General features: G+C 46.8%; 1 protein-coding gene across 3 annotated transcripts; it reads right to left on the reverse strand.

The window, feature by feature from the left end:
* Positions 1-23,284: 23,284 nt before the first annotated feature.
* Atp23 (ATP23 metallopeptidase and ATP synthase assembly factor homolog) lies at positions 23,285-39,048 on the reverse strand. 3 transcript variants are annotated; one of them, XM_075954135.1, is made up of 6 exons: positions 38,723-39,044; positions 37,160-37,205; positions 36,731-36,812; positions 30,409-30,546; positions 28,426-28,509; positions 23,285-23,711 (listed from the first exon to the last, which is right to left on the reverse strand). In XM_075954135.1, the coding sequence occupies exons 1-6, from the start codon at positions 38,907-38,909 to the stop codon at positions 23,508-23,510; spliced, it is 741 nt and encodes a 246-aa protein (XP_075810250.1). In that variant the 5' UTR covers positions 38,910-39,044; the 3' UTR covers positions 23,285-23,507. The 3 variants fall into 3 exon arrangements, with proteins under 3 accessions (XP_075810250.1, XP_075810252.1, XP_075810251.1); XM_075954137.1 differs by lacking the exon at positions 30,409-30,546 and having other exon boundaries at positions 38,723-39,048; XM_075954136.1 differs by lacking the exon at positions 28,426-28,509 and having other exon boundaries at positions 38,723-39,047.
* Between the last annotated feature and the right edge of the window lie 32,800 nt (positions 39,049-71,848).

The following is a 71,848-nucleotide window of genomic DNA, read 5'->3' on the forward strand; positions in this document are numbered from 1 at the left end:
CATGTGAAAATTACGTGAACTTCAAGTTTCAGAGTTCATAAATCAAGTGATATTGAGACCCAGCTGCACGCTGATGGCTGCAGAGCTGACTGGTCCCCACGGCAACCTTCCAAGCCACAAAAACTAAAATACCCATTGGTTCCTAAGAGAAAAAAAATGGAGACAATCATGAGAAATTAGCACACTCTGCAGTAGTGCTTCTGTAAGTGATATTTATGCTCATACACATAGCCGTGATATATTCGTGTGTGATTCATGAACTAAGCTTTTTGTCCCCCAGGAGGTTTTTTATGATCTTAAAATGTAACACAGAAACTCACCTCACCAGAGCAGCCAGGCCACTCTAGGTAGGTTACTGACCAGAACAGATAGAATGCATATACATATACTAAAGAAGGATTTATTAGCCAGGCAGTGGTGGTGCACACCTTTAATCCCAGCACATGAGAGGCAGAGGCAGGTGGATCTCTGAGTTTGAAGGCAGTCTGGTCTACAGAGTGAGTTCCAGGACAACCAGAGCTACACAGAGAAACCCTGAGTCTCAAACCACCCCTCCAAAAGAAGAGGATTTCTTTTTTTTTAATATTTATTTATTTATTATGTATACAATATTCTGTCTGTGTGTATGTCTGCAGGCCAGAGGAGGTCACCAGACCTCATTACAGATGGTTGTGAGCCACCATGTGGTTGCCGGGAATTGAACTCAGGACCTTTGGAAGAGCAGGCAGTGCTCTTAACCACTGAGCCATCTCTCCAGCCCCCGTAGAAGAGGATTTCTTAAACTGTCGTGTGGTCCAGGTAATCCAACGATGACTATCTCACTATAGAAATTCAGTAACTGTCCAGTCCATGTGGCTAGGTGTCTCTGCAGTCCTGACCTGGTGCTGGCGTCCTGGAAGATTCTGAAGAGCTGCTGGTCTTCAATCTACCTTGGGGTCTTGAAAAAGTTGTATTTAATAGCAGCCACACAACAGGGTAGACAAACCTGCCAATCAGAGAGGGCAAGCGGGCACAAAGCAGGGCCCCTCCATCTCATCTTTTCTCATGCCACCAGAAGGTGTGGCCCAGATTTAAGCTGAGTCTTGTTACTCGAGACAATCTGATTACCTCACTAGAGTTTCCAAAATCTTGGGTTTTAGTTGATTCTAGATGTAGTCAAGTTGACAACCAAGATTAGCCATCACAGCTACCTGATCACAAGAATAAATAAAGCTCTACCCAATATGATAAAAGCTTAAAGATCAATGGAGTAAAAATGATTGTTTGGACAAAAACGATCCCAGAAATATTCTGCATGAGGTTATTTTTATTTTTCTTCATTCTTGAGAATTTCAGATATATAAAATGAAGCATATCAACCCCCATTTCTCCCTCCCACATCCCTCCATGTCCCTCCAGCATCTGCCTCCAAACTTCAAGCCTTGTTTGTTTGCTTGTTGCTTTTATAATCCACTAAGTCCAGCTAGTGCTGCCCACATGTCCATGGGTGTAGGGCCATCCACCGGAACATGGGAATCCTCCCAGCGACCACATCCTCTAAACAGAACAACGGTCTCTCCCCGCCTCTCCCCAATGCTATCAACTGTCAGCAGTTCTAGGGTGAGGAGTGGGACTTCATAAAAGGAATTTGGTAATGACTCTTCTGTTTCTATATTGTGAAATACATTAAGGAGTATAGGTATTAGCTCTTCTTGGAAGTTCTGGTAGAATTCTGCATTGAAACCATCTGGTCCTGGGCTTTTTTTCGAAGGGAGATTTTTGATAACAGTTTCCAGTTCTTTGTGACTAACAGGTCTATTTAGATCGTTCACCTGGTCTTGGTTTAGCTTTAGTATATGGTACTTATTTTTTAAAAAAATGTCCATTTCTTTTGCATTTTCCAGTTTTGTGGCATAAAACTGTTGAGATACATTTTGTTACTGAGAGTACATTTTATGTATTGCTCTTTTTTCTTTTTTTTTGAAGACTTATTTATTTAGGTATTTTATGTATATGAGTGCTCTGTCTTCATACACACCAGAAGAGGGCTTCAGATCTCATTACACATGGTTGTGAGCCACCATATAGTCGCTGGGAAATGAATTCAGGACCTCTAGAAGAGGAGTCAATGTTCTTAACCCCTGAGCCATCTCTCTGGCCCGCTCTTTTCTCTTAAGTACAAAAGAATACATAAGTTGTTGTTATCAAATCGTTATCCAAAAATCTGAAGCCAGAGCTGGGCATGGTGATACACATTTCACAATCCCAGTATTCAAAAATCTGGGGCAGAAGGATCACAAGTTCAAAGCCAGCATCGGCCAAATAGTAAAATTCTATCTTAAAAATAATAATAATAGCAGTATAATAAAATTTAAATGCCCACTATTACCACAAGTTAAAAAAAAACAAAAAAAAAGCCTTGTAATCATTTAAAACAGTGGTTCCCAACCTGTGGGTCACAACCCCTTTTACAAGGGTCAAATAAGACTATCAGAAAACACAGGTATTAACATTACAATTCATAACAGTAGCAAAATTACAGTTATGAAATAGCAACAAAACTAATTTTATGGCTAGGGGTCACCCCAGCATATGGAACTGTATTAAAGGGCCGGAGTGTTAGGGAGGGTGAGAACCACTAACTTAAAAGGATGGGCAATCTCCTGGGAAGGTGTTCAAGAGATGCCAGTGCCCATGTAAAATACTAACCTCAGAGGAAAGGGGGGAATCCACCAGCAGAGCCTTCCCAGATTTTCAGAGCCAAGTTCCATACTTTACTATGATCTACCAAATGGAGAATCCTCGAACGGTCAGTGTGAAATCCATCATCCTAAATGCCATTACACTGTGAACACATGAAGCCTGAGGGTATTGATGGTTTGAAAATTTGACCAAAAGGAGTATTAAAATATTATAAGAATTCGATTTAGTCACTAAATCATTCACTTCTATGAATAGATAATCACATTTCCCAGAAGATAAAAGTTCAGATCCAAAACAAATCTTTACATATAAAATAACTGCAGTAATGTTCCAAACAATAATTTTCTATTACATAAAAATAAGGAGAGATATAACTGGTTTTTAGGATATTAAGAAAATTCTGATAATAATACATTATTGGAAAAAGAAACATTTGTGCTACCGTGGGCTTTGTTTTAGATCAATAATTTGATAAAAAATTCATGTGTCCCTCTCTGTTTACTTTAAAACAAGATAAAAATCTACTAGAGTAAAACGCCCCTGGGGCTATACATCCTGCCTCGGAAATAAAACCTCATAATCAAAAGATGACTTATTGTCTCCAGTTCACCCAAAAAAACTCTTCCTGTTGTTTTTCCGAAAATCTCAATGCGTTCTGGAGGACTTCCTTTGGGGAACCAGAACAGGAGAAATTCCAAGAGTGGGAACCAAAGATAAAGGCTTCTCAGTCAGGAGGTTGGTGTTCGGTTCCCAAAACTGGACGGACCGTCGTATAGCTATGCGCACACCGGCAGCTCTCAAAGCCTGCTCCTCTGGGCCTGACCCCTCTCCCCGACACACACACAGACACACACGCACCCAGTCAAACAGGAAGTGTGTCCACCTGCCACTCTACAGGGGCTCCTTGCAAAACCTCAACTTAAAGAAATGTATGCATTTGGGAGAGAAGAATAAATTTTTTTAAATGAATGCAGCTCAGAAAATATCAGAATTTTTGATCCAGGCGCTTACTCCTCCTGTCACCCCCAAACACCAAGGACAACGTCTACCCCACACACATCCTGGGGAGCAAGTGAAAGATACAGTTCAATCATAAAAACAAGGTTTTAGTTGTAAGTTTCCAATTAATTTTAACTGCTTAATCTCTGACCATTTTTCTGTTAGTTCAATCTGAGGTCACATCTTGAACCACAAAATGTAAAGAAGACAGGCGTGAGAGATGGCTCAGGAGTTAAGGGCACTTGCTGCACTTGCAGGGGACCCAGGTTTGGTTCCCAGGACCCACAATCGGCAGCTCACAACCACTTATAGGCCTGTGGGTGTGCACATGCAAGCATGAACACATACCAAAAAAATGTGGTTTTTTTTAATCTTAAAAAGAAATCAATAAATTCACACACCACATCTAACATGGGGAGGGGCGGTGCTAGAGAAAGTTTGGTTAGGGCTTTGTTGGGAGCTGTGAACCCCCAGATCCTGAATTTCTAGTAAACGTGTTATGCTTGCAGCTGCTTTGAGTTCCTGATGACAGGAGAGTGGTTTCTGGTGGGTTTGGCTGAGGCGTGGCTATCAGTTAAGGATCCCTATATAAGCTGTCCCTGGACACAATAAAGGGGGCATTCCTGTTTCAAGGATGACCCGTGTCTCTGTCTGTGTGTCTTTGTGTGTTTAAAAATCTCCAGGCGGGTTGGAGAGATGGCTCAGAGGTTAAGAGCATTGCCTGCTCTTCCAAAGGTCCTAAGTTGAATTCCCGGCAACCATATGGTGACTCACAACCATCTGTAATGAGATCTGGTGCCCTCTTCTGGCCTGAAGGCATACACACAGACAGAATATTGTATACATAATAAATAAATAAATATTTAAAAAAATAAAAAATAAAAATCTCCAGGCCCTTGCCCGGCTCGGGAATGGTCCCGTAGTGCAGGCACCGCAATACAGGCATAGTACCATAGTACAGACGGTACATTTCTCTCCTGATTTATGTAATCCTAAATTGCTGGACTTCTGCGAGAAGCATGCTTTTATCTGTAACTTCTGGAATTACACTTCAAGGTCATTTGAAATAACATTACCTGAGGTACATTTACCCATATGCAAAACTTGGTTTAGAGGAAACCCAGAAAACGGTGGTACCTCACGAATCGGGTATTTGCACCTGGCCTTGTGTTTTCAGAAGTTTCATTTAGTTTGTTTAGAGATATGGAAATCTATTATTCAAAGTGTAAATATAGGAAAAATAAAGATGCCAAGAGGCGAAGGGAAAGCGTTTCAGTTCAAGGGGATTGAGCCCCCTGCAGCCTCAGAGGCTAAGTTGATTCTCAAGGTGTTTTTGAGTCTTCATTTCATGAATCCACGTGAACCCATACATGCCAAGATACACACAACTTCCCCAGAGCCGGGCGTGGTGGCACATGACTTTAATCCCAGCACTCAGAAGGCAGGGAAGACTGATCTCTGTGAGTTTGTGGCCAGCCTGGTCTACAAGAGCTAGTTCCAGAAGGGGTTCGAAAAAAACTACAGAGAAACCCTGTCTCAAAAAAACAAATGGAAGGAAGGAAGGAAGGAAGGAAGGAAGGAAGGAAGGAAGGAAGGAAGGAAGTTTTCTAGCATAGACTAGAAAGATAGCTCCAGCAAAGTACTTGTAGGATAGGACATGAGTTCGATCGCCAGAACACACACATACATATACATATACACATGCACACACACACATACACACTAGTACACACACATTTGCACACATACACACTAGTACATATACACGCACATACACACTAGTATACACACATGTACATACATACACATGCACACACATTCGCACACACGCACATATACACACTAGTACACACACACACACATTGTTTTAAGAAGAGGCTATAGCACACACTTAAAATTCCAGAGTTCAGCAGGTAAAGAGGATTTCTGAGTCTTATCTGCCAGCTAGCCCAAGCCTCCTCAGTGAGTTCCAGGCTGGTAAAGGAGCTGGTCTCAAAAAAAAAAAGTGGATGGTGTCCCAACACCCAAGGGTTGCTAGGCAGTATAGTGGTGCACATCTTTAATCTCAGCACTTAGGAAGGAAAGGCAAGCCCATTCCTGTGAGCTCAAAACCAACCTTGTCTACATAATCAATTCTAGGACAGTCAACTTTGATCTCCACATGAATGCATACACACACACACACACACACACACACACACCTTGGTACCATAAATCCCCGGATGCTCCCAAAGCAGCTTGGCACTTTAAATAGGAAGGCCAGAAACTGGAAGCTACCAAACTCAGCGTATAAACAGAGAGGAAATTCAAACTTAATAGTCTTACCGAGAGTTGAGTCCCAGCCAAGTGGGAGCAGCTGAGCACCAGTTAGGCACAGGCTGCAATCCCTCAGACCTTATGCATGGAAAGCAAACCTGAGTTCCACATCCGGTGCCCAGTCCGGCATCCGATGCCCAGTTTAACTTCCCCGCACCCCACTCCCCCTGCTGTCCGCACCCTGCAGTCCACTTAGAGGCTCTCCAATCCTCTCCTGCTTTGAGTACCGCCCATTGGTGAAGGTCTCTGCTTGACTTTGACAGTGAAAGGCTTTTCCTTTTCACTGACCAACGGCAACCAGCCATGGCACATCCCTCGGGATGATCCTCTGTGTCTGGAAATGTTTGTGCAAATGTGAGCATGTGTCAGCTTGTGCTGGAAGGTCCAGGGTGAGAATTTAGACGACCTGACCTCTGGGTACCCTTGAAGCTAAAGATAATATTATTCCATGGAATAATTCTTGGTTTCCATGGTAACACGGGCGCTCCCCAAAGGTAAGTGTAGCCACAAAAGGAAGCTCTGCTTAGCACTGGCCTTGTTGCTGTGACAACATTGTACTTCTCTGACGACAAAAGCATTCTCTCAACACCTGAGTTACCCCAGGCAGGGTCCTCGGTCTTCTCAAGGACATGCAAGCATCCTCAACAGCAGGCCTCTCTGTTGTCATCTTGCTTAACCTCTTGGCCATGGCCAACACTTCCTCCTCGCAGGTCTTTCCTTCGTTTCCATGGCATCTCACTTCCTCTCCTCTTGCCCTGGCCATTCCTTCTTCATCTCTCTTGCTGGTTCCTCCACCTCTTGCCAGTCTCTACATTGGGGCATGGTTTGGGACTACCTTCCCTGACATCTGTCTGTTGCCCCTGGATGACCTGGTTCAGCTCATGTCCAAATATCCCCTATGTGCAAATAATTCCCATCTTTGTCTTCAGCTCTGACTTACAAGGGATGGGTGTTGTCATATCCGATGGACATCTGAAAGCAACCATACTCAAGCTGAACTCAGAACTTCTATTCTCTATAACGCCTCCTTCCCCCGTTTTAGTAAATTGCTCTGGATGGCTCTAGGGCGTGGCAGTTTACACCTGTAATCCCAACAAACTGAGGCAGGAGGATTGTACAAATTCAAGCCCTGCCAGGGACTGTAGTGAGTTTTAGGCTAACCTGGCCTCCAGAATCATATCCTGTCTCAAAGAAACAAAAATCATGTTTATTCTATCCCCATTTGTGACTCACCAGTAAACCCCTTTGTTTCCTCAAAAGGCAATCAACAGCTTCCCGTCTCCACTGTTTCTGCGTTAGTGCAGAGGCCCTGGACTTACAAGGCTCGCCTGAAGCAGCCCAGGATGTCTCCCTGCTTCCTGTCTTGTCCCTAGAGTTCTCCCAGCTTCTGACTATTAGAATAACGTCTGACCCCTCCTCAGGACCTCACAGTCCTTGCCCGCCTCTGCTCTGCTTCCTCCTCGCTCACCACAACAGCCCTCCTCTCGCTCCACTCCTGCCTAGCGGGCTCCTGCCTCAGGGCCTGGGAGTGTTTCCAGGATGCTGTTCTCCCTCCGTGAAGGCTTTCCCACCCTGTGCCCTGCGTTCCCCATGGCATTATCCTGTCCTGGTCTCCTCATGGGCTGTTTGCTTGTCCATTGACCTTATTTCCACTAGAAGGTCGGCTCCAAGACGACCGTTCCTCAGAACCCCACCGCTTTGGAGGGTGCTACTCCTCAGTGAGTGTTTGTGGAAGCTGCTCCCTGTGTTTTCTGTCGGCAGACTCTGGCGATGACTTTCCACCATAAGTGGAGATGGAGGTATTGCAGACATCGGTCTCAAATTGCCCAAGTCACCCCACCAAGCCCCCACAGACCCTGTGCTTGCGAGTGGCCCTGGTGTCGTGGACCTACTTATGAGCTATTCTAAGGCTAAAAGAACCAAGCAATCACATCCTGAGCTGGGCCATGCAACTACGCTTGTTGCTTGTTGATCATTTGGGCAGCCTCCGACTGTCTGACCATCAGGCAAGGCGGAAATGAGCCTACAACGGTCCTCCACACCCTGGACTAGTGTTGCCAGTAATTTACGGTATCCATTCCTTTTGCCTCGCTTACCCAATGTTTTAATCTCACATTCCCAGTGTTTCTATGTGGAAAAACAAAGCCAAAGTGATGAGTTAACTGGTTTTGTCCAAGGCTGTGTGTCTTTATTTAGAATATAAGCCTGACATGGTGGCGCACGCTTTTAATCCCAGCACTTGGAAGGCAGAGGCAGGCCGATCTCTGTACTTTGGAAGCCAGCTGGTCTACACAGTGATTTCCAAGTCAGCCAAAGCTACATAGTGAGACCCCACGTAAAAAAGAAACCAAAACTAACTCAATAAATAACAGTGTGCTTATTTAAAAACACAAAGACACCAAGGCAGAACGGTGCTAACAATTAGGCCAGGCACAATTTATTCCACTTATACAGTCAGATGCCTGTGGTATTCTCCTTGAATACAATCCAGAGTAATGTCATGACCCAGTTCCAATAGAAAAATCCCCATGTGGACACCCTCTGCAATTTCCAGCGAGCTTCTGCTTTCATAGCAAGTACGTTTTTAGAAATGTCCCCTATTTTTAGATATTAAAGCAAATCTCATAAGGAGGATTAAGGATTAGGTGTTATCAACGTTGGCAAAGATAAAATAATAATTCTTAATCACAACTGCATTATGTGGGAAAATGACTTTCTCTCGTTGGATTTGGGGTTAAACCGTTATACTGAAATTGGCTGGTGGAAGGTCCTAGGTAACTCAGCATTGTCATGAACAGAAAAGCACATTTTGCCATCGGTATCCTATTAGCTCTTGACTGTTTCATTATTTATGACCTGAATAAATAAGGCTTCACGGGACAAGAATGCCTGCCATGACAGACAGATGCAAAGGCAAGATGACCATGTGGTGGTGATGTGTGGCATCCTTTCAAAGGCGGGGTGTTGACTGAGTTTTCTGTCCTGCTGGTTTCTGTCCTCCCACCAGGTCCCTCAGCCATTTAGTCCCAAAGAAATCACAGAGGTCTATATTAATGATAAACTGGTTGACCATTAGCTCAGGCTTCTTATTACTCTTATAACTTATATTAACCCATTATTCTTATCTATGTTAGCCACATGGCTCAGTACCTTTTTAAGCAGGGCAATCACATCTTCCTTCTTCTGTGGTTGGGACAGGACTGGGGAGGAACAGGCTTCCTCCTTCCCAGAATTCTCCTGTTCTCTTTGACCCACCTCTACTTCCTGTCTGGTTGTCCCACCTATACTTCCTGCCTGGCTACTGGCCAATCAGCATTTATTTAAAACATTGACAGAATATAGACAATTGTCCCACATCAGCAGGGCTCTCTCCAGAGCCTCCTCACGTCAACCCTACTTTGAAGGGAGTATGAGGCCAGCTTATGTAAGTTTGATCATGAGGGAAATCCTTTATGTCGTTGTTTACATCACACGAATACCTGGAGAAAAACATCTTAAGGCTGAGTCATCTAGAAGATTGTTCATTGCTTTCAACAAGTCCTTTTGCATATCCAATCACTGCTGAATGTTTCGTTTCTAACTTCTGTCAATGGTGTAACTACGAATTAATTTCACTCCCCCAGAGGACAGTAATATGCTACACTGCTTGATAAGGCTTTTCAAAGATCCTTCACATCTGCAATCCTAGTTCTGTACAAGAGGCCGGAAGACCGCAAGTTTGAGAGCAGCCTGCAAGCTCTTGTCTCAGGAAAAAAAAAAAATTCTTGAAGAAAAAGGTAAGATGAATATCATCACAGCTCTGGAGGAGAAAGGTGTCTTAACTTCAAACCACAGCCGTGCTCCCATTCAAACCACAGCTGTTCTCCCACTCAAACCACAGCCGTGCTCCCATTCAAACCACAGCCGTGCTCCCACTCAAATCACAGCCGTGCTCCCACTCAAACCACAGCGTGCTCCCACTCAAACCACAGCCGTGCTCCCACTCAAACCACAGCGTGCTCCCATTCAAACCACAGCCGTGCTCCCATTCAAACCACAGCCGTGCTCCCACTCAAACCACAGCGTGCTCCCACTCAAACCACAGCCGTGCTCCCATTCAAACCACAGCCGTGCTCCCATTCAAACCACAGCCGTGCTCCCATTCAAACCACAGCGTGCTCCCATTCAAACCACAGCCATGCTCCCATTCAAACCACAGCCGTGCTCCCATTCAAACCACAGCCGTGCTCCCATTCAAACCACAGCCGTGCTCCCACTCAAACCACAGCCGTGCTCCCACTCAAACCACAGCCGTGCTCCCACTCAAACCACAGCCGTGCTCCCACTCAAATCACAGCCGTGCTCCCATTCAAACCACAGCCGTGCTCCCATTCAAACCACAGCCGTGCTCCCATTCAAACCATGGCCGTGCTCCCATTCAAATCACAGCCGTGCTCCCATTCAAACCACAGCCGTGCTCCCACTCAAACCACAGCCGTGCTCCCACTCAAACCACAGCCGTGCTCCCACTCAAACCACAGCCGTGCTCCCACTCAAATCACAGCCGTGCTCCCATTCAAACCACAGCCGTGCTCCCACTCAAACCACAGCCGTGCTCCCACTCAAATCACAGCCGTGCTCCCATTCAAACCACAGCCGTGCTCCCATTCAAACCACAGCCATGCTCCCATTCAAATCACAGCCGTGCTCCCATTCAAACCACAGCTGTGCTCCCATTGAAATCACAATCATGCTCCCATTCAAGCCAAAGGCAGTTTTGCCTCCTCCTCATTTGAACTGTAGACTCCTATCTCAGACATAGAACCTGTCTCACATCTCCAGGTCCCATCCTAACACCTTCAAAGGTTTGAATGCATGTTCTCTAGCCATGATGATCTGTGATCTCCCCAAACTCCTACAGAGAATGCTAACCACATCTTTACTCATTAGGCCCATGTTTCTCAACATGCATTCCACAGAAGGTATATGCTTTGCAATATTTATGGCTGTTCTGTTAAAAATGAAGGGAAGAAACCCAACCAAAAGCTGAGCTGCTGTGGGACCCAGCTAGACGGCTGCTAGTGTCGAAGATGAAAGATCCTGGAAGCTCCTGATGAGGAATTCCCCTCTGTATGCTGTGAATACCATTTGTTAATAAAGAAACTGTCTTGGCCTGTAATAGAGCAAAAGAGTAGAGCTAGGCGGGGAAAACTAAACTGAATGCTGGGAGAAGGAAGGCAGAGACCAGAGACGCCATGTAGCCACCATTGGAACGGACATGCCAGAACCTTGCCGGTAAGCCACACCCACGTGGTGATATGCAGATTAATATAAATGGGTTAAATTAAGATGCAAGAGTTAGCCAGAAATACAATTAAGCCATTGGCCAAACAGTATTGCAAATAATATAGTTTCTGTGTGATTATTTTGGGACTCTGGGTGGCCAGGAAACAAACAAGCGGCCTCCCCCAACAGGCTCCTCTTTCTCAGAGTCCAGAGGAATCTCAGTCAGTATATACTAGGCGAACTTCTGCAGCCATTTGTATTGAGGTTCTGTTCACAAAAGTCAAGTTATGGAATCAACCTAGACATCCATCAACAGATGAATGAAGAAAATGCAATTAGATCCTCAAGTCTCCAAAAAGAAAACAAAAGCAAAGAAAATAAAAACAGGAAGAAGACCCCATTGGATTATAAAGAACTGAGAAAGTTCTTATTCTTAGATGCACAGATAAGTGCAGCTCTCAGGCCTCGAAGAAACTTCTCTTCCCAACAGATGGAAACCATTACCGAAAACTACAACCAATAAAGATGCAGAGACCAAGAGACTGTGTGGTGTCCTGTTCCAGCTGATCTACAAAACAATTCCTGTACCTGAGCCTCAGGGATCCTTGCAGAAGATGAGAGGGAAGAACAGTAAAAAGCCACAGGAACAGGCGTTTCCTGCAGGACTGTGTCTCCTAGAATGTCAGGAAGTCTGCACCCACAAAGTCTCAACAACATGGCTGCCTAAACAAGACCTGAACAAAGACGGCAGCAATGGACACACTAGCGAAAACTCAAAGGCCTCAACCCCAGACAAAGAACCACTGGCAACTAGAGAATTCCAAGAGCTGAAGAAATAAATGGTCTTTCCCGAGGAAAATCCTCATTACTGGCTTTCCAGTGCCAAGTGATCACCCCTGAGATCATATACATGGAGCATACAGATTACATTGTATGAACCGAGCAAATTGAATTATATATTTAAGAATTCACACAAACACACACATGGATGTATGTAACAATCAGAGAAAAGGTCCTGCGATACAATCAGAGAAAAGGTCCTGCGTTTGAGAGAGAGCAAGGGGGTAGGTACATCCGAGGGGGTGTAGGGAGGGAAGGGAAGAAATTATATAATTATGCTGTAAATTTATAAATCACTATAAATGTTTAAACCCCACATCTGGTGTGCCTTTTCTGTGTTTAGAAATGTTTTCATACACCAACACTATTGTGCTTCAACGGAGTACGGAATAAGCACATAATACACTGTACAAGTTTGTGGCTTGGGAGCCACAGCCCTGGGTGAGCCGCAGGCGGCTCGGCGGAGGCTGTGTGAGAACACTCTGTGCTGTTTGCACAAAGACAAAAACACTCACAGATGCATGTCTAGGAATTTGTCCTCGTTGTTTCCCGGCTCTCGGATGCCTGTAAAATGCCAAGGCTTGCTCTAAGAAAGGCAACCCGAAAGCCTTTCTGTCCATGAAAGCAGCATCCGGCACCTGGGGGAAAAGTTAAACCATCCCGACCCTCTCTGCTCTCAGACACTCTGAATGGCTTGCACCTGGATACAGAACCGTCACGTTTGACTCCTGCCGTGGGTCGGAAGCCAAGTCGGCCATCACACCCTGTTTCAGACTTTCGCTTCCTTACCTTGATAAATCCCCACCCTTCCCTGCCTCTCGCATACAACCCAATATCTGAGAAGAAAAAAACCGCTGGGATTTAAGCATAAACCGGAAACACAGGATTGCCAGTTGCCAAAAAAAAAAAAAAAACGAGCCGAACTTGGTAAGGCAGGGAGCTTAAGCAAGAGCAATATATCATTTAGGGAAATGCAATCGCTGGAGAGTACACTAGACCTGCATTTAGTTTCTAATCTGTTTTTGCACCGCTGCATGCCAAAGTTGATTCAAATAAATATTTAAATAAAATCTGAACTGCACACAGAGTATTGCGAAAATGACCCGGTCGGGTGTGACTGGAAGCTCATCGGTGGTGCACTTGCGCCCTCTGCTGCTCGACCGCGTTTCCGGCAGCTCATTCTCCCTGCGTTCGGTTTCTGGTTTTTCCTTCTTCGGTGCTGCTGAGAGGATGGCAATGTTACTGTTTGCTTTGTTTTGCACAAAACAAACGGCAATCAAAATACCTAGACGTGTTTTGTGTTTCACCCTCACCTCAAAGAAATTTGTTGGTAAAAAGGGTTGTAGGAGTCACTTGCTTGTTTCCCGGCCGCACAGACTCCCAAAATAATCCCACAGAAACCATATTATTTGCAATACTGTTTGGCCAATAGCTTAAACGTATTTCTGGTTAACTCATATCTTAAATTAACCCATCTCAATTAATCTGTGTATCGTCACGAGGCTGTGGCTTACTGGGTAAAGTTGCTATCTTCAGTTGCTCTGGTGGTTCCTGCCACTCTGTCTTCTACTAGCCAAAGAGAGTCAATGCCTGCTCCCTGCCTGCTTCCTCGGAAACAGTGCCAGAACTGGCATGAGATATTTCTCTATCCCACATCTCAAAGATACAGCCATCTAAACCACATAAGCTTAAGCCGTATTAGAAGTCGGCTCACAGATCATTTCCGCCCAGCTTTTCTTAGCCATTTTGATCGGTCAGAGCTCTGAGTGGCAACCCGTGCAGACTGTGCAACCATGCGGGGCCGATCAAGCCAACCCTGGAAAGTGTAATTGGCTAATCTCCTCGTGTGGTTTTGAGAAATTAATCAAGACAGGTCTGGCGAGCCTTTGCTAGGAGAGTCCCTTTGGGACAAATGACTCTGTTCCCAGGACACTGTCATAAAGGGAAACCCCAGCTGCAAATCCCAGGGTAGCCAGTTTAGCCACTCGGTTGGAGAATAATGGCTTCTTAAGCACTGCAAATAATCCCACTGGTTTAAAACCAATTTGGTTAAAATACCATTAAATGAACTATTTGATCTTTCAGGTTCAAGACCCATCAATTTGACCTATGCGTTAACATTTTAATAAGGATGTAAGTAACCATCGTGAATCTTCCAACGTTTCAGAGGAACGAGTTTCCAAAAGTGGTACATGCCTTCCCTCCAATCAGTCACAAGATCATTCATTGGTCAGTGATGGCAAGGGAGTTACTACCCCCCTGCTATGGAACAATCTTTGTACGTTATAAATATGTATTACTCTCACTGGTTAATAAAGAGCTGCCTGGCCTATAGTTAGACAGGATTTTCAGGGCAGAGAGAACACTAGGAAGAAGAAGGGCAGAGTTTCAAAGTCACAAGCCAGATGCAGAAGAAGCAGGACATGTAGAAAATGAGGTAACAAGCCATGAATCATGTGGTAGAGCTTAGATTAAAAATATGGGTTAATTTAAGTTGTAAGAGCTAGTTAGTAATAAGCCTAAGCTATCAGTTGAGCATTAATAATTAATATTAAGTCTGTGTCATGACTTAAAGACTGGCTAGTGGGACAGAAAAGTCTGCCTACAACCTCTAGAGTCACAAGGCATCATTGGAGCTCACAGGCATGATGTCAAAGGCCCATTTTCAGCGTCATCTGAAGCAGCCAGTGATAATTAATGCTATTAATAAATTATCATCAAACATTCCCTCTCTTCTTGAAACTCTCTTATAGATTATCACTCATTTGGTGCCTCAATAACCATATTCTTTCTAATTCTTCCTTCCTAGACACAACCTGTCTTAATTAGGGTTTTATTGTTATGAAGAGACACCATGGCCATGGCAACTCCTATAAAGGAAAACATTTAATTGGGTCTGGCTTACGGTTTCAGTGGTTCAGTCCATTATCATCATGATGAGAAGCACAGCAGCATGCAGGCAGGCACAGTGCTGAAGAAGGAGCCGAATGTCCTACATCTTCATCTGCAGACAACAGGAGACTGTGTGCCATACGAGGCATAGCTTGAGCATATAAGACCTCAGAGCCCACCCTCAAAGTGGCTTCCTACAATAAGACCACACCTACTCCAACAAGGCCACACCTCCCAATAGTGCCATTCCTTATGGACAAAGTACTCAAACACACAAGTCTCTGAGAGCCATTCCTATTCAAAACACCACAAAGTTTAGGATACTGTTATGCCAGTATCTAATCCCTGACACTCTTCCTTTCCCATTCTCGTCATTTTCCCTTTGCTCTTACATTTCACCTACTAGCCACAAAGTGATAGCTCCATCTGTAATTCCAAGACTGGCCTCAGATGCCCAGGATGACAACTGGCCCCATGTGGCTAATAGACATATATCAACTGAAGTGGGAAGACTTGCCCACATTGGGTGGATCCTGAACTGGATAACAAGAAAAACTGAGCAGAACAGTGGCATGCATTTACTCTCTTGATGGTGGATGCAATGTGACCCAGCTGATGATGACTTAACTTTCCCGCCATTGATGGACTATGCCTGAACTGTGAGCTAAAATCAGCCTGTTCTCTCTCTGATGCATGGAGGTGTGTTTATACCACCAAATTACTAGGCAAAACCCAACATCTATAAACAGAAGTATGGATGAACAAGGGGTCATCTTTTTATATCACAGAATTCTCTGTGCGGGAAAAAGAAGTTCCTGGTACAAGCAATAAGATGAAGGTTCACAAACATTTTGAGCACAAGAAACCTGATATAAAACCAGTGTACAGTGCTGGAATGGAGGCTCATACCTTTAATCCTAGCACTCAGGAGGCAGTCAGGAGAGAGAGAGAGAGAGAGAGAGAGAGAGAGAGAGAGAGAGAGAGAGAGAGAGAGAGAGAGAGAGAATGATAATTCCAAGTATATGAAATTCTAGGATGGGTAAAATTAATCTGTGGTGAAACAAACCACAACAAAGGGTTCCTACAGGGTGGAATAGAGGAAATAAGCTGAGAAACGAAGGATTCTGAGATGGAAACTTCTTGTATCTTTATTATGTTGGGGGTCAACCACTGTCAACTCAGGCTGTATTTGCCCCATTAGAGTATGTGAGCGTTACCTTAGAAGTAATTCAGCACATGCCGGTGAGCTATGTAAGTCTCCACACCTGAGCAACAAGTGGAAGGACGCTCTCTACACTGCTGTTTTCTGGATGCCTGAAATGTTCTACAGCCAAGCTTTTTAACTGGTACAGCCCAGTCTGCTGAAACTTCAACAAAAAATGAGGGAAATGTTTTCTTCATTTCTGCCCTCGGGAGGACGAACAGAGTAAAGCATCACACCGTGCTTCTGGTGTGCGGCTCTCAGGCCACGCCATTTCTACTCCAGCTTCCCCTTCTCCTGAGGATAGCAGTACTCAGACAAGATATTACCAAACCTAGCAATTTGTTCATTAAACTCACACTTCAGAACAATACCGAGTGTATAATTAATAAATGTTCATTTGTGTTGATATATTGCCCTTGAACGTTTTAACCTTTCTAACTTATAGTATTTGAACAAGAGCAATGCATTCTATGATAATCTGCATCTTAATAGGTTTTTAAATTTTGTTATTTTATGTATATGAATGTTCTATGGCATGTATGTTTGTGTAACATATGAGTGCAGTGACCTCAGAAGCTAGATACATGCAGACAAAACATCCTTACACATAAAAATAAAAGATATCTTCATGCCTCTAACTACCTTCCTCATTATTCTACACTGCCAGTTTCCTGTCCTATGTTTTAAAAAAGAGATAATTCTAAAGTTCATCTGGAAATCCCATGAAGAGAAATAGCCTTTTCCCCAAAAAAGAAACCCAAGGTATTGTGAGAGATGTTTTCTCTAAGACATCAAAATGTTTTATTACGTATACAAATGTGTCATATTTTAAGATGCATGAAACTATAAAGACACAATAATAAAAGCAATAGGAAAATAGGAAAAAAGAAGAGAATATATTTTAACTGCTAAATGAAACAGTGAGCAGGGTGTGGTGGCGCACACCTTTAGCCCAGGCTCTCGGGGCAGAGACAGAAGGGTCTCTGTGAGTTCAAGGTCAGTTTGATTTGCACTGAGCTCCAGGTCAGTAAAAGCCACTTAGTGAGAACCTGTCTCAAAAAAAAACAGAGACAAAGGGAGGTAGAGGGAGATAAAATGTTCATAGATGTTTATTAGAAAATCTGTGGACACAAACACAACAAACTAAAAACAGAAGTCACTCCAGGGAGCGTGATCCATGAGGAAGGGGAGGGCTCTGCAGTAGTTTGACTCAGAATGGCCTCCTGGGCTCACAGATAGATTTAAAGGCTTGGTCATTGGGAGTGGCACTATTTAAAAAGGATTAGGAGGTGTGACTTTGCTGTAGGAAGTGTCTGGGGGGGGGACGGGGGGGGGGCGTCTGAGATTTCAAAAGCCCAAGCCAGGCCCGGTGGCTCTCTCTTCCTGCTGCCCGAAGATCCAGAGGTAGAATTCTCAGTTACTTCCCCAGCACCATGTCTGTCTGCATGCTGCCGCGCTCCCCACCATGATGGCAATGGACTAAACCTCTGAAAAACAGAAGCAAGCCCCAATTAAGTGTCTTGCTTTATAAGAGTTGTGGTGGCCATGGTGTCTCTTCACAGCAACAGATCACTGATAGAACGGAAGTTGTAACAGTTTTGTTGTGACAGGCACGACCCTGAGACTTGTCGGCAGAATGGGAACTTTGGGATTTTGGATTAGGAAAGCAATCAAACACTTTACGTGGGATTTAAATGGGTCATGCTAGCAGAAGCATGGAAGATAGCACAGGAGGCAATTTGAACTGTGGGGGCCCAGTGCAAAAAGTTTCAAAGAGGAAGACTATTAGTAAGCCATCTAGAGACCACTCTTGTGACATTTTGGCAAAGAATGTGGCTGCTTTAGGTCCTTGTCCAAAAAAAGTCAGTCTGAGGCTAAAGTGAAGAATTCTGGCACGCCTTTAATCCCAGCACTCGGGAGGCAGAGGCAGGCGGATCTCTGTGAGTTCGAGACCAGCCTGGTCTACAAGAGCTAGTTCCAGGACAGGCTCCAAAAACCACAGAGAAACCCTGTCTCGAAAAACCAAAAAAAAAAAAAAAAAAAAAAAAAGAATTTTGGATTTCAGGACAGCCTAGTACTGTGTCGTGGTTACTGGCTGCCATTCTTATGCATATTTGCAATGAAAAGAAGCAAGGAGGCAAAGAGAAACACAAAATGTGCAGTCTAAGGAGGAAAGGAGCACAAGGACCGTGATGGAAAGAAATCCAGGCTCAAGGCGATAAAACGTTTAGAGAAAAGTCTGGTGCTCAATGGGCTAACGGTTGTGGTGACCTCAGGGCGAGACCCTACCCAGTTAAGCTTCCAGGTTAAATTAAAGAAAAGCTTAAGCAGTGAAGGAAACCATTGAAAAAATAAAAATGTAATTGAACAAGGTGGCCATGTTCCAGCCACAGCAAGCAGCAGAATTTGGCAGCTTCAGCCAGCACGGTTCTGACTTTAGAATCAAGGTTACAAGAAAGGGGTGTGGAATCTTCCTCTGCACTTAGGGAAAGCCATTCAGGCCAGGCATGTGTTGGGACATCCCTGCATGGAGGCCCAGAGAAGCCATTGCATGGAGCTGTAAAGGTGAGGTCTAGATTTCATTGGAGACCCCAAGATGTTAGAGATACTAAAGTCATGGGATACCTGCCAAGGAGAGCAGCTAACAGGGAGTGGAATCAGCCCAAGAGAAAGAAGTGTGCTGCGAAAGACCTCCAGAGCGGGGAGACCCTCACTCAAGTCTCGGGATAACACAACCCCCCAGGAACTCACAAGAGACCATCCTTGCTGCAATCGCACAAGGTTTATTGACAGGATAGGAACCAGTGCACTGGGGCCGAAACTCATTTTCCACACAAGGGTAGAGAGTTCAACCCTGAGTAGCTGGGAGAAGGGGTATTTAAGGGATGAAACCACAACCCAGTAATCCAAAGGGGGTAGGGTTGGCGTCATTGGAAAATTCCAAAAATACCAGTGGTCATCACAAGGGGATAACTCCCTATTTCTCAAGATTATAATCTAACTTTATCTTCAGCTAGTTCCTGAAACAAGAGTCATTGAACCGGCTAAATTGGATTTTTGGCTCTATTTTTCCTGCTAGAGGGGTCTGGATTTATCCAGGTCCTTCAGCAGCAGTCAACAAAGCTGAATGGAGTTGGAGATTTGAAGAGGCTCTAACATCAAACATGGAGACGCGGAGTTTGGAACTTGTCCAGCTGATTTTCAGTCTTGTTTTGGTCCAGTCTTTGCCCACTGTGCTCCTTTTCCTTCCTTCTGGAATGGTGATGTATATTCTGAGCCATTATGTTGAAAGTACGGGATCTGTTTGTGATTTCGATTTTACAGAGGTTACAGTTAAGAGATTAACATGAGTCTCCAATGAGACTTTCAGACTTTTAAAGTGTTGAGACTGTTACAGACCATGGGGACTTTGGAAGTTGGACTGAATGCGTTTTTGCATCATATATGGTTACAACCCTGTGGGGGCCAGGGAGTGGAATGTGGTGGTTTGAGTAAGAAATGACCAGCATAGGCTCACAGAATTGAATGCTTGTTCACCAGGGAGTGGCGCTATTTGAAAGGATTAAAGCAAGCCCCAATCAAATGCTTTCCATATAAGAGTTGCTGTGGTCACGGTGTCTCTTCACAGCAATAGAGCACTAAGACAAGCTCTCCCCTGCACCCACTTTTCCAGATTTGTGCATACACACATTTTATTGCCTCAGATGTCAAATGTATTCATTTACTATTCCTTTTTTCAAAGCTGTATGTCAACATAATCAACGGATTTTTTGTGTCAAGCATGGCCATAGAGTCACAGTGTTAACCTAGATTTGAATATATAATAATATATGTTGACTTTCACCATTTCAGCTTCTTTTTTTTAAGATTTATTTATGTATTATGTATACAGTATCCACAATGCTTTGCCTGCAGGCCAGAAGAGGGCACCAGATCTCATTGCAGATGGTTGTGAGCCACCATGTAGTACCTAGGAATTGAACTCAGGACCTTTGGAAGAGCAGGTGGTGCTCTTAACCGCTGAGCCATCTCTCCAGCCCCTGCATTTCAGTTTCTTTTTTTCAAGTTTTTACTCACCACCCATGCATTTCTCTTCCTTTTGAACTCTATCATTCACACCCCAAGGAAAAGACTGGGAATGCTAGATTTCCACATAGAGAACTTGATGTCTCTCACCCTGTACAAAAATCAACTAAAGGCCGTAGAGATGGCTCACTGGGCAGAAGGAGCCTGCCACCAAGCCTGAGGACCTGAGTTGTATCCCCACTGGGGAAGAAGAAAACCAACTCCCACAAGTTGTTCTCTGACCGCCACCCATGCACCATGGCACCCATATACACACACATATGTATACACACACATATGTATACACACACAATAAACAAATAAGGAATAAATAAAATGCAAAAAGAGACACCATGAAGCCAGGTGGTGGTGGTGCACACCTTTAATTTCAACATTTGAGAGGCAGAGGCAGGCAGATCTCTGTGAGTTCAGGACCAGCCTGGTCTACAGAACTAGTTCCAGGACAAGCTTCAAGCTAAACAGAGAAACCCTGTCTCAAAGAGAGAGAGAGAGAAACACCATGAGAGAGAGAGAGAGAGAGAGAGAGAGAGAGAGAGAGAGAGAGAGAGAGAGAGAAACACCATGAGAGAGAGAAACACCATGACCACGGCAACTCTTACGAAGGACAAACACTTTCAGAAGTTTAGTCTATTATCATGGTGGTGCAATGGGGGCGTGCAGGCAGGCATGGTGCTGCAGGAGCTGAGAGTCCTATATCTTGACCTGCAAGCAACAGGAAGTGGTCTAGGACACTGGGCATGGTTTGAGTGTATATGAGACCTCAAAGCCCACCTCCACAGTGACACACTTCCTCCCAACAAAACCATACCTAACGCAGCAAAGCCACGCCTCCTAATAATGCCACTCCCTATGAGCTTATGAGAGCCAATTACATTCAAACTATCACAATAAATCAAAATGGATCAAAGACCTTAATGCAAACCCTGAAACTGCTGCCAGGGAAACACTTCAAAATACAGGTGCACACCAAGATTTCCTGGGAAAGAGGCCAACAACTTAAGAACAGTAAGAGCGATTGCATAAATTCAAAAACTATAACATGGAGAGACAACTCAGCAGTGGGCAGACCGCTCTTCCTGAGGACCTGGGTTCAGTTCCCAGCACCCACACAGCGGCTCACAACCATTTGTAACTCCAGCTCCAGAGTATCCGATGCTCCTTGTAGGCTTCTGCAGACACCAATCATGAGCATGAGACATATAGATACTTGTAGGCCAAATGCTAATACATATAAAACAAAATTAAATCTTAAATAAAAGATGGCTGGCCATGGTGGCACATGCCTTTAAACCCAGCACTGGGAGGCAGAGGCAAGCAGCTGGCTCTCTGTGAGTTCAAGGCCAGCCTAATCTACAGAGTTCCAGGACAGTCAGGACTGTCACACAGAGAAACCCTGTCTTTAAAAAACTAAAAAAGTAGAACTACCATAAAAAAAATAACGCCGCCCCTGGACATGCGCACACCCAGCAGAGCTGAGCTGCCCCTGGACATGCGCACACCCAGCAGAGCTGAGCCGCCCCTGGACATGCGCACACCCAGCAGAGCTGAGCAACCACGCCACCTGCATGGCTACTGCGGTGTCTGTAATGGAACAGTCCTGTCACCACAGGAAAGGGGTTAAAGAGTATGTGGAGTAGGTGTAGTGTGGACAATTTAATAGAGCCAAAAAGGCTGAAATTCTATCATTTGCTAGAAAATGGATAGATGCCAGAGAAGCATCAAATTAAACAAAATAAATCAGATTCCTAAAGATATGTTTTCTCTCACATGTGGAACCTAAAGAGAGAGTGTGTGTGTGTTTGTGGGAAGGGGGTAGAACTAAGTAGGAAGAGAATGAATCCTAGGAACAGGACAGGAGAGAGTTTCAAGGGTGAATATGGTCAAAGTACATACATAATACAATGAATAAAACGGCATGATGAAGCCTGTTACTTCACACACACAAATATACACTAATAAAATATTTGCCCATATAGTTTCCATTTCAGTTGGGAAGATGGCAACCCACGCATTCTCCACTCATCCGCGTCCACAGTCCACGGACGCCTCAGAACTAATGAGTGGAAATGCAGGTGAGAGGACAAAGTCTCATGTAGCCCAAGCTAGTCCTGAACTCACTACACAGCCAACACTGGCTTCTTATTCCTGATCCTCCTGCCTCCTCCTCCCATGTGCTAGGATTATAGGCGCACCGCACTGACTAGAAACATGTTTTCTGCATGTAAAATTCAGATATGTAGACAAACAAAATATTTGAAAATTATTATATAAAAAATTATAAATATATAAAAAAAATTTTCTTTTTTTCTTTTTTTTTTTTTTTTTGGTTTTTCGAGACAGGGTTTCTCTGTGGCTTTGGAGCCTGTCCTGGAACTAGCTCTGTAGACCAGGCTGGTCTCGAACTAAATATATAAAATTAAACTAAATTGCATTATAGATTTGAATATAGTACCTAATTTTTTTAAAAAAGCCTAATAAGGGGGTCTGGAGAGATGGCTCAGCAGTTAAGAGCACTGGCTGCTCTTCCAAAGGGCCTGAATTTGATTCCCGCACCCACACAATGAATCATAATCATCTATAAGTCGAGTTCTAGGGGATCCAAGGCCCCCTTCTGGCCTCCTCAGGTGCCAGACAACCACGTAATACACAGACACACATATAGACAAAATATCCCTATACACAAAATAAAAAATAAAAACTAAGAGAAAGTAAAGTATCTATCTATCAGACTGTCCCCAGGAAAAAGTCCTAAGGTCCCAGATACACACACCGTGAACAGAGAGAATGACTATTCCCAACTTTCACTCTTTGCACTTGATCCTGACAGCATCTCACCAATGTCCGACAAGGTGACCATCTCACTGTACAAATACTAACTCTGACTCCCACCACCATGACGCGGGTACATGCTTCACAGAGCTCATAGTCAAAATTTAAAATAACCTCATAGAGAACAATTACAAAGCTAAAGCATTAAAAAAAAAATAAGTATACTGTGGAAAATATAAAAATGTCATTTATTTCCCTTATTTACTAAATGATTAACTATAAAGATCCAATTTTGCCTTGCAATTTAAGGAGTTCCTTTTTTGCCATGTTTATTTTTATAGTCAAATGCTAAAGCCAGCTCCTTATGCACTTTATTCCATACGACTGTAGACTCTGTGTCTAGGGCCATCTCCCTCACGGTCCTGAGGCTCAGGGATACAGACGGCCACCATCTTCATATGTTCGAGTAATAGCGATCACGGTTCTGAAAGTCCCTGTGAGCGTATCTGGCATACGTCTTAGTATGGGGGATCCTGCCAAAAGGCTCACGGTCGTTGAAACAGGACTCAAAAACGTCATCCACAGCCTTCTGGGCCTCTTCTCTGCTGATGTTCCGCACAGCCACAATTGAAAGAACAGCCCTGTCCCGCACACAAGTCTATAGAAAGGAGAGAGTGTTGTCACTGGTGTGGAAATTCAATCATACGATACAACTACAGACTACCTACACTAAGATTCATTTCTCCAGGGCTGGAGAGATGGCTCAGCAGTTAAGAGCACTGGCTGCTCTTCCAGAGGATCCAGGTTCAATCCCAGCACCCACATGGCAGCTCACAACTGTCTGTACCTCTAGGCCTAGGGGATCTGACACCTTCTCACAGACATACATGCAGGCAAAACACAAATGCACATAAAATAAAAATTAAAAAAATCATTTCTTCTCCTGTTCTTATTAACTTTTGCCATTCTAAAAATTAATATGACATTAATAACTCTAACTCTCAAACCATGGAACATGTTAGTTCAATATAAACCCATTCAGACATAACTAAGACCTCCATTTTCTTATTCTGGGAGGAATATAACCAGATTTAATCCTCTGAACATCCTCTGCCAAACAATAATTCCCAATCACAAAATCACAAAAAAAGTCTATAGACAAAGTCTTGACTGATCTTGCTTAAGGGGCCTGGAGATGACTCTCTCAGTTAAGAGAGCTGCTGTTGTTCCTGAGGTTCCCAGCAGCCATGGTGGGCAACTCACAAACACCTATAGCTCCAGCTCTGGGAACCTGATGCCCTCTTCTGGCTTCCTCAGGCACCTACACTCATGTGTGATAGCACCCAGGCTCTGAACTGACTTTTGTTTCGCCTCCCCCAGACACGGTTTCTCTGTGTAGCTTTGGAGACTGTACCTGTCCTGGAACTTGCTCTGTAGACCCAGGCTAGTCTAAAACTCACAGAGATCCACCTGCCTCTGCCTCCGGGATTAAATGCATACAGCACCACCACCCAGCTAAAATCAGTGATTCTTATCTGAGTTCTCCCTGAAGGATTCCAGAACCTTTGCAAGTTTTCTCAAGTGTACCTGGCAAACCAGGTGGAGAACCACTTAGGTAAATGATTCCTTCAAAAAAACTCTAGATTAGAGGTTTAGGCATGTGGAAATTGACTTGATTAGAGGTATATCATTTGTGTAACAATAAAAGAAGCTTTTGCGAAGCCACCAGCAGTCAGCCCATGGGGACTGACCCCCCTGGTGCTTTTGCTAAACCGAATTACATTCTGGAGTGACCCTCTTTCTTCAGCTGACCGTCGAGACACAGGCCACGACAACACACACACACAACTAAAAGGAAAACACATCTTTTAAAAAATAAACTATTCTTCACCCCCACACCCCTTTCCTCACCTTTCAGCTGACTGGTGACAGATTCGCTGTTTATCCCGAGGAAGCGGGAAACCACTCACAGACTACAAACTTGAAAGCGCCTTCATCCAGGCAGAAAGAAAATTCAAACAAAGTGAGTCTCTGCATAGGCCTCACTTTTGCTATGAGAATAACCTACTTATTATCTTGAATTTGTCAATCCTGAAACTTAACATGTTTTAACAAATATAAGACCCTGCCGTTTCAATTCTCAGAGAGCTTTCAAAACATTTTTTTGTCTATTCTCCAAACTATAGTTCAAAAGAATTGGTGAGTGTTTCCCTCCATAAATGACAATCAGAAGCAGGCATGGCGGCACATTCCTCTAAAGTCAACACTCAGGAGACAAAGGCGTGAGGACCAAGAGTTCCAGGCCAATTTAGACGCCATATCACACATAAATTAAAGGCCAGGTGTGATGACACCCAGCAGCACTCCCAGCAGCTGGAGGCTGAGGCAGGAACAAAGCCAGCAACCCTCACTCAGGGAGCAATAAATAAAAAATAAACGGTGATTCTGATGACAGTCAGCAACAGCCTGTTTCCCCAGTGTGCATGGTCAGCACACTCAAGCTGGAAATGCTTGCTCGCCAAAGGACAGCCAGAGGTGCACAGTGAGACCCTGACCCAAAAGCAAAAACAAAACAAAAAAATCCAGATGTCAAAGGGTCAGACTATCCAATGAGAGACGACAATTAAGATTTACTCCTGTGGGTAAATGAGAAAAACAGGGAAAGGGAAGGTGCTTTTAACTAGGGAGTGAAGGAGAAATGAATATAGAAAGGGAAAAGAGCAATAAAGCTGTCTTTAGTAGTCAGAAAGAATTGCCAGGTGGTGGTGGCGCACACCTTTAATCCCAGCACTTGGGAGGCAGAGGCAGGAGGATCTCTGAGTTCAAGGCCAGCCTGGTCTACAAGAGCTAGTTCCAGAACAGGCTCCAAAACTACAGAGAAACCTTGTCTCAAAAAAAGAAAAAAAAAATGTCCCAAGGAATCATACCTAAAATCTATCTACCTAAAATAATCTCTAGCATGTGTCTGTGTCTATATATATAATTTAAATAAAATTTTCCCATCTGGGCTGACAGTGCTCCTGCCCCCAAGAGCCAAAGACCATCTAGCACAAACCCAACACCAAGCATCCTTTTGAGCTGGCTAATTTTATATCAACTTGACACAGGCTAGAGTCACCTGAGAAAATGCCCCCATGATGCTAAGCCTGTGGAGCATTCTCCTAATTAGTGATTTAGTGGGAAAGCCCAGTCCATCGTGAGAGGTGCCAGCCCTGGGCTGGTGGTCCCAGGTTCTATAGGAAAGCAGGCTGAGCAAGCCATGGAGAGCAAGCCAGTAAGCAGCACCCTTCCATGGCCTCTGCATCAGCTCCTGCCTCCAGGTTCCTGCCCTGCTTGAGTTCCTGTCCTGACTTCCTTCCATGACGGACAGCAATGTGACAGTGTAGGTCAAACAAACCCTGTCCTCCTCATCTTGCTTTTGGTCATGGTGTTTCGTCACAGCAATAGGAACCCTGACTAGGACAAATCGGTACTGCTGGGACAGACCTGACCATATTTGTGGAAGGACTGTCAAAGGCTTTGGAACTTTGGCCTGGAAGAGCAACTGAGGTTGGGAGCACAGTGGGCAATTCTGTGAGACTTTAGAGGAGTGTTGAAAGCACCGCAGACAACGTAGGCTAAGCTGCAGAGGGAGGCTAAGACTCTACCAGGCCGTTTCTGCGAAGAACCGCTGGTCGGCTGGGGCTGAAGAGTCAGCTGTGATTAAGAAGAGACCAGCATCACTGAGGTGAAATCTTCAGGGAACTATTTCCTCAGAGTTTGCACATGCAAGCTGTGTACAGAGGAGGCCAAGACCAGGGTTGTACTTGTGTTGGCAGCCAAACTTGGCCGTGTAAGGGTCACCCCGGAAGTAGTGGTTTTGAAGGCAATGGAGAGCAGCTGAGCCTCGGCACTGTGCGAGGCCAGGAGAGCCCACAGGTGAAGGTGCAGACAGAGCAGCAGTGGAAACCCCAGGACTGGGGGCTTCGTGGATAAAAGCTGAGGCTTTGCTCCATGAGGACAACGCAAATGAGGTTATTGGTCAAAGTGCATCCCAGTTGCGGCAGAAGATGCCAGCCTTTTGGAGCCCGTGCCACGGGACGGCTACAAACAGCAGCAGTGGGTGTACCGGTTCTGGATGAGCCTGAAGACGAGCTGTGAGCTGCGGAGGGCAGAGCTGGGGAAGCGAGCCAAGCCCTCGGAACAGCCCACAAGACTGTAACTGACCCAGACACCAGTCACGAGTTAATGACACTATTGGGGTGTGCTCAATTCCAACTGTTGGGAGCTTTGTTCAGATTCTGACTGTGCCCTGGTTTTTCTTTTTTTTTTTTTTGTTTTGTTTTGTTTTTTGTTTTTCGAGACAGGGTTTCTCTGTGGCTTTGGAGCCTGTCCTGGAACTAGCTCTGCAGACCAGGCTGGTCTCGAACTCACAGAGATCCGCCTGCCTCTGCCTCCCAAGTGCTGAGATTAATGATGTGTACCACCAATGTCTAGTCAAAAATTGAACTTTGAAAGTATTTTAACTGTGAAGACTGAGGCCTTTACGTCTATTATGTGTTCCTTCTTGTGATGTTTATTAATCTGAGATCTTCACGATGAACCAAAAAAAAAAAAAGGGGAAGGTTATGTCTTAAAGTATGTATGTCAAGTTCACAAGGGTCAATGATGTAGGTATATACACAACCAACTGCAGGGCCCCTAGGATATAAGGAAGCAGGATAGGATTTCACTTACAGTCTCTTCACATCCCCATTTGAAAGAATCCCAGAGTTGGAGCTGGAGAGATGGCTCAGTAGCTAAGGGCACGTGCTGTTCTTGCAGAGACCTGGGTCTGGTTCCCAGCACTCGCATGGTGGCTCACAACCGTCTGTGACCCCACTTTCCAGGAGATCTGATGCTTCCTCCCTGACCTCCACAGGCTCCATGCACACACATGGTATGCTCACATACATGCAGATAAAACACTCATACACCTAAAATAAAATAAAGTCTTTGTCTTTTTTTAAATGCTGCAGAACTCTCTTCTCGGGCAGTCACATGGCTGACCCATGACTATGACGTAGAACGAACATCCAGCAGCTTACACAGTGCGGCAGCTGCTTTGCTCTTCAGGTAGGCAGCTCTTGATACTAAGTGTATTCCTTGCTTTTGATGCTCATTGCTGTTTTGCTTCCATGTGTGTCTGTGTGACGGTGTCAGAGCCTGGAACAGGGCTACAGACAGGTGTGAGCTGCCATGTGGGTGCTGGGAACTGAACCCGGGTCCTGCGGAAGAACAGGCAGTGCGCTCAGCCGCTGAGCCATCCCTCCAGCCCCGTGTATTTCCTTTCTTTACTGACAGCTTCCACTGCTGGCCCTCATGAGGGTCAGTGAGGCCTCAGGTGTGTTTACCTGGTGGTGCCGTCTTAATCCAAAACGTAACCTGAAGATTTCATTCAGGAGTGAGCAGTCTCCGCTGAGGCTTGCAGCGCGAATCTGTCACAAACACAGAGGGCGCGTGAGAGGCAAGGGGGCTCTGTCTATGCACAGCCAGCAAACGCTTAAAACTGGGAAAGAGCAGAAAATCAGCATGTGTTTCTGAGACCCCAGCACATCTGAAACTTTCTTCTAAATCACTTCTTTTTGTTTGGTTGGTTGGTTGGTTTTGGTTTTTCAGGACAGGGTTTCTCTGTAGCTTTAGAGCCTGTTCTGGAACTCGCTCTGTAGACCAGGTTGGCCTCGAACTCACAGAGATCCGCCTGCCTCTGCCTCCCGAGTGCTGGGATTAAAGGTGTGCGCCACCACCGCCCAGCTCTAAATCATTTCTTTAAACATCTGCTGGCAAAGGCAGAATCCCAAGAGCGAGCTGCACCAATCAGGGGCACTGTGGTAGGGGAGTTCAATCGCTCACCAAAGGGAATTTTCTAAACATTACCTGGAGCCTCACAGTCAAACAGTTTCTTCTGGAAAAAGGAGTCAGAGAGGTGGACCTCACAGTTAAAGTTCATGATCTCTAGAAGATACAAACACTTCTAGAAGTTACCAGAGGGACTTCAAGAAAACATTTTCCAAAGAAGGTGACTGAAACTAGCATGTGATGCTGGCCACAGCCCAAGCCTGAGACACTCGCAGACTGCCTCCAGCTCTGGGAGTCTCCTCCAGGCCCGTGGCTGTGTGTGAGATGTCACACAATACAAAACTGTAGTGATATTTCATTTGTATTTTAATAAATACAGCTTGCCTGAAGATCAGAGAGTAAAACAGCCCCACCGGTCAGCCCTACAGACCAGGCAGTGGTCACACACACCTTCAATCCCAGGAGTCACACTAGTTGCCATAGAAACCGGGTGGTGCATGCCCTTAATCCCAGCCACGGCAAGGATTATAAAATGGGAGGAGACAGCTCTCAGACGCAGTCTCATTCTGAGATTCCTGGAGGCAGGATCACCATTTCAGACTGAAGTCGAGGTAAAAAATCAGTGGCTAGCTGCTTTGCTTTTCTGACCTTCAGGTTGAACCCCAATTTCTCTCTCTGAGTTTTCATTAATCGTGCATCACAAAACACAAAGAATAAAGAGCACCCTACTAGAGTTAGCACACAGATTCTGATTTCTGATGTTAACAGAAATTTTTCGATCTGTAAATTCCTTAATTTCTCACTAGAATGTGCTCTTCAAAGGCTGGAATTCAAGACAAAATACATGTCTCCCCAGGAGCACACTGACTTCTGAGAGCAGCCCAAGCCCACTCGGGATAAGTGTCCTTTCACACTGCACTCCTGAGGCTGATGCTCTCCTCCTGAGCAAACAATGGCTTTGCCTACGAAACACAGCAAGCTAGTTAAGAACCCAGATGACCCCAGCTCCGCCACTAACTCTAGACTCCAAACAACTGTTTCACTTTGCACAAACAGCAGACACGGATAGTAAGTATCTGCCTCAATGAACCGCCGTGAAGGTTAAACGAGAATCTGGAAGGACTGGGCACGTGATGCTGCGGCAGATAGCTTACCCAGCATGCACTGGGCTCTGGGCTCTGCCCCAGCACTGTAAAAGCAAATCCAAAGCTGGGAACATAGTTCAGTTAACAGAATTTGACTAGCATGCAAGAGGCCCTGGATTCAAATCCCAGAATAAAAATTAATATTTTTTAAATCCATACAATCATGACATTTAGCCCTCAGTGTACCCTAAGAAAAGTGGTTTATTAGGATTTATTATGATTTAAATCAATTGTTACTTTTAATAGGTCTTGAAGATAACATTTATAGCAATTCTAAGAAAAGACCATGTTAAAGTCACAACAGCAAGAAAAGGAATATGCTTAAAGAGTTGCATCTGAATAAAGAGCTCAGTGTTCTGGAGGAAAATAAATGTCTTCTACGATGAAACTCACCTCTGAGCATGCCAAATGTCTGACATCGGTAAACCAGTGGACGTGAGCCCGACAATGATCGAAGGCGTGGATGAGCTCGTGGGTAACAACTCTGCTCAGGTGAGCCTGATTTCGGATATTATTCTGGCACAAAACAATCTAGGGACATGAAAACAAAGAAGGTCGCTCACTTCTGAAATATGCTACTTCTGCAGACCCCACTTTCTCTCTTGCACGGCACCTACAGGAAGCCTCTGCTCGTACTTCTCCTCACAACCCCTCAAGTCCCAGGTCTGGTGACTAGCCCCTCCCTCTCTCTCTAGGCCACGCCAGCACTCCAGTTAGGGATGTATTCAAATACTGCACCCCCTGAGCTGACCACACCGGTTCATCTAGGATGCCACAGCTCTGTGGGTCTAAGAATCAGCTTTGGGAAGAAACAGGCATATTTAAATCACAGCTCCAGGCATTGAGCAAATTTCTTCGTATATATTCTTTTTCAATTTTTTAGAGAGTAATATAGACATAAGCGTGAGTGGCCCCAGAGACCAGAAAAGGACCTCATAGGCCCTAGAGCTGAGGTTACTGGTGACCTGAACCACCCAACAAGGGCGCTGAGATGGGAACTCTGAAAGAGCCCTGAGTGTTCCTCCTGATCCCTGAGCAAGTTTCTTAGCCTCTCTGTGCCTCAGTTTCCCCAACTGCAAAAAAGGAGAGGATTATTAGCAGAGAACTGGGAACACAAGATACGTGAGAACATATGTAAAGTACTTCTTGACTGAACAGTAGCTGACACCACTTCCATGCAGCTAGAATGAGGAAAAATTCCTCAGAAAGACTGTCAGAAAAGAGAACAAAAGGCCAGCGGCATGCTGAGTAGGACTCTGTAAGAATAAGGAAGATGCCAAGCAGGGTGGTGGTGATGCACACATTTGATCCCAATACTCAGGAGGCAGAGACAGGCAGAGCTCTGTGAGTTCAAGGCCAGCCAGATCAGAGGGAGTTCTAGGACAGGCTCCAAAACTACACAGAGAAACCCTGCCTCAAAAAAGAAGAAAGAATAAGGAGGACATAAGAGTCCCAATCATGACAGTCGCATTTACCACATTCTTGACATTCAGTAGGTACCAGATACTTTATATGCATGCATCCAACATAAACTTACTCAACTAATATTCATCAAGACCTAATAAGCAACATATAATCTACTAATGGAGAGAGAAATTAATAAGTATTTACCAAAATGATTTTTTTTAATATTTTATTTATTTATTTATTATGTATACAGTGTTCTGTCTGTGTGTATGTCTGCAGGCCAGAAGAGGGCACCAGACCCCATTACAGATGGTTGTGAGCCACCATGTGGTTGCTGGGACTTGAACTCAGGACCTTTGGAAGAGCAGGCAATGCTCTTAACCACTGAGCCATCTCTCCAGCCCCTACCAAAATGATTTTAAAAACTGGTCCTGAGCAAACACAATGAGGACGCCAGGTGCTGTGGAATGTGAGTTGCAGATGTGTTACATCTGCTTTCCTGTGGGACATTTGCTTAATAATACAAAGATGTGTTACATTCTTTATGTTGCATTTGTTCTGTGAAGCTGAAGGAGCAGAACAAACTCCATTTCGAGAAAGAACCCCAATTTAGGCAGGGCCTAACTGGGGGGGGGGGGTTGAATGCAGCCCAGCAAAATCATAAACATTCCCAAGAAACTGTGCCAGCCCTGGTCAAAGTGACTCCACTAGGGTGTCCAAACAGCACCTGCTTACATCTGCTTACTTCAGATGTCCTTGTAGGTATCTGACTAACCACTATTTTGAAATTCTTGTCTGCCGACAGTTGCTGTTTTGAAATTCCCCTATACCCTAACCAACAAACTCAAAGGTTGTATACTTTTACCCAATCCTGAAATGCCAAGGTTTGGGCCACCCTGGTTGCAGTTTTCCCTTTAAAATCCCTTACCCTGAGGGCTTGCAGCAGTTTCCCCGTACGTACTGTGTCGGTGTGTTGGATTACAGTCTGAGCGAGCTTGTATTCAATAAACCCCAGTGTGTTTGCATCGGATACCAGCTCGTTTGGGGTTTCCATCTGACATAGGCACAACACAGCTGTGCTATTTTGCCTGTCTAAAACACCTGATGGTCTAATAAAGAGCTGGAACGGCCAATAGCCAGGCAGGAGAAAGGATAAGTAGGGCTGGCAGAGCAAATAAATAGAAGTCTGGGAAGAGGAGATGGAGGACCAAGAAAAGGAGGAGAGGAGGATTCAGGGGCAGCCACCCAGCTACACAGCCAGTCGCAGAGGAAGAAGTAAAGAAAGGTGTATAGAAATAGGGAAAAATAAAAGCCCAGAGGCAAAAGGTGGATGGGATAATTTAAGTTAAGAAAACCTGCAAGAAACAAGCCAAGCTAAACCCAGGTATTCTGAAGTAAGAATAACCCTCCGTGAAATTCACTTGGGAGCTGGGTGGCAGGCCCCCAAAGAGCAAACAGTAAAAGAGTATTTAAAAAAAAAAAAAAAACAGCAGCCAGGCCTGATCTGGAGAGCTGGGATAGGCTTCTCTGTGGCAGGAATGTTTAAACTTAGACCAATGGTGTTGGGGATGTAACTCAGCTGGTAGAGTGCTTGCCTAGCATGTCCCAGGCCTTGGGTTCTATCACCCAGCATTGTTCAAACCATGCATGGAAGACCAGGCGTGGCAGACCAGGAGTGGCAGACCAGGCGTGGCAGACCAGGCGTGGCAGACCAGGCGTGGCATCCCACCACTCGGGAGGTAGAAGCAGAAGGATCAGAAGTTCATAGTCATCCTCAACTATACACTGAGCTCAGGCCAGCCTGAGCTAGAGAGCGTCTGAAAAATAAATAAACAGACAAACAGGGCTGGAAAGACAGCTCAGTGGTTAAGAGCACTGGCTACTCTTCCACAGGACCCAAGTTTAATTCCCAGCACCCACATGGTAGCTCACAACCATCTGGAACCCCCGTTTCCCTCAGGCTTAGTGGGCACCAGTCACACATATGGGGTATAGACATATATACAGTCAAAACAGCCATGCAGATAAAATAAAAATGAGAACTTACACTTGAAAGAGAGCAGGGGAGTGGGTAAATGAGAGAGTTTGGAGGGAGGGAAGGGAATGGGGAAATGATGAAAGTAAATTCTAATCCCCAAAAAAATGTTTTAAATTATTTAAATAAAAAAATATTTTAAGAGTTAATCAAGACCTGACCTAATAAATGAGTGAGAGTTAAATTTAAATAGAAAGAAGGAAGGGGGCACCATACTCAAGGGGAGAAGAAGGGCTGGAAGAACAGAACGGACAGAAGCCGAAAACAGGGCTGAGCAAAGACGCAGACAGGGGCCACAGAACTGAGCCAGGCTGGTGACGCAGGCCGAGGCCAAGTCACACAACCCTTGTTTGCATTCTGGCAGTGGTGAGAAGCCTCTGAAGGGAGTGTTGAAACAGGGGCATGCTCTTCTGTTTACCCTCAAGACTGCAGCCAGAAGAGTAAGTGAGAGATGACCACAGCTGGGCTCAGAGAAACTTGATGGAGGCCATGGGGTACCCTTGGCCAGACGCAGAAGGTAGGAGCTGAAAGATAATTTAGAGGAAAACTGAACAAAATCTAGTGACGAATTGAAGATGAGGAAGGAACCAGAAGTATCTAGAAATTTCTGGCTTAAACGATAGAAATAGCTACTGAGAGGGTAAAACCAAGTGGAGCATTGTGATCCAGAACATGGGAGATGGAGGCAGGAGGATGACAAAGGAGCAGAGTCTCAGCAACATCGAAACCAGCCTGGGCCTCATCTACATGGAGACCAGCCTGGGCTACATCAGGCCCTGTCCAAAAAAAAAAAAAAAAGCAGAAGTGGTGGGGAAAGAAACCCAGGATAGGGCAGAGACAGGGGACAGTAAAAATCACAAATCTAAACTTGGACATAACGAGCCCAAGGTATCTTGAAGACACTCCAAGCGGAAATGCCAAGTGAGATCTGAATACACAGGTGCCCATTCAACACAGAACTCTGACCTAAAAGAGGAATACAACCCCTGGGCAGAGCACGGAGGAAGAGAAAGGGCTGAAGATCAACATTTAAGGGCTGGAAGGGACATGAGTGAAGAAAAGTACACAGGAGAATGTGCACAAAACTGCATGGCAGTGTTACCAGCCAACATTCTGCGGACTCCATGCCCCGGTGGGTCTCCTCAGACACTTGAATCTTGAGAAGCTTGTAAATGTCACCAGCAGAGAATATTTACATCAGCACCGCACACAACTACAAGGCTGGAAGCAGTATTACTAGACAGGCTAAGCTCTAATGAGGACACACAGTGGAGGAGCAGACAGCGGTGATGTCGGCGGAGAGGGCACACAGCAGCACGGAAACCCTCCCAATGGCGAGCCAAAGAAGGAACGCACGGGAGACTATCTACTGAAGAGCTCACAGTTCACAGAAGCACACGCTGAGTCCACAATGCATTCTGTACAACTCAAGGTAGTCTATGCATGAAACAACAGCAAGGATCCAAACAACGCAATATTGGGCTGCATGTGTGGGCGGGAGAACTCGGAAGAGCAGGGGATAATGCCCACAGTCAGGATAAGGGATGAGTCAAGAGAACCACGCAGTATCTGAAGTCCTGAGAATATTGTACTCCTCAGAAGTTTCCCTTATTGAAAGTAAACACATAGGTTTTCCAGTTTCTTGGATAAATAAAAGACTTCATAATAAAAAGTCCAATTTAAGACAGGATGGAATAGTGAACGGCTGTGTTTAACACAGCCGAGAGCTGAGAGTTTAAAATGTTCACGCTATTTTTTTTTTCCTGAGACAGCATCTCCAGTCCAACTGTCCTCGAGCTTCCTGGGTAGCCGAGGATGGCCTTGAACTTCTGGCCCTCTACCTCCCCCTCCTGAGTGACGGAATTACAGGTGTGCACCACCAAGCATGGATTACACAGTGTTCGGGATGAGCTTGGGGTCCACATATGTCAGGCAAGGCCTTGACCAACTGAGCTACGGCCCCAGCTCCCTAATGCTCACTCTACTTAGCCACTGCAGGCAGTGGGCAAACTTATCAGGAGCCACTGAGAACTGCCAGTGCTGCGGTTACCAATTTACCAGTGAGGAAACTAAGAATAAGATAATATTGTGTGGCTGAATCCCACAGCTAATGCGCGGAGGGACCAGGATTCCGACCCTAACCCTAAAGCCCACAGTGCTCAGCCATATTGCCATAGACAGTTATGAAAAGCCAAATACACAGGAAATTCTCCAGGAGAAAGCGCTGAAGTGGAGTTAAACATAGATTAGATACTCAAATTGGAAAAGCTGCCTGCAGTACCTCCAATGACCTCCATCCTGTCACCTAATCCCACCTGCCGCCTCCAATGCTCCGTGGAAACCCCCCAGTGACTCACAACTCATAATAAAATCGAATGCTCAGCTAACTGAATTCTCAGCACCATTCTAAAAGATAGATGCGGTTGTTATCTATAACACGAAAACTCCTCCTCCTCCATTCACTCCTTAGCTCGTATGGGAACCTCGAAGAGCAAGAGGGTCATGTATGCACATTTGCTTCCGGTTCTAGAGCCCTTCTTTCTCCAGCTCTGCCACACAGCAAGCCATTCCTAGTGTCCTCTGCCTGTGCAGAGACTTCGTGTTGTCTAGCTGAGTCTGTTAGCTTTCAACCAACACGTCACTGTCCTGTCTGTGCACCACCACATGCATGCCTGCAGGGGCCATAAGAGGGTGTTGGGTCCCCTGGTACTAGAGTTATGATGTTATGATGGTTGTGAGCTGCCAAGTGGGTGCTGGGCACTGAACCCTGTCCTGTCGAAAGCAGCCAGTGCTCTTAATCGCTCTCTTCTGCCCCAAAAGATTGGTTATCCTACGTACAACAAGTGGGGCCCAGTGAAGGAAATTAAGTCACTGGGTACGAGGGGCTATGGCGACCTTGATGCCAGTGGATATAGCCCCACCATGAAGTATTGACTTGACACACACCACAAGGACAGTGGGGTCAGGTGACCACGGCTGACTCCATGAACCTAAATAACCCATTCCTCCCTATTAAGTTCAGTTTCTCAGCGTCTTGTTACAGGAACAGGAAGTTACCACACTGATCCTAACCTGCTTCAAATTTCCTGTTTAAGGAGTTCCTGTCTTATCTCCTTTGGAAGAGTACCACGCCCTGAGAGTTAAGACCTTGACTGATCTGTTTTTCTTTTTTTTAAGTCCTTGGCAAAGTCTACCAAACCAGGCTCAGCACGTGAAATCAGCGAGTATCTGCTGGGAGGAGAGGGAAGAAGACGATTGGGCAAAGAAACCCACCTGAGACGCTGAGGCATCGAACCCTCCGCTGACGTTTCCGTCACAGTCTTCGCAGGAGAAGTGTCTCCCTTTGTTAACAGGGCTGGAATGGAGAGACGTGAGCAGCGTGTATGAAGGAAGCAGCCCTGGTCCACACGGCACAGCCCTCCCGGCACTAACGCCTGCAGAACCCTGGCAAACAGTCGGGTCTCAGCCTCTGCAGATTCCACCCTACTTCACAGTCTATAATGTCCATCAAGGAGTCGGTCACCTGACGAGGACCACAGCGGAAATGAGCCAGGACAAAGGCCAGCCTGGAGGACATGCAGCCTGCCACCGTGGACAGAGAAGACTGTGTCCAAAGTGAGAAATCCCAAGGATGAGAGCTCTGCAGTGTTAGCTCTGGGAGCTCCAGAAGATACAGTGACATTTCTGAAAAGACTGACTTACCAACCTGAGTGTTTCATAGCATCAAGGAGAACTTTGACGTACGGGTCTACAAAGACAGAAAGAAGTATGGCATTAGAAAATGCAGCCCAAAAAAAGCATCTAAATCACAGACATCATACCAAAATGGCGCCTACAGAAGAGGCTGGCTTCATTTAAAGGACTCAACACTGGATCACAGCACATTTTGGAAGACCAGGGGAGTCTTGCGCCACAGTCAGAAAAACAAAACCAGCATAGTGCTGAGATTTGAGGACTTGTAGATTTTGCCTACACTGTTCTCTGTGGCAACATCAGGCCCCACTCTGAGGACCACATCCCAAATGGGGCATTCCAAGAAAAAGACATGCCAACCAGTCTGGCACCTGGAAGAGTGTGAGTCTGTGGTTAATGGGGGGGCAGGGGGGTTAGGGATCGAGCCCCAGGCAGAGCCTCACCTAGCAAGTGCAAGGCCTTCAGTTCAGTCCTCACCTCTGGGGAGGAGGGAAGAGAAGAGTGGGAGGGAGGAAAGTAGAGAGGGGAGGGAGGGGTTAGGAGCACTTGCTGCTCTTGCAGAGGACCTGGGTTCAGTTCCCAGTATCCACATGTGGCTTACAGTCCTGAACGCCAGGAACACAGATGGTGCACAGACATACATGCAGGCAATCATACATATAAAACAATCATACATATAAAATAAACCTTAAAAAAATTAAAGAAAAGAGTAAGGGACTGGAGAGAGGGCTCCATGGTTAAGAGTACTGGCTGCTCTTGCAGAGGGCCTGGGTTCAATTCCTGGCACCCACACCTGTCTGTAACTCCAGTTCCAAGGGACCTGACACCCATGGCAAAATACCAATGCACATAAAATAAAAATAAATTTTAAAACATTGTTTTAAAAGGAAGAGAGTAAAATCTTTGATCAGTTGACTATTAAATTATGACCAATTCTGCTTTGAAACCTTATTTGGGACAAATACATTTAACTCTTATTTCCCTAAATAGATCTGAAGTAGACAGGCAATCTATGCGGATGCAAAGGAGCAAGGCTCTAGTGCAGGGTCCCTGGGACTGGTGAGAATTTGCTGGGTTTGAACCAGCCTGCTAGACCCGTGGCAATGATTAACGTTTTAGAAGTCATGGGTCTCTTTGAGAAGACGACGAAGCTGGGAGCTTTCTCCCTAGCAAAACGCACTTAGGTGCATAAATAAACACGGGGTTTTTCAAGAGTTTCTACTCTAGCATTTCCCTCTGTCCCTACTGCAATGAAAGAAGCTTAAAGAATCCCCACCCCCCTCACCAGGGAAGGGCGTACAGCCAAAAGTAAACCGCATATTAATGGAGTTCTTTCCAGCTCTCCTCGCCGTCACCCTACAGCCCTTGCTGCTGCGTAACTTACATAAGAAACTAGTGAGTGTGACCCAAAAGGGCGGACTCCTAGCGCGTGCGTTCACAAGCAAGAGTGGTGCGGGAGGCCCACGCAGCTCTGAGACTGCAGTGGAGCCCCGGACTCAGTGGGGTCCCCGCCCTTCCTCGCCCCAGGTCCGATGCCACCCCCGACCCCAGCGCCCAGGTCACCGCCCCTACTCGTCTCTAGCGTCTTCTGGAGCATGAGCGGGCAGCTCTGGTCCCGGGTAAAGAAGCCGGAGAGGAAGCCCTCCTGGGGCTTCCCGTGGGCCGGCGGCTCGGGCGAGCCCTGGCCGGAGTCGCGTCGCTGCAGCAGCGGCTCCCCCGCCGCTGGGCCTGGCCCGCCACCGCCCGGAGCCCCAGCCATGCGGCCCGCAGGCCTGGGCGCCTCCTCCTGCTCGTTCCCTTCAGCCGACCCGGGACACCGCTTCCGCTGCCGAGCGAGCCCTCAACCCCCCGCCACCGGAGAGTCGTGGCTTGCAGCTGAGGGCGGGGCTTCGGTGGGCGTGGTTTGGTGGGCGTGGTCCGGTGAGCGGGGGCGGGGGGGGGGCTCCTGGCCACCAGGTCAGTGCTGCTGTCTCTTGACGTGGTAGGCCTGTCTTCTCAGCCTTCCTGCTGCCTTCTGGACTGCTAAGGTGGCCACCCCGTCCTGCATGTAACCTTCTTCCCGCCAATGCAGACCGCTAAGGTCCTTTCTGCTGCGCTCTCTCTCTCTGCCATCTTCCCTTCCCTGACCTCTGCTGTTTCTCTCATTCCCACTACCTGCTCAGACCCAGTTTAAGGCTGTATTTTCAGAAACGCTTGGAAACAATAAAAACTGATTAGTCACATCAAAATCTAGCTCATCGGGACCCATCCTTCAACCCCACTCTCTTGCCAGCACAAATAACTGATAAGTAGTTTAATTCTACCTCAATTCACACTGTGGTGTCAGTCTCGGAGGCTTTTTTCCTCGGTACCCATGATCAGGCCCCAGATCAAGCCTATCTACTCCCCAGGGAATTGCCAGCACCATTACTCAAAGTTAATGTTGTCTGGTCTGCAGTCCAAAGCGTTTTGTACAAGTTAGTGCATGATGACAGACTTCCATGTTTAATGTGCATGTGTGTGCACGTGCGCGCGCGCGTGTGTGCGTGTGCCTGTTTGTGTGCCTGTGTGTGTGTGCCTGTGTATGTGCGTGTGTGCGCATCTCTGTGTGTGCGCATGTGCCTGTGTGTGCGCGCCTGTGTGTGTGCGTGTGCCTGTTTGTGTGCCTGTGTGTGTGTGCCTGTGTATGTGCGTGTGTGCGCATCTCTGTGTGTGCACATGTGCCTGTGTGTGCCCGCCTGTGTGTGTGCGTGTGCCTGTTTGTGCGCCTGTTTGTGTGCCTGTGTGTGTGTGTGTGTGTGTGTGCCTGTGTGTGTGTGCCTGTGTTTCTTTCCCCACTAAATTATTCAGTTCGGCTCACACATTTATTCAGCACCTGCTACCATGAGCCAGGCAGGACGGTAGGGTCTGAGAAAACAAAGACGAATAAGAAAATCACTGAAAAAAAAAAAAAGAAAATCACTGAAGTTGAACCAGAGCATATGTTTTATGTAGGAAAAATATCTAAGAAAAATCGGCGTACAAGGCCTCAGGAATTATGAACAGCACTTAGATGTCGCAGGTGTTTAGTGAACATGAGCTGAGGGGGAGCAGACGGCATTCACTCATTTGCAATATTATACAACTATGAGCACCTGTACTTACAGACTAATAAAGCTATAAGCCAAAAATTAGATTGTTTTTATTGAGCTCCATTTATGTACATTATTTCCGATCCTCATTACAACCTTGCAAAATATTATCAGCCCTAATTTGCAGATAGAGGTGAGCTTGGCAAAGCTAAATAACTGATCCAGCTACAGAGAAAGCTGAGGATGTAACTTAGTTGAAAAATGGCTTGCTTGATATGTAGGAGTCCTGGGTTCTGTCCCCTGCACCGCATACGCAGACGTGGTAGCAAAATGTGCCTGTAATATCAGGAGGCAGGGACAGGAGGATCAGGAGTTCAATATCATCCTCGGCTACCCAGCAAGGTGAAAGCCAGCCTGGGATACATGAGACCACATCTTAAGAAACAAGCAAGTTAGAATAAGGCTGGAGAAATGGCTCAGCAGTTGAGAGCAATTGCTGTTGCAGAGGTCCTGGGTTCGGTTCCCAGCACCTACACAGTAGCTTATGTCCATGACTCCAGTTCCAGAGGATCCAACACCCTCATCTGACCTCTCTGGGAACAAGGCACACACGTGATACACATAGATGCATGGAGATAAAACACACATACACGGGCTGGAGAGATGGCTCGGTGGTTAAGAGCATTGCCTGCTCTTCCAAAGGTTATGAGTTCAATTCCCAGCAACCATATGGTGGCTCACAACCATCAGTAATGAGGTTTGGTGCCCTCTTCTGGCCTGCAGACACACACATATACAGAATATTGTATACATAATAAATAAATAATTTAAAAAAAAACACACATACACATAAAGCATAAATCTAAGCAGAATTTTAATTAGAAAAGGGAAGCAGACACCTGTGGAGACTGTCATTAAAATTGCGCTCCGTTAGCTTAGCACACTAGCAGAAAGCTAACAGACCTGGCAAGGTCTAGGGCAGACCACACACTGTGTCCTGGTTTGCTTCTCTAGAGTTGTAATCACTGACGAAGAAACAACTTAAAAAGGAAAGGGCTTACTCTCCTCTCAGGTTATAGGAAGTGGGGCGGGAACTGGAGGAAGGAAGGAAAACAGAGACCGTGAGGAGCCCTGCTTCCTGGTCTCCCCGTAGCCTCAGTCTGTCCAGCCGTCCTTCTTTGCTGTCATTTTGCTCTCCAACCCCGCTTCTGGGATTAAAGGTGTGTGTCACTAGACCCAGGCCTCAGCGTCTTTTCTTATATAACCCAGGACCACCTGGCCAGGGTGGGACCACCCATGGTGGACTGGCCCCTCTCACATCAAACATTGGTCACAGGCTTGCCTGCAGGTTGATCTGATGAAGGCATTTCCTCCACTGAGTTCTTTCTTCTCAGATAAATTGAGTTGTGTCAGGTGGACAGCAAAACTAGCCAGCATACCTAAATAAATGTCTAACATATTACTCAGCTACATGAGTAACCAATGCAACATTATTCCAGAAAACATTTCTCAATGCTCACTTCTGAAAGAAGAGAAAATTAAAATTATACCAAAATATCAGTCTCGTCTAAGTATTAGATTCTTCGATTTACATTCTCCTGAATTTTCTTCCTATGAATGGGTGAGGGGATGCGTGTGTGTGTGTGTGTGTGTGTGTGTGTGTGTGTATACACTTGAGAGTTTGAGTGTACATGTGGAGGTCCAAGGTCAATCACAGGTGCCCACACCACCGCACTCAGCTTTAGATGGGCTCTGGGGATTCAAACTCAGGTCCTCCTGAGTGTGCCAGAGTTCTTTACCCACTGAGCCACACCCCCAGCCCCCAAACTTCCTTAATGCCCTACAGTAAGCATGCACATTACCCCTAATAATCACGAAGATTAACTTTCAGAGGTTGAGCAGGCTTTCAGTGCCACGTGTATAACTTCACATACACTGTCCTGCAGGGGAGAAGGGAAAAGCCGTCCTGTGAGACCTGGGGACATTTAGACAAGTTCTAAGGTGAAAAGACCATGAAGAGCAAGAGGGTCATGTATGCCGTCAGATGGCACTCGCGTTTCAGAAGGCACTGGCGGTTCTCTGTGAGTGTAGACCTCTTGTTTGATTGCTTTTTAAAACAGGGTTTCTCTGTGTGGCTTTGGCTGTCCTGGAACTCACTCTCTAGACCAGGCTGGCTTTAAACTCACAGAGATCTCCCTGCCTCTACCTCCCTGAGTGCTGGGATCAAAGGTGTGTGCCATCACGGCCCCGTCGAGTCTACACCTTTAATCCCAGAATTCAGGAAGCAGGACCAGGCCAGCCAAGGCTACATACTGCCTGTCTCAGGAAGGAAAGAAGAAAGGAGGGAGGGAGGGAAGGAGGGAGGGAGGGGAAAGAGAAAGGAAAAAGGAAACAAGAATGGGTCTTTTACATTATAAATAGCACATTTTATTCTGTCCTGAATTTTTATTTACTAACTGCTTTAAAAGAAGACCCCCTTCAAAGTGACAAACCACAGTGATTGTCTCTGTGCAGACAGGACGGGGGGGGGGGGGCGTTATTCTATGCTTGCTTTCATTTTCTAAAGCAAAAATAAATAAGTTTTATGGAGAATCAGTTATTAAATCTCAGTAACGAAAGATGCCACATATAAATTTAAGCGTTTATAACCTTTTTCTTCTTATTCATTGGAATTTGAGGTAGTAGGATCCATTGGAACTTGAGTTACAGTCAGACAGTTGTGAGCTCCCATGTGGGTGCAGGGAATCGAACCCTCTGAAAGAGCAGCCAGTGTTCTTAACCACTGAGCCATCTCTCCAGCCTTGCGTTTGTAACTTTTTATGATTTATTTCCGCTTTATAATTGACAAGTAAAAATCATATATATGGCGTACAGCAATTATTTACACTGTAGAACACCGAGTCACGTTACATATATTCTTCTATTTTAGGGAGTCGGGTGTTTGGTCGGATTTTTATTCGAGACTTTTATTTTTTATATTTTAACCTGCGGGCTATAGAGATGGCTCAGTGGTTAAGAGCACTTACTGATCTTAGAGGACCCAGGTTCGATTCCCAGAATCCACACAGTGGTTCGCAACAGTCTGTAATCCCCTGTCTGGGGAATCTGACGCCCTCTTCTGGCCTCTTCGGACACTGCACGCACTACTGGCCGGGCGATGGTGGCGCACGCCTTTAATCCCAGCACTCGGGAGGCAGAGGCAGGTGGATCTCTGTGAGTTCGAGACCAGCCTGGTCTACAGAGCTAGTTCCAGGACAGGCTCCAAAGCCACAGAGAAACCCTGTCTCGAAAAAGCAAAAAAAAAAAAAAAACAAAAAACAAAAAAAAACACCTGAGTATTGATCCCAGGCCTCCGCACGCTGTGCAAGCGCTCTTCCGTTGAGTTACCACTCCCTCCCCGTTTTCACGTTTTTTCGAGATAAGATGTCACACTGGTCTAGCCGGGTCTCATACCACTGGGATCAGGGTATCACCACGCCACGCCCCTCGCAGCAGTTGCTCAGTGGCTAAGGTTTGATGCATTTATTCAGCGGCAACAAAAATTCGGCGAAAATGTAACATTTCCTTAGATCACGAATGCCTCCGGAGGTCGGGTACGAAAACAACTGACGCCGAGTGGCGCAAGGACCCGCCACGCTTCGTCCCTTAAACCGCGTACCAGGATTCACTTCCGGAAGAAGTCTGCCCACAGTCCCAGCACCGGAAGTAGGAAGGCGCGAGGCCTTCTGGGAAGAGCTGACCCGGTGCTTTGGCTGTTACCAAGGCAACCGGAGGCGAGGCGGAAAGGCTGAGAACTCTCCTTGGCTGGTGGCTTCTCACTGTCTAGTTTTCTGCCTCCTTTTTCAAAATGTAAGTTGAGAATTTTAAAGTGACATAACAATGTGTTCTAATGTAAAGGTGAATTATTCTTTTTCCTATTGTGCAAATAAAAATAAAAAAACTCGTTATCAAGGTACCCAGAAGCAAATTAAGATTTTTCTCGTATTACTTATCAGGATATTTTTCTGTGGAAAGATTTTTGCATAGTAGGTTGATTTGGGGAAAACACTGCTTTCGTACGTATGTATATGTGAATGATGTAAGTATGGTATTAAAATCTTCCAGACAAAAAGGTATCGAGGCCCTGGTATAAACATGTTTGCCCCGAGTTTGGATGCAGAATGCGAAGATAATTCTCTCAAGACGTTTGCCACAAAGGGAAAAAGATGGCAGTAGCTGGAGAAGACCAGCAAGCTGGAATTTTTTCAGTTTATAGAGATGAGACAACGATGATTAGTACAAAGCAAGAAAGGACCCGTAGAAAGAAGTAAAAAATTAGTGTGTAAAAAAAAAAAAAAGAGTAGCTGGGGCTGGAGAGATGACTCAACGGTTAAGAGCATTGCTCTTGGAAAGGACCTGAGTTCAATTCCCAACAACCACGAGGTGACTCACAACCATCTGTAATGAGGTCTGGTGCCCTCTTCTGGCCTGCAGGCACACAAGCAGGCAGATTATTGTATACATAATAAATAAATAAATGTAAAAAATCTTTTTAAAAAAAGATGGAATCTCAGAGTTGTTTTTAAAAAATAAAAAAGAGTAGCTGGTGGGTGGGCTAGCCATCTGGCTTCGTCCCTATATAGGAGGTGAGATGCACGCATGAAGTCCATAAATTAGCTTCCATTAGAAGCGAGCCTGGGAGAGAGAAGTCCAAGTAGGTGTGGCAATTGAGAAATGAAGACCTGAGGGCTGGACTGGTTAAGAGCACTTGCTGCTCTTCCGGAAGCTCCAAGTTAGATTCCCAGCACCCGTTTCAAGTTGCTTACAACCACTTTCTGCCCGTCTCCATAGGCCAGGGGAGGTGGTCCTGGTCTTCAAACCCAGCACTCAGGAGGCAGAGGCAGGCAGATCTCTGTGAGTGCAAAGCCAGCCTAATCTATACAGCAAGTTCCAGGCCAGCCAGGGCTACACAGTGAGAGCCTGTCTCCAAATAAACAACCAACAACGGGGACACTGGAGCGTCAGATGCCCCACGGTTAAGAGCTCCAACTGCTCTCCGAGAGGACCGGCAGTAGCATGTCAGCTCCTGACTTAGATACAGTTTCTATTGCTATGAAGAGACACCATGACCACAGCAGCTCTCATAGAGGAAAACCATTTAGCTGGGCTGGCTTTCATTTTCAGAGGTTCAGTCCATTATCACCATGGCAGAACATGGTGGTGAGCAGGCAGACGTGGTGCTGGAGAGGTAGCTGCTAGCTCTACACCTTACACAGGCAACAGGAAGTGATGTCAGACACTGGGTGTGGCTTGAGCATAGATGAGCCCTCAAAGCCCGCCTCCACATTGACACTCTTCCTCCAACAAAGCCACACCTACTCCCACAAGGCCACACCTCCTAATTCCCACTCCAAGGCTTGGCCCAGACCTGAACCTTACATGGGACACCTGTGGAACCTTTTAGGAAAGAGACAGTGTTCCTCTGATGGTTCAAGTGCTAAAAACCATAGGTCAAAGGACTGTCTCCAGCTAAAAAAAACTAACCTGAAAGACCAGCGACCAAGTCCTGATGACAGAATCTGGACCTAGGGATCTACACTCCCCCGCCCCCCAGAACTCTAGGTTTGCTATTGGTCTTCCAGTCAAGTGACCCAATAAAACTCTTTTATATTTAACGTTGGAATTTACTTGGATTTTGATCACTTGCTCACACACTAATACAGAACTTAGCATTATTTCATCAACTTTGCTTTCTTCTGTCTTAAATGTTGCATGGCTCTACAATGCACACTATACTGTGCAGCTCTCTTTGCTGCATGGCTCTACAATACACAGTGTATTCTGCAGCTCACATTAAATCCATGAATGTAGTGAATTGACGAATTTTTCCTTTCTTTTTTCTTTTATTTCTTCCTTTCTTCTTTCTTTCTTCCTCCTCCTCCTCCTCCTCCTCCTCCTCCTCCTCCTCCTCCTCCTCCTCCTCCTCCTCCTTCTTCTTCTTCTTCTTCTTTTTGCCCCTGAGACAGGGTTTCTCTATGTAGCCCTGGCTGTTCTAGAACTCCCTCTGTAGACCAGGCTAGCCTCAGACTCAGAGATCCACTTGCCTCTGATTCCTGAATACTGGGATTAAAGGCATGCACCACCACCAACCCGCTTATTGGGGTTTTATGTATGTGTCCAATAGATCTTTTTATAAAAAGTAAACATTTTTTATCCAAAAGGCAGCCTGCTTTGTATTTCCCCTTGGCTTTTTGCTTTTAAAAAAGAATCACTCTATATAAGCTGGCTAGTACTCTATTATATGTATGAAATTCATGCTGTGTGATAATTAATCCACTCATTAGCACTGAATTGAGAGATTAATAAAGCACACCATTGGGAATGTGTGTATATCTCTGCATATGTATAAGCTTTGGAACAACATGGTTGAAAACCTAGAAGAAGGCAAACTCCAAGCCTAACTTCACCTCAAAAGCGACAGCAGAAACAGAACTCTCTAATTCTGCTCCAGAATTAACAATAAACACCATTGTTTCAGAATGAAACATCCTTATCTTTCCCACAAAACATGTGTTTGTTTACCCCCATATTTTTATCCTGTAAGAAATCACTTTTTCACTCTTCAAAACCATGAAATCAGGAACCAAGGAAAAGGTAAACCAATGGGTGTGACACGAACTATAACTGGAAGACTACAGGCAGCAGGAGCCTCTGGGTCGCTATGACAACACCTCTGCCGAGCAACTCCATCACTGCAGAGAAGTCACAAGGGCAGGAGCCCAAGGTAGGGCTGCACCCCAGTCAGTCCCTGAGAGCAAGGAGTTTATGCACTCAGCTTTCTCCCTCCATTCATTCAGACCAGGACTGAATAAACCATCCTGTCCACAATTAATGGATGTGATCTCATAGTCAACATAATCCAACCACAAGCATGCCTGTGGTGGTCTGAACGACAATGGGCCCCTATAGGCCCACATATTTGAATATTTGGTCCCCAATTGGTGGAACTTTTAAGGAAGGATTATGAGGTTTAGAAAGTTTGTGTCATTACCAATTAGTGCTCTCTCTCCTCTCTCTCTGACTCACATTTGCTGCTTGTGGCTATTGATGTCCTTGCCATGATGGTCATGGGCTTCCACCCTCTGAAACCATAAGCTCCAATAAACGTTTTCTTTTATGTTACCTTGGTCATGGTGTCTCTTCACTGAAATAGAAAAGTAATTAAGGCAATTCCCCAAAGTCTCCACACCCCAGAATATTCTAGATTTTGCCAAGTTGACAACAACATTAACATACTTCACACCTCAAAATCTACAAGCTATTGGGCAAAAGTGATAAGGCTACATCCTCACCCTGTTCCACAACTCCCAGGCAGAAAGCCTTCTGTTACTAGGCAAAGTTATGGGACCAGCCCCAGGGCAGCTCACCCAGACCGTCCTCTCTCACCTCCTCAAGATCACCCCAGTTCCCTGGCTTTTTTTCTCTCCCAGTCCCAGAAAGCCACGCCTTAACTTGGCTCCACCTCTTAAAGATAATTGGCTAACAAGACTTCCCTATCAGATATCCAACTACCTTTCAGATCTCCACCTCCTTTCAGCTTTGTTGACTGCAACACACTTCTTTCTCTTAGACTGGTTCCATTCCCTGTTAGCTACTGTCCTTGGCAGGTTTCCCACAACTCTGGCATCTCCAATATCTTGGAGTCTCCAAGAAAATCCAGACTTCACCTTCCCAGCCTCACACAATGGCCTTTCTAGGCTTCCATTCAGGAATACCCCTGACACATGCCTGGTCTCGGTGACTTTCCTCCGTTACAGAGGAAGATTCAGTAACCCCTTTCTTCTAGCCTGGAACCTAAACCCAGAACCACATTCTTATTATTATTGGGGCTGGACCCGATAATAAGCCCCCTCGTTCAAATACATTTCCACCAGTTTTCTGTTTTTGATGATGTTTCCTTCACTGCCTAAGTTTGGCTCTCCTGGAACTCTTTATGTAGATGAGGAAAGCCTTGAACTCAGAGATCAGTCTGCCTCTACCTCCCAAGTGCTAAAATTAAAGGCAAGTTCCACCACACCTGACTCTAAACTCTTCTTTAATTCTTTTCCACAAGCTAGAAGCTTAGCTGGGTGGGGTCTTGCTCTGAGGCCACCACTCCCTTTATTTATTCCATTTAGGTTCAGACTTTTCTTTAAACGTTTTATCTCCTTGAGCACTGGACTTAGCTAAAATATCCTTCCTAGTGTTCCCTTTTCTCCCCAAACTGTACATTTCGTGTTTTTTCCTTGCTCCTTTTCATTATAGGTCTGCATAAAACTGGCCACTGATAATGCCACTGTTTTAAAATCTCCTCTGCCAACACCATTAATCCAAAAACTCTTGAATTTAGCCTTAGGCTTTTTGGATCAGGGCAAAAGAGCAGCCACACTCTTCACCACCTACTAAATTCTTCTCCTCTGAAAGCTCTTGAGCTGGGCCATCATGGTCTGCACAGTTCTCAGCACCATTGTCTTCCCTGCCCCTACCAGCATGGCTTAAAGTGTCCAACTGCTTTCCTGATGCAAAATTCCAAAGTCCACATTCTGACAAGAGGAACCATGGCCAGGCCTGTCACAGCCCGGAAGCAAGAAAGAAGGGTTGGAAAGGGGAAAAGAAGGAAGAAAAGCAAAAGAGGGAGGGTAGAGTAAAACAAGTGTGTAGATGAAGGTACAGTAGGGGCGGGAATCCTTGGTGTGGGGATGGAGGTAGGGAGGATAGGCAAATCAAAGACAGGGAGGAGGGTTTCCCAAGACTAAGGATATATGAAAAAGCCGTATAGAAACCTATTGCTCTGTGGGAGCCAGAGAGAGGTCAGCCACCATTAAAATTGGTTGTCATGAGGCCTCATGATCTGAGCCTAATCCCTGGGACCCACATGATAGAAGGAGGAATTCCCACAGCTGTCCTCACACGTGATATGGTGCACTTGTCTCCACAGACGAAGAAAGAGAGGGGGGGGGGAGAGAAACCTACTACTCTACATATTAGTTAGGGAAAAAGTGAATGTTTTTGAGACCACCTGGAATTTGTTATAGTCAGCCAGGATGACCTTGAACTCACAGACTTCTGCCTGCCTCTGCCTCTGGCTAGTGCTACCCCATCCATGCCTGTTGAGTTTTCTTTTTCTTCCTAGAAACCAGGACTACTAGAACTAACTGAGCAGCTGGCACATTCCTCTTGAAGATGCAATAGAAAGCCTTCAGAATCTTTAGTGATCTCCAAAAGTGATCTCCACAACTCTTTGTAAGGTTCATTTAGGAAGAATAACTAGGTGTTTGTTTGGTTCATTCCTCTGCACACTCCGGTGCAAAAATCAATATCTACCCTGAGTGGCTTTAATTTTTCAGAGTGGCCCTCAAATCACTAGGTATCAGTGGCTATCTGATGGAGACTGACTGTCACTCCACAGAGTGGCTTCATTCCAGGGGCCTATCGATCACAGGTCCATCTGAAACGGTCTACGGGTCAAGGAGATTCATCTCATTAAAATTGAATTAGTTCCACGTAACACAGCTAAGTGTTCTCCCGGGTCGTGTGACAGCCATGGTGGGGATAACAGAGCATTAACTAGGTCGTCTCATTTTACTCCTCCTGTTTCCTCTGGGCACAGCTCTCCGTCTTACTACTGACAAAGTTTTCTACTTCAGTCCATAGACTGGGCTCTTGTGGGCTTACAGCACTCCCCTAAGTGTATTCAAGTCGTGTGTGTGTGTGTGTGTGTGTGTGTGTGTGTGTGTGTGTGTGTGAAATTTGCCCTTCCAATAATTTTTATGGTGCTGGAGGATCAATTATTTGAATTGTGCATATGCAGAGGGTACAGTGTGATAATTCAATACACGAATGCAGGGTCTGATACCACAGGGCAAGCAAGCAACGCTTCCCTTCCTTTAACCTCACTTTGGTTTGAAGCCTTCAAGTTCCTGTTTTCCATTTATTCATAAAATATATGAGCTTATTTGGAACCCCGTATGCTGCAGACAACTAGAACCTATTCCTTCCAGCATCCCTGGCCCTGGTACCCATTATCCCCTTCCAGCATCCCTGGCCCTGGTACCCATTTTCCCCTTCCAGCATCCCTTGTCCTGGTACCCATTATCCCCCTCCAGCATCCCTTGTCCTGGTACCCATTATCCCCCTCCAGCATCCCTTGTCCTGGTACCCATTATTTCTTTCCAGCATCCCTGGCCCTGGTACCCATTATCCAGGTCCCTTCTGTCTCCTCTCCCTGGTATATGAACCCTAGTAAGTCTTCCATAGGGTTCTGAGCTGTTCTACATTGAGCAGTGGCCAGCTCTCTGTATTTCTAGTGCTATGCTAACCGAGTACCACAGCCTCACCAGGCTGGAGTCACGGTGTGGGTCAGCAAAGTCAGCCTTCCTGAGGATTCTAGAGGAGGATCGGGCTGTCGCTCTTTCAGACTGCCGACAGGACTTACATCCTCAAGGGACAGATGCCTCAGTTCCTCCCTGGAATCATCAGCTGCTCCCAGAAGCTGAGGAGGCCCATCCTTCTTCCTTAGAATCAAAGTTCAAGATGGTCAGAGAGATGGCTTCATGGTTAAGAGCACTGGTTGTACCAGGTATGATGGTTCACACCTGTTTGAGACCAGCCTGGTCTACAGAGAGAGTTCCAGGACTGCCAGGGCTACATACATAGAGACTGTCAAAAAACTAGAGCTCAAGACCAGCTCAGGAGTGGGTGTCTCCTCCTCCTCCGGTCTTACATCCTTAGCTCATCCTCTTACAGCCTGGCGTGATAACACAGGCCTCTCCGGATAATCCAGGATAAGCTCCCTGTTTTCAAGTTCACAGTCTTAATTCCTTCTGCCAAGTCTGACCTAACGTTGTCTCAGATCCTTAGGATTAAAATTAAAAGGGGGCTACTACTCTGTTACCCCTTCCTACCAACAGGTGTGCTGTGTGCTCTATTCCAAGGTAGGGGAAGGAGAGGCAGGTGGTTAACTCTCAGGCACTCACGGCAACCATCAGGAAAAGGATTAAACAAATGCTTGTTCTCAGCAGCCATCTCAGCCTTTCCATCACTAGGTATTCAAGTCCCACTCCCGCCCCACCCCCACCCCACCCCCAGCTCCCCTACAAAGTCCACAGGCCTGGGTCCAGGAGCACACCACTTCTGTTCCTCAGGACAGGCAATGATTTCAATCTCTCTGCCTTGCTTTTTCTTTGAAAATAGTAACAATGGGGCCAACAAGACAGCCCAGCACTAATGCCACCAAGCCTGATAACTTGAGTCCCTGTCCCAGCACCTATATACCAAGTCAGGAATCCCTTAACTGCATAGAACTCTACTTCCCTAGTATACGGTGCCTCCTCTGGCCTCTGCAAACACACAGGCATACACTCATGCATACACACACACACTCTCACACATACACATGCACAAATAAATAAAGAAAAAGAAACTACCTCCCTGGGAGGGGGTGGTACATGCCTTTAATCCCGCACTTGGGAGGCAGGGGCAGGCGGATCTCTGTGAGTTCGAGGCCAGAGCTCTGATTCCTCTAGAGATGGCACTCACAGAGTTTGCTGACCCCTTCCCTTATCCTGCAGGGCACACCCCACAGCTGACTAGTGTCCCCTCTGTCTTCTCCAGGATCCTTCTGCACACTGCCCCCCAGCCCCTTACCCACCAGAGTTCATCTTCAACGCCCTGCCCAGTCCTCCATACTCTTCTATGATGCTTTCACTCAGTGAAGCTAAGCCCCGACCCCGTTACTCAGATGTCTGCCTGACATACACTCCAGGCTCCAAGGCACCCCTTCTTCCCCACCCTGCTCCTCCAACAGCCCATCCAGAACCCTGGGTGACTCTAGACTCTTCCCACACCCCATCTCCCCAGCAGTCCTCAGGGGCTTCTTTCCTCGGTGTTCCCATGTCACTGCCTTGTTTGCTGAGACATAAGCTTAACCTGCTGACTAATTCTCTCAAATCCAAACCCGGGACTGGTGACATAGCACACTGGCCCAGCACCACATAAACCAGGTATGGTGGTGAGACAGTGCCAGTGATCAGGAGGTGGGAAGATTCAAAGATTCTAAGTTCAAGGTCATCCTTAGCTACTGGGGGTTGGAGGCCAATCTGGGTAACATGGTGAGTTCCTAGCTTGTATGGATTTTGGAGTGAGATTGTGTCTCAAAAAAAGAGAAAGGCTGGAGAGATGGCTCAGTGGTTAGGACCGGAGTTTGGTTCCCAGCACCTGTAGGACAGCTAATAACCATCTGTAACAATATCCACAGGCTCCATCTCTGAAAGGCTGTCATTCAGGATCAAAATTGTTTCTTTTGTCTTCGTATTACCTTTTGACTTGCTTTCGCTTTTGTTTTGCAGTGTTTGTGGTCAGATGCAGGGTCTTGCAGGAGCCAAGCAGAGACTATGGCTGAGCTACCTTCCAAACCTTATTTCTTCTGTGAGACAATGCAATATATTTCCCACCCAGCTCCACTCCGCATTGAATTTTCATATTTAGGATTATCTTAAGTCTCCCATGACCGGCAGGCAGAATCTGAAGATATCAGGCCTGCGGAGACACTGCTTGGCTCAGCTTTGAGCTCCGTCTGCTTTATGGACGTTAAGGAACTGCACTTCTTGGTCTGAGTCTGTGGTTCTAAGAGCAAGGGATTCCCAGGATGCCTTCCCAGCTCTTGCCACGAGGGGGAAACAAAGAGGCCTTGTTTGTGTTAAGACTCTTGCGGCCACCAGGTGGACCCAAATACCAGCTTAAGGAAGACAGCGTCTCAACCCTGGTTCTAGACAGGGCTACGCTGATTTTCTTTTATTCTCTGCTCACTTTGTGACCTGACACCTCTCCCACCGCTGATCAAATGCCTTTAAGTTTCTGCTCTGCTCGTGAAGAGCAAATGTGGGAAGAGAAAGGGGCATCATTAGGAACGGTTCAAACACTGGAGGAAAGGGACGGGAAATGAGCGCAGACAAAGGATTTGCGTAGACCCGGAGAATCAATGTTCCTATTTTAGGTGTGTTCATGGTGTTTTGATTTTCAAAATAACAAATACAAATATCTGAAAAGAGCCAGGTGTGGGGGTGCACACCTGTGATCCCAGTACTGGGAATGCAGAGGCAGCCGCTCTAGAATTCCGGGCCAGCCTAAGCTCCAGAGCAGATTGGGGGAGGAAGAACCATGACCAGCCTATTCTTTCCTTCTACCTATACTGACACTCTCTTTCTTCTGATAGAAAGCCGTTCACACAGGGGCTGATTATAGGAAGTATTTTAACCAAAAAGAAAAAGAAAAGAAAAGAATAGGTAAGAGAACGTAGCTCAGTTAGTAGGGCACTTTTCTAATGTGCACAACAGCACATAAACATCTGCACACCTATCTGTAGCTCCGGCATTTGGGAGGCAGAGGCAGGAAGATGGGAAATGCAGTGGGGGCTGAAGAGCTCACTCTGCAGCTAACAGCGCATAGTGTTCTTCCAGAGGACCTGAGTTCAGTTCCCAGTACCTATGTCAGGTGGTTCACAACACCTGTAACTCCAGAGCCAGGTGATCTGGTGCCCTCTTCTGGCTTCCTTGGGCACTGCACCCACACATGTGTGCACATACACACAGAGATAAGCATATTTACACATACTAAAAATAATGAAATCTTTTTTAAAAGGAAGAAGAAAGACAAATGTTATCCTTTGTTATATTAAAAGTTTGAGGACAAAGTGAGCTATATAAAACACTGTCTCAAAATTTTTTTAAGTAATTAAATCCTGGGCTGGAGAGGTGGCTCAGAGGTTAAGAGCACTGTCTGCTCTTCCAAAGGTCCTGAGTTCAATTCCCAGCACCCACATGGTGGCTCACAACCATCTGTAATGAGATCTGGTGCCCTCTTCTGGTGTGCATACATGCAGGCAGAACATTGTATATGTAATAAATAAATAAATCTTTTTTAAAAATTAAATGTTAGTGCCTAGTTATGCACAAAATATATAGGACCTTGCCTAACTGCTCCACACCAACTAAAATCTGTCCCTCTATTGCCCTATCACAGCACTTCCCGGTGTCTGTGCAAGTGCTTAAATATTTTACTTATTACCTTATGTATTGACTTTTATTCTCCTGAACTAAAAACTCCATGATGGCAGTCCATGGGTCTATTTTCTCTCTTTCTGCTCCATGATGGCAGTCCATGGGTGGTTTATTCACCTCTTTCTCGGTTCTAAACAAAACACATACTTAGGAAGGTAGTTATCGAATGACTAGACAAGCAAAGAGAAAGTTTATTGTCATCCAGGTCTGCAAATGCAAGAGACGGGGAATGGAATTTTGCTTGGCCTCTATGCTGAGCATCCACACATAAGCAGGATTATTAAGACTATTTCTTTTTATTTTTTCAATAGAGCCCAATTCTAATTACTGCTCATTTACCTGTGTTCTCTAAGAAGGACCACTTATGCCAATTACTGACATTAAAACATAGAAATGAAATTTTTCACTGCTGAGATAGCAATCTGTTTAAATGTGTCCTAATTGCATCTTGTTAGAAGACCTTCCTGATAAATCTTTATGAAAGCCAAACCCTCCCCTGATACAACTTAATTATCGTAGACATACCATGTACTGGAATGAGCAGGGCTGGAGGGTGAGGAGTCTCCGCTTAATCACTTACAACCATAAGCCTCTACTTCCTGTTCTCCCAGCTCCTGCCGGTAAGGTGTGCGCCAGGTGCACACTGGACCCTCAGAACAGCACAGCTGTCCTCCTTCCAAGCTACCCAAGACTCATGAGGTTTAACCAGATAACACTGCACTAAAAACGAGAATGAAGTCTGGCTGGCGGGGGTGGCGCACGCCTTTAATCCCAGCACTAGGGAGGCAGAGGCAGGCAGATCTCTGTGAGTTCAAGGCCAGCCTGGCTTATGAAGCTAGTTCTAGGACAGCCAGCATTGTTACACAGAGAAACCCTGTCTGAGGCAGGGGGAAAGAGTAAAAGTAAAAATGACAGAAATAAGAATGCAGATTGCATTCCCAGCACTCAAGTCTGAACTTTCCCTCCCGTCGGCATTTCTATAAAGTCTTTGGGCTGAGACTGATGTCTTCAGTGCACACACTCTCCCTGCCTTAGCTGTTCCTACTACACAGAGCAACCCTGCTTCTGCTCCTGCTGTGCCCGCACAGTCTGGGTTACAGCCTTTGCAGGGGAGCACATTGTTCAGGGTGGGCAAGGGCTCAATGGCCAGGAGTGTAAATGTGTTGTGGTCCTCGAGGTTTTTCTAATCCTATTGTGCATTCATGGGCTGCAGCTGAGGGTCTATGTACAACATGACCATAATGGCAATAATAATAATAATAATTTGATATATGCCTTTTCTTTATTTTATTTGGGGTTTGTGCATGTTGTTGAGAGAAGATCTCATGGAACCCACCCTAGCCTTGAACTCGCTATGTAGCAGAAGGTGAATTGGAACTCCTGAGTCTTCTGCTTCCACCTCCTACGTGCAGTCACAGGACACCATGTCTGTTTTACTCGATACTGGGGATGGCACCCTGAGCTCCACCCATGCCCTACCAACGGAGCTACATATTCAGCCCCAATACATTTTATTAATATCCAGGAAACTTTTATAAATCAGTTAGGGAAATTAATGAACGATAGGAAAAGAAAAAGAAACATAAAAGGCAAACAGCCTGCAAAAGTATAATCAGGCTCAGTCGTGAAGACATAGCAAAACAATGAGACACCATTTCATCTACCAGATTAACAAAAATCAAAATCGACAATGCCAAGGGTCGACAGGAGTGTGGAGAATCAACCACCCTTGTACACCACAGTCAGAAGGGTGATCTGAGCAATTCGCAGCATCAGAACTTTAAACACAGGGCTGAGCTCAGGCAGCAGCTTGCTTGCCCACCAGTCTCAAAGGCCTGGGTTCCAGCCCTAACGCTGTATAGACTGGGTATGGCGGTACAGGCTTGGTACAGCTCAGGAGTCACAATAGAAAGAGCAGGAGCTCAACATCATCTCAGCTACAGCTACAGTTTGAAGCTGGCCTGGCCTGCATAAGAACCCCGCCTGGAAAGAAAAAAAGACACCAAGAGCCAGGAAGATGCTCAGCTGGTAAAGGCACTAGCTGCCTCCCTTGACCACCTGAGTTCAATAGTGGGGACCCATATGATAGGTGGAAAGAACCAACTGCTCCAAGTTGCTGTCACACATACAAATAAATAAATGTAAAAAAGAAAAATTCAACTTCATTAAGTCAACCTCTATCAGCCAATACTGAAAAACCAGTGAAAAACCAGGCCTGGGAGCAAAGGCTTGTGATCCCCATTCAAGGCCTGCCTGGGCTACAGAGTGAGTTCAAACCAGCCTGGGTGACTTAGAGAGACCGAGCCCCCAGTATTTTTTAAAGCTTTTTTTTATATTTATTTATTTATTTATTACGTATACAATATTCTGTCTGTGTGTATGCCTGCAGGCCAGAAGAGGGCACCAGACCCCATTACAGATGGTTGTGAGCCACCATGTGGTTGCTGGGAATTGAACTCAGGACCTTTGGAAGAACAAGCAATGCTCTTAACCTCTGAGCCATCTCTCCAGCCCGCCCCCAGTATTTTTAAAGTAAGAAGATGACTAGGGGTATACTCAGTGACAGACTGCTGACTCCGTAGCATCTGTAAGTCCTGAGGTTCAATCCCTGGGAGAAAGAGAAGGAAGACATAGCTCCATGTCAGAGTGCTTGTCTGGCTTGTGTTGAGTCTCTCGGTTGGCTCCACAGCACCACAAACACACACACACACTCGCACGCACGCACACACACGCATGCACGCCCGCACACACACGCATGCACGCACGCACGCACGCAGGCACCCGCGCACCCACGGAGGAAAATAGAAGGAAGAGATGCCTGTGAAACACTAATTGTCCAATAACTCATTCAGGAAAGAATAAACATTACTTCTTTCCAACAGTTGCCTTATTTTGATTCTTTGTTTCGTTTTGTTGTTGACTTTCTGTAATCCCTAACCACCCTGACCCAGCGAAGGACTAAAACTGGGACCTGGCACTCGCTAGCTGGGCAAGTGCCTACTACTGAGCTAAGTCTCCAACCCCAAAGCATTCTAACAGGAGAAACGTGGATAAAAGCAATTCTCAGAAGAGATAAGAGAAACCTGCATTCACATGAGTCATCAGAGAAACAGAATCAAAACCACAAGAAAGCCCTTGCCACACGAAGTCACCAAGAGTGTGAGTTCTGACAGCATCTCTAGCTGTCACTGCAGGTAAGGGTGTCGACTTGAACAACCCTCCCCCCCCCTTTTTTTTTGGTTTTGGTTTTTCAAAACAGTGTTTCTCTGTAGCTTTGGAGGTTGTCCTGGAACTCACTCTGTAGACCAGGTTGGCCTCAAACTCACAGAGATCCACCTGCCTCTGCCTTCCAGGTGCTGGTACTAACAGTGTGTGCCATCACCACCTGGCTGAGCAACCACTTTGAAGAATAATTCTAGAATCATGGGAGAATTCCAACTTCTATGAAGCAGCAGTTCTGCCCCTGTTAGGAGATCCTAAGAGAACCTACATAAGTGCATCAAGAGACGTTTGAGGGGCATTCCCAGTCTTTGCAAAGGGCAGGGGTGGGGGGAACTGGACCAACTTTAAGGTGCAATGACCAGAAAATGGATACTTAAGTTGTGGTCTATTCAGATAATTTGCAGTGAGAGTCAGTTGGCTCTGCAAAGCTATCAACACAGAAACTCTCAGAAATGCACAAGAAAAGATGCATGTTGGGCTGGAGAGATGGCTCAGTGGTTAAGAGCATTGACTGCTCTTCCAGAGGTCCTGAGTTCAATTCCCAGCAACCGTATGGAGGCTCACAACCATTGGTAATAAGATCTGGTGCCAACTTCTGTCTGCAGGGACACATGCAGGCAGACCATTGTATACATAATATATAAATAAATCTTAAAAGAAAAGATGCATGTTTCAGAGAAACTCACACAGCAAAGACCTCTGAAACATTGCATCAGAAAGATAAAGTCAGGATCCAGGCATCTGGGGGAGAGATGATCAGTTAGAGGGACGTTTAGGGTTAACAATGTGGCCTTTCAAGATGTTTTTATTCATTCTTTAAAAGTTTTTTATTTATGTGTACACACGTATATCTGCAAGTTTGCACACATGTGTGGGTTCCTTCAGACTTCAGCGGGAAGAGGGTGTCAGATTCCCTAGAGCTGGAGTACGGGTGGCAGCAAGCCACCCTTCCTGGCTTCTGGGCCTCGAGAAGAGCAGCAAGGATTCCTAACTGCTGAGCCCATGTCTTCATTCATGACATATTCAGACTAAGAATGTGTCATGCGTAATGCAGAACAGCATCTATATAAGCTAGACACCGTGGTGTGTGGCTACTCTCAGCGGTTTGGGAAGCTGAGTCAGGCAGATCAAGCACTTACTGAAGGAAGTTCAGAGCCCCCAGGCGGCAGCACAGAGTGTTCCATTTCATAAAGAAATGAACCGGGTGCAGGGGCACACGTCTTTAATTCCAGCACTCGAGAGGCAGAGGCAAGCGGATCTCTGTGAGTTCGAGACCAGCCTGGTCTACAAGAGCTAGTTCCAGGACAGGCTCCAAAGCTACAGAGAAACCCTGCCTCGCAAAACCAATGTTTTGTTTTGTTTGGCTGTTTTTCTGAGACAGGGTTTCTCTGTGTAATTGTCCTGGTGTCCTGGAACTCTTTCTGAAAACCAGGCTGACCTTGAACTCACTGACCTTTAATCCTGATGAGTTTAATGGCGTGCACAACCACCACCACTACAACTAAGAAGTTCATTTTTTTTTAACAAAATTTATTTAAACAGAAAATGGGGGCCCAAAACACATTCACGAAGGGGGCCAGCCAGGGTAGGTCCGGGGCTCCAGTGCTGCGGGGCCTGCTGTTCATTTTACCAAGCCGAGACTGGCCTCCCGCCTGTTGCTGCTGGCCCTGCTTGGCTGGTTCAGGGTCCACCCCACTGCAACCTAGGAGACGGAACTGCTGGCACCGCAGCAGCCAGAGCAATGCTTGGCTCACAGCACGGGCACAATAAGGAATGGTGGAGCTCAGGAATCACAGTCAGCAAGTTGTGGCTGAAAGGCAAAGAAGAAAAGCTACATTCGGAGCCAAGGGCTCTCTGCGTGCTAAATGACCCCAAGAGTCAAGCCCCATTTCTCCAGCTGGCCCCAGGCCAGGAGTAGAAGCAAGGACAAGTACTTGTAACCCAGATTGTACCCACCCCACTGAAGCCAGAATGCATGGCTTATGACGACTACATAAAACTTCCAAGAGTAAAGGCCGATAGGCATGATGCTCTTCGACACAATAGTGACAACATTCTCCCTTTTTATGTGGAACACCTGAAGACACCTGCTCTCCTGAACCTTGCAAAGCCGGAGGAGTGGAATGAAGCAACAATTATCTTCACAAGGAGGCCCTCAGGAAACAAGTTTATGGTTTCCTTCCTTTCTAACAGAGGGCATTTCCAGTTCAGTTCGTCAGACAGGCAATCTTTGCATCTCTTCCAGAAGAAGGGGGAGGGAATGAGGAGGAGGAAGAGGAGAGAGATAAAAGAAAATCGGCGTGGGGTGCAGTTGTGGTTAAACCGAGGGTAGCTGAAGTCCGGAGGCTGTCGCTGAAGAGGAGGCTGCGGGCTGGAGAGAGGACTCCTCTGTTAGTGCCCCGGCTGCTCTTCCAGAGAGCCCTGCTCAGTTCCCAGCACCCTCAGGACAGCTCATCACCTCTGTAACTCTAGTTCTAAGGGTCTGAAAACCTCTCCAGCCTCCCCTGGCATCATGGGTACACGATACACAGACACACAAGCAGGCAAAACACCCACAGCAATAAAATTAATTTTCTATTTTTTTTTTAAGTAGAAGCTGCGGATGGATGATGGGGAGGACACTTCTTCCCAGCAGGGCTGTGGCAAGTAGGATGGAAGCCTGGGAGAGGAAATGATTGGCGTCAATCACTTCATCCAAGCCTCATTCTCCAGATGACGTCACTCCCACTCCGGTTCAGAAAGAAGAAAGAACTTGGCAGACAGCAGCCCGCTCGCCTCCTGGCCTACCTCCAAGAGCACAGGCCCTCACAGTCTTGCCATCCTGGGTGCTCCCCAGCCTCACTCTCTCTCCTCTGCTGGCTCCCCAGAAGGTGTGCAGCATGTCCTCATCCTATGAACCCTATGGCTTCTTTCTTCTACGCAGATTCTCTTCCCTGGCTTCCAGGCCCCCGGGTATTCCTGTTTGGGCCCAGTGTCCAGAAAAAACACCACCTAAAGATGTGTTTCCCCCTCGCCCACATCCTCTCTGTAGTTGTCCCTCTCTCTCCACCTCCCACTAATAGTCAGCATCACTTGGAGTAACTTCTCCACCCCCCCCACCCTCACCCCCCCACTCTCACCCCCACCCCCCCGCCCCCCACCATCAAATACACAACCCCTCAATCACCTTCATTCTTTCTTCTAAACAGCACCTGCACCTCATGGTTGGTACTTTTTCTCCTAGCATCCCAGTACTGAGGACGGTGGCCTCTGTCCACCCTCCCCAGGCACCTCCCATATACCATACACATTGCTGTGGGGTTGCTGGTCCTCAAATTGTGGTGACCTGCATTCCCACTTGGCTGGGGATGAGCCTGTTGCTCCCTCTGCCTCATGCTCAGCCCACACACTTGCAGCATTCTGGAGTGGCCACCCTGCAGAGTTCCAGCCCTCAAATCATGCTTCCTAATTCCTCAATGTGACAAAAAGATACCCACTCTATGAATCCCCCAACACCATGCTCCTCCACCCCCTCCCCACTGTGGTACCCCATCAACTGCAGGCTGTCCCCCTCCTGCCTTTTGCTTATGTACACCTGCAGCCAAGGCCTCCGGGAGATGCCCACCTCCTAAAGCCTGCCGGGCTCATTATACAAACTATTCATCCCCAGTAATCATGCGCTGCCAATGATTCTGTCTGCTTAGCCCGGAACAGGCATTGAAACTGCCTAGGCCACTTGATCCAGTGCCTGCCTCTGTCTGCACACCCCATCACAAAAATCCTAAAAGCACTTGTGTAGTGATTGTTTCTCCCCACAGTGCCTAGGAGGTAGACAGTAGAGGCTGGATATACACGAAGACGGGTTTCTCTTACCACATGCACTGGCCTCAAAACAGCCAACGCTGACCAGAATAGTAAGCACCTGCTTTAGAACCTGACTTCCAGAATTCTCACACAGGCCTGTTTCCTCCTAGCAGTTCTCAGCTCAGGCTCCCAATCAGGCACCTGATTACTCTGGACACTGATTGTCCACGGAGACTGCTGACCCACCTCTGAAAGGCGGCCCCAGTCCCTTCCAGTCCCTTGAGGGTTTCTGACTTGGTGATAATGTTTCCTTGCCTTTCTTTGGTCTTCAGCACAAGGAAATGACCCAACTATGGAGGAAGAGTCAAGTCTAAACCCTGAACCACAATATGTCTCTAGCTGAAGTCACTCCCGCCCAGCTGGTCCCTGGTCAAAGGCACCCAGGGTAGCCCCTGCCCTTGGGAGAGAAAGAAGACACTGCACCTTTAAGTCTGCAGCCAGCTCGGAAAAACAAGCTGTGATTTATATAAGCGGGAAAATCATGTGATTTGCAGGAACGTTGCCTCCTCCCCGGCCCCCGCCCCGTCGCCTGTGAGCCTGTCCCAGAGGGCTGGGGCGCGGCCGGAGCTGGGCTGCTGGGCGCGGGGTACGGGCGGGGCACTGGGGGCCTCTCGGGCAGGCGGTGGCAGCCCCTAAGTGGGCCGTGGAGTTTGGTCTCCAGACAGCCTCAGGGCTGTTATGGTTTGGAAGTGCAGATCCCGGGCACTGCCCCTGCTTCCGCGACCCGCCACTGAGGTTGCACAAAGCTATCCAGGTCCGTTCAGGTCCCCACCCCACCCCTGCCCCACCCCCTGCTCCAGCCAACTTGGCCTGCCCCCATCAGGCCAAACTGTGGCTTGAGACACCCAGGCTGTTCCCAACTTCTCCCAGAAAAAGGAAATCCCGGGCCCCACACACTGGCTTCTGTGTCCCAAAACACCCAGCAGGAAGGGAGAGCATTTGGGGAAATAATCTGTTTGGGATAGGACTTGATGAAAGTCGGCCGTTCCCATCCCCGCAGCTGAGAGGGGCAGTGTGCAGGTCACCAGCTTTCAGGGAGAAAACAGAACCCTGATGTGACCCTTTCAGACAGAACCAAAGAAGAGGTCCTGAGGACCGAAAGGGGTGTTTTCAAAAGAGAGGTGGTGGCTCCGCCTACACCCACGCGCAAGTTTGGCAAGTTTGGTAAGGCGTCACTCCTCCCTGGAAAGGGGTGGGCAAGGCCTCACTTGCAAGTGGGATCTTCCAAAACCAAGCCCAAGAGAAGTGAGGGGGGAGAGATGGGGGGTCTCTGAGCACCTCATCCTTCCCAGAAACTACAAAGATGGACTCCCAGAAAGATTGTCGTGGTCTTCACAAAGTAACCAAGACCAGACAGGCACCTCAGCCTCTCAGAGACTGTGTTCAGTCATGATAGGAATAAAATTAAGTGTTGTCAGAAGTCTTAAAAAAAAAAAAAAAAGATCAGTGCTTCCTAACACTGTGTCCCCTTTAATACAGTTCCTCGGGTTGCGGTGACCCCCAACCATAAAGATATTTCTGTTGCTACTTCATAACTGTGTTTTTGCTACTATTATGAATCATAATGTAAATATCTGTGTTTCCCAAGGTCTTTGGCGACCCCTGTGAAAGAATCGCTTGACCCCCATAGGTCGCAACTCACAGCTCAAGAACCACTGGTATAGATTCTATTTAATTTTCCACTTCAGGGGATAGATGAGGTGTAGGAAAAACTTGATCCTCGTGAACAAGTTGGTAACTTATCAACGAACCACGGAACCATGACCTCAGACTCCAGCCTAGGTCAGCAGAGCCCACTCTAAGCGCTAAGGGCCAGCTGGGCCATTCTCTGGACCCCCTTGCTGTGTCCCATGAAAGGTCTTTGTCATGCTGAGCTCAGGGAGTCACCCGGGGTCCTGACACACCACAGAGAGAAGGCCCATCCTGGAGACCAAATGTTTTCCGTTTCTCTTCAAACCCTAAAGAAAAACACTGTAGGTTAACACTATTCTAGAAAATTCTAGAGGCTCATACTGTGTTCACATACTAAGACCATTCATCCAGTTACTGGGGTATTTAGTGTGTGCTTGGCAAAGCACTGGGGTAGTGGGGGCGCAAAGTAAGAACAGCCGCTCCCTGAGTCTGAATCCTGTCTCACCGGAAATGGCAAAGAAAGGCCTTTCTGTCCTTGCTAGCACGCCTGTCCCCTCCCAGACCACCCCCAGCAGGTGCTGCCCCCACCCCTGCCGTGATTGCCTCACGGTTTCTCGCCAAGAACCGCTTCTAGAAGGTTCTAACTCTCTAGGGTTTGGGCGGTGGCTATAAGAAGTAACCTAAAGATCTGTCCAAAAAGTGAGATCAAAGTTGGCAGCCTCCTGAGCCACTCCCCCAAAACGATAAAGCCAGCAAATTATAATTCAGTTCAGGTCCCACTTGGCTCTCCCCTACCTGCTGTGTTTTCTACCCAACCTAAGCCCTTCTTCCCCACGCCACCCCTGCGATCCCCTCTTGGTACACCCACCCAGCTTGCAGGACTCTTCCAAAGCTTCTTCAGCCTAGGATTTGCCCAACTTAGAGCCCTCTTTGAGGAACCAGTGCCACCTAACTAAAACAGCTCGACTGTACCCCATCTCTAAGGTGCTGGCCCCCTTGGCACTGCACAGATACCTCCTGGATTGCCTGGCCTCTTCTGCTGCTTACTGAAGGGGCTCCACCATCCCTGGTGACTGTGAGTTTGTCCGCTGTACCTGCCCGTCCTCCTCTGCCTTGTTCAGATCTTTTTTCTATCTCAAGCTCCCCTCTTCCCATTTCAGGCACAGCATGGTGGCGCTCAGAGGAAGTCCTGCAGCGAGCCAAGATTTTAAACGAACAAATAAATTAAGGCCCTGGACCGAAAACACTCTGGAAACGACAAACTGTTACCTTTGAAAGGAACCTCCGAGGCCTTTTCTCAAAGGCACCAAAGAGGGCGTCAGCAAATGGGTGAGACCAGCTCACCATGGACACTGTCTCTTTTAGGAAATGGAGCCTCGGCAGGCAGAAAAAGGCAGCCTAGGTCCTGCCAAACCCAACTGTTTTAAATTAGCCTTCCATCCAAAAAAATAAATAAATAAATTAGCCTTCCAGTAAAACAGGGGTGCTGTACTAACTAGTCTCCGGGGTCCCTAAAGCAGCAAAGCTCTGAGACTCTCTCTGCGTTTCCCCTAAACAACCTTTGAGAAAGCGTTGATGTTCATAACAGAATGGAAAATGGATTGGGGCTCAGGCCTGGAGCTGTAGCTGAAGCTAAGAATCGGGCTTTCACAGTGTCTCAGGCCTGCTTCCCTGAAAGGGCCCCTGCTCTTTCCCAAGCTGCCTCTGAGTGGAAGAGAGCATGCAACTTCCCCAGAGCGGAGAGGCCCAGGAGAGGGGAAAGCTGGCCCAGGACCCAGTCCAGGCTCCCCTCTGACTCCATAGAGACATTCCTCCCTCCCAGCTGGTGTGTGTGTATATGGGGGAGGTACTTTGGGACCTTCTGAACAGCACACCCTTTAGCCTGCCCAGGCCCCAGCACCCTGAACCTCCATTTACAGTGTTTAGTAACAACTAGCACATTTGACAACCTCCCCAAGTATGAGCCCCACCAGACCTCTTTCCCAGGGTCTGACTAATGGGTGATGCTGGGACAAAAAGGCAGGGGGGTGGGGAGAATCCAACCAGACAAGCTCAGAGACTTGGATCTCAGGGCCAAGGCTGGAGAGGACCAGAAGGAAATCTCACCAGTCCGTCTCAGTGTTGTCCTCCCACCACAGGAACAGAGCCAACCCAGAGATCCTAGGATGAACCAATAGTCCCAGGAAGGACTGCCCCCCCCAGACCATACTTAGCCTAGGTCCTGACCAGGAATCATCCAGCATTCCCAAAAATTCAAGGCACAGTCTCTTTCCAACCAGGCTCCTCTGAGATCTCCGGATGGATGCAGCCTGCCTGTATATGCCCAAACTTCCACATCTCTGAGTTCCTGTCATACCTGGGAAGTCCAAAAAGCATATGGCCCCAATGCCGAAGGTCACAGCCCCATAGCTAAGGAGGTATTAGATGTTTTAAAGAGTATTATTCTGAACCCGGCAGTGGTGGTGGTGTACACCTTTTATCCCAGCACTACGGAGGCAGAAGCAGGCGAATCTCTGTGAATTCGAGGCCAGCCTGGTCTACAAAGCGAGTTCCAGGATAGCCAGGGTTGTTATACAGAGAAGAATATCTGTCTTGAAAAACAAAACAGAGAGAGAGAAAGAGAGAGTCATTCTGGGCTTGGCTTTGGCTCTATCTTTATCTCTGTCTCCTAACCAGTACCTTTCCCTCTGTTTATAGAAAGTCTGGAGACAGGGAGCTCCTCTGTGGACCCCCCTAACCTGCCCATTCTGTGCCTGCTCCAGGTTTTGTCGGAGGGCCTCCAAGAAGAGACCTTCCAGCTACTGTGTGCCTGCCAAGAAACCCTCTAGTAAGTGATTGGAGCCCCACCTTGCAGGAACTCCATCTTCGTGTCTCCCCAACCTTGCAGTCCCTTCCAAAACTTGCCCCCACAAATCTCCAAGGTGCTCAGAGGGCTTAGGCTCCTATTGGCCTGTGGCTTGGATTTCCTGCCTTTCTCCTCCCAGCCTCCAGGAGCACCTTCCCCCTCAGTGGCTGTCCTTTCCCAGCACCTCCTAATCACCCTGGGCTCCGCCCTATTGGTGTGTTCTCCCAGCCACCCCCCAGTCTGCACAGCAGCAGGCCTTTCTCAAGGGCTGCAGTTACTGAGAAAAGGAGGATTTGCTAACAGGCGGTACTCTTCTGAGAATCTATCCATGATTCCATACCTCCAAAACTTCCCCGAGTTCCTGGTCCAATTCTTCAGTTTTCTTTTCTTTTTTTAAATGTTATTATGTTAAGTGTATAGGTGATTTGCCTGCATGTCTGATTTGCCACTTGCATGCCTGCAAAGGCCAGAAGAGGGCATTGAATCCCTGGAACTGGAGATATGGATGGTATTGAGCCACCATGTGGGTGCTGGGACTTGAGTTCCTATGGGTTTCTTCTGCAGAACATTTGTCTCGCCTTCAGCATATCCAGATCCTCCTTACTTTCACAATAACCCTTCCTCAAGGGGTTCGTCATACCTATTCCTCAAAGAGTCATCTTCTCCTGGGGAGTGATAGCCTTCTCCCCTGGAATGGCAAAGCGTGGTATTTTATCTTCTTGATAGCACTGTGCTTCGCCCCACCCCAATCCTTGCATCAAGTGTCTCTGATAGTCAAGCAATCTACCTCAAATTGCTCCTGGTGATTTGTTTTTAAATAAGTTAAAACAAAAGTACTGGTGGTGGTGACGCACTCCTTTAATCCCAGCACTCTGGAGGCAGAGGTAAGCAGATCTCTGAGTTCAAGGCCAGCCTGGTCTACAGAGCGAGTTCCAGGGCAGTCAAGGCTGCGCAGAGAAACCTTGTCTCAAAATAAATGAAATATTAAAAAAACAAAAACCCAACATTTATTTAGTCAGGGGTAAGAGGTGCACATATGTAATCAGGGTAAGAGGTGAACACATGTAGTCAGGGTAAGAGAGGGGCACACATGTAGTCAGGGTAAGAGTGCACACATGTAGTCAGGGTAAGAGAGGGGCACACATGTAGTCAGGGTAAGAGAGGGGCACACATGTAGTCAGGGTAAGAGAGGGGAACACATGTAGTCAGGGTAAGAGAGGGGAACACATGTAGTCAGGGTAAGAGAGGGGAACACATGTAGTCAGGGTAAGAGAGGGGCACACATGTAGTCAGGGTAAGAGTGCACACATGTAGTCAGGGTAAGAGTGCACACATGTAGTCAGGGTAAGAGAGGGGCACACATGTAGTCAGGGTAAGAGTGCACACATGTAGTCAGGGTAAGAGAGGGGCACACATGTAGTCAGGGTAAGAGAGGTGAACACATGTAGTCAGGGTAAGAGTGCACACATGTAGTCAGGGTAAGAGTGCACACATGTAGTCAGGGTAAGAGAGGTGAACACATGTAGTCAGGGTAAGAGTGCACACATGTAGTCAGGGTAAGAGAGGGGCACATGTAGTCAGGGTAAGAGAGGTGAACACATGTAGTCAGGGTAAGAGTGCACACATGTAGTCAGGGTAAGAGTGCACACATGTAGTCAGGGTAAGAGGGGCACACATGTAGTCAGGGTAAGAGAGGTGCACACATGTAGTCAGGGTAAGAGAGGTGCACATTAGGTGCCACATCACACAGGCGGAGGTCAGAGGTCAACTTATGGGTGTTAGTTCTTTCCTTCTGCCATGTGGGGTACAAGAATGGAACCCTGGTCTTGAGGCTGAGCAACAGGCACCCCACCAGCCCTTTGTTTCTTTTTCCTTCCCCCCTCTCTGAGAATGAATCCCCATGGCAGCTGAAGACGGCAGTGAAGGAGCTGGCATAGGGGACACAAAGGACAATAAGTGGCCCTAGTGTACCCCAGTTCTCAGCACAGGTGGGATGCAGGGGGCGGGGTCTGGAGTCTCAGTGCCGGGGGAAGAAGAAGGTAGGTGGTGGCGGCGGTCACACAGCAGCACAAGGTTGTCACTAAAGTTGGAACTTGAAACAGTAAATTTTATGTTACATATACTTGACTACAATTTCAAAGCTAACCCTGAGCATGGCCTCAGGAGGGACTTGGAGCTAAGCTGCCTGCAGCTTTCCCTCTGCGCCTTCAGTCACAGCACAGCCCTGAGGACCCTGTGCAGGCTCCTGGGTGAAGAACACCTCACCTGCTCTCAGACCCGGAGGCCTGAGTCCTGCTCTGATGGCTGCAGAACCCATCGGAACCGCAGAGCAGCGACAACCGGTGTGGCATCAGCTGTTGGTTCTGCATCTACATCAGTCATTAAAATTAGCTGTGTGACTTCTGTCTATCTCAATATGCTTATAAAGGAAAGTAGGAAGATAGTAGCCAGTCCCCATCAAGATACTGGAGGTGAATGTGCTTTGAGAAGTGCGTACAAACTTGTCTTGCCGTCTCGTTCCACCTTATCACACAAGAAATATCTCAACCATAAGAAGGAAGCGGTTACCTGAAAATAAAGAGGCAGCCTGCAACGTTCAGACAATACAACTTCAGCTGAGTTCCTCCGGCCATCACCCTAGCAAAGGCAGAAGGAAACCCTCTCCGGGTCTGCACCAGAAAACCCTCATTTTGCCAAGACACTTACGTCTCCATGATGGAGTGTTTTGGTTTTGGTGTTTTAAAAACATATTTGAGGGGCTAGAGAGATGGTTCAGTGGTTAAGAACACTGGTTGCTCTTCCAAGACTCTTCCTGAGTTCAATTCCCAACAACCACATGGTGGTTCACAACCATCTGTAATGAGATCTGATGTCCTCTTCTGGCTATAGGCATACATGCAGGCAGAACACTGTATATGTAGTAAATAAATCTTTAATATATATGTATATTTGATGATAATGATGAGTATAGTTGCTTTGCCTTTATAATACTTTGCATGCCACATGTGTGCCTGGAGTCTGTGGAAGCCAGAAGAGGGTGTTGGATCCCCAGAAACTCAAATTACAGATGGTTGTGAGCCACCCCGGGTGTGCTGGGAACTGAACATCTCTCAGGCCCACAACTGGCTTTAATTCTGGTCTGCCGACAGGTTGTCTATCATAACATTCTGATCAGACACCGAGAGGGGTCTCTGCAGAAGCATGGCTGGGAGGAGAGTATGACAAACAGGTCAAGAAGAACTGCACCCCCAGAATACATGTCCAGAAAGGCCACCTCCTGATGATACCCAGAGGACACTAACATGCTGTCGGCAACTAGTGAGGAAAAAAAATGCCAGCAACATCACGTGGCTAGACCTCAAAGCTCATGAAAAGGTGGTCCCAAGGTGGCTCCCATTGGTAGTGCTGGCTGCCCTTCAGTCTGCCCACCAGCTGGGTTTACTGCCCTGGCTGTTTCCACAGGAAGTAGGAGGCAGCTTTTCTCTTCAATAAAAGTTCTTCTTCCCTTCAGAGCCAAGAAACAAGTTCAGATCACCACGACCCAAGTGAATGCCAAAACCTCTTTCCTCTCCCCAGGCATCGCCGTGACTCTCTGGTCCTCTTTGTCGGAGAGAATGGTCAATATGGAACCTTCCAGAGAAAGGCTTGGGCCTGGTTTCGGCAAACGATACTCAGGACTTGTCCCGCACCTCACAGGGCCCCAGCTTCACGCAGATGGAAGTCATCTGGTTGAGGCCCTGTGCTGACTTCACCAATAATTACGTTATCCTGTCCACACCCATTCCCACATCACCTCCTTCCGAGGCCCTTCTCACTCACCCGGGCTGTGCCAAGAAGCAGAAACCCAGCAGGGGACCTGGGGACACAACATGGGCCAAAGACTTGGACCACGCACGACTCCAAGCCATACCTTGTCCAGCATGGTCACCTCCGAAGAAAAGGCCATAGCCTCCGTAGCCAACCTGTCACTTTGACGGAGAAAGAGCTGTGGAGAGATTCCCTGGGAGCCTTCCTCCCAGGAGGAAACTTGTGGCCCTTCTCTCTGTTACCCCAAAACACTCCCAGTGGTCTATTCCTGCTGGTCTCCCAGTTCCCGTTCACAATCATCTGGGAGCACCTACAGATGCCAGGTTCAAAGACTCCCAAGAAGCAGAGGGTTGTGGTGGGGCTCTGAGGACGTCACTATAATCCCCAAATGCCCTCTTCCTCGTTTTGTAAGATTTTTCACTTTTCTCAGCATGCAGGCAGGACAGATCAAGAGGACTTTGAACCCAGGGGGATCAGGCGGAATAAAAGGTTGCTGTAAAATGGGGTCTCACCCCAGACTCCTCATCTTCTCTCTGGTGTGGCCTGTGTAAGGGCAAGCCAATGCTCACCCAACTTTACCACATTAGGAGACAGAGAGAAGGAAAAGTAGGAGCCAGAACTGGGAGACCCTGGAACTTGAAGCTCTGTGGAAGGGGTGGGGGAATTCCAGAGCTCCCCATTCCTGGGAATGTCTGCTCAGGAGGAGCTACAAAGCGTCCACGGTGAGACACTAGCAGCCTGGAATGTGGGCGCAGCCACCTCTAGCACCAGCTACCCTCTCTGCTCCTCTGGGGAGCTGTGTCCCCTCTGAGGCCCCAGAGGCCCTCGGCTGGCTGCCGGAGGCCCACCCTGCCTTCTCACAGGGAACTTTGAAGAACCGCACCTCCAGCCTCTGCCCTCACAAAGGGCCCCTCTGTCACAGTCTTGTTGAGAACAGGCCCCCACAAGGCACCCCCACTCTCCCTCCACCCCCACCCCCACACATGTGCTTCCTACAGGAACAGATTCTAAGCAGAGTTAATGTCAGATACCGTCTCCCGACAGCGTGCCGGAACAAAGGCTGCTCATGACTAACTGTGCCGGGGTGCCTGCTTGTCAGGGCTTAGGCAACCGTAATTACAGGGAGAGGCAAAGCCACTCTCGGCAGCCACACCTGGCCATACAGTAGACAGCACTTCTTCCTGTCAAGGTGGGGGAGCCGAGAGACAGGGAGGCGACAAACCACAATTTGAATCATTTGGGGAGAAGCTATAAATATAATAATGAGTCATTTGTAAAATATAATTTCATCCAAAAGCCTAGAAAAAAAATAGGAAAGACGTCCCTGTGCTATTTCAGGCTAAATTGTTCAAGAGTGTTCTGCCAGAACCTGGGGAGGGGACCCAGATGCCCACCAAAAGCCAGGCTGGGACTCACATATGGGCGTCCTCAAGCTCGCCCCCTGCCAGGGTGCTGCTGCTGGGGACCATGCCTAGGCTCAGGCTGATGCTGCAAGGCTGGTAATGCAGAATGCACAACTTGAAGAACCGACAAGAATCATGGACAGGCCTGCCTGGCATCCAGGCCATGAAGCCGGACACGGGTCTAGAAGAGACACGCTGTTGTTTTGGCTAACTCTTCCGCCAGCTGTAGGTCAGCCTCGGGTTCCTAACAGCCTTTCCCTTACAGAGTGATATTTTTTTAAGTTAGTGTGGCCCATTCCAGTTGCTGGGGACAGTGCATATTAAAACTCTTCTCAGGGCAAGAGGTGAATAGGTTTGGCCAGGTCACACCACACAGTTGTGAAAGAGCATGCGCAATTACGGAAAGGAAGCCTAATAAATCTGTGTGATCTTAAATTACTTAGAGGGCTAAAGAGGTGGCTCAGCCACCTGAGAGCCCTTGCTGCTTTTGCAGAGGCCCAAGTTCGATTCCCAGCACCAGCATCATGTGTATCAAGACCGCCAGCTAGCTCCAGGGGATCTGACACTTCTGTGAACACTTGCTCACCCACATACCGGCATACACACCTATGTATAATTTAAAATGATAAAAAATACAATTTTAAAGACTGTTAATGTCGTCTGGCAGTGGTGGCGCATGCCTTCAATCCCAGCACTTAGGAAGCAGAGGCAGGCTGATCTCTTGTAAGTTCGAAGCCAGCCTGGTCTACAAAACGAGTTCCAGGACAACAGGGCTACACAGAGAAAACCTGTTGCAAAAAAAAACAAAACAAAACAAATAT

The sequence above is a fragment of the Microtus pennsylvanicus genome, chromosome 20 (genome assembly GCF_037038515.1).
Source record: "Microtus pennsylvanicus isolate mMicPen1 chromosome 20, mMicPen1.hap1, whole genome shotgun sequence".
Lineage (NCBI taxonomy): Eukaryota > Metazoa > Chordata > Mammalia > Rodentia > Cricetidae > Microtus > Microtus pennsylvanicus.

What these genes read in the sequence shown, in the direction of transcription:
- Atp23 (XM_075954135.1), bottom strand. Translation starts at nt 38,909, where the DNA reads ATGGCTGGGGCTCCGGGCGGTGGCGGGCCAGGCCCAGCGGCGGGGGAG. An exon ending in GCTATGAAACACTCAGGTTG is followed by an intron (nt 36,813 to 37,159) that starts GTAAGTCAGTCT and finishes TCTCCATTCCAG; the next exon opens with CCCTGTTAACAAAGGGAGAC. An exon ending in TCGATGCCTCAGCGTCTCAG is followed by an intron (nt 30,547 to 36,730) that starts GTGGGTTTCTTT and finishes TCATGTCCCTAG; the next exon opens with ATTGTTTTGTGCCAGAATAA.